Source organism: Neophocaena asiaeorientalis, unplaced genomic scaffold, assembly GCF_003031525.2.
Source record: "Neophocaena asiaeorientalis asiaeorientalis breed wild unplaced genomic scaffold, Neophocaena_asiaeorientalis_V1.1 scaffold506, whole genome shotgun sequence".
In the NCBI taxonomy this organism is placed as follows: Eukaryota; Metazoa; Chordata; class Mammalia; order Artiodactyla; family Phocoenidae; genus Neophocaena; species Neophocaena asiaeorientalis.
This window is the reverse complement of record NW_020174950.1, coordinates 359,967-432,055: the sequence shown is the minus strand read 5'-3', so window position 1 is coordinate 432,055 and position 72,089 is coordinate 359,967. Positions and strand designations below refer to the sequence as shown.

Genomic DNA, 72,089 nt, shown 5'->3' with positions numbered 1-72,089 from the left:
CATCAGGGAAGTCCCAAGTTTGAGAAATGTTGAGAAAATTCAGCAACCTTTTGTAGGGTAGTGATGAAATTCAAGACTGGAGGGTGATTTATAGGTCAGTAGAAATACGTTGCTGCTTATTTCTGAATGTCAAGTCCCAGTGACCTCCGTTTTTCTTTTTTCTTTTTTTGCGTATCTTTTTCATGATTTAAGATTTTCAGGCATAAAAGAGAGGCAGAAGTGTCAGAGCCCAGAAAGAAGCTAAAATAGAAGCAAGGGGCAGAGGGATCCAAGGAGTGTGGGCATCCTCTAGAATACAAAGAAGTCTGGGAACAGATTCTCCTCTAGAGCCCCTAGAGGCATAGTCTTTGATTTTAGCCTCACAAGAAGCATTTCAAAGCTTAGACCCTCAGAACTTAAAAAAATAAAGTATGAACAATGAAAGACAATGATGTGCCTCCACAGCCTAAAGATAAAGTTTCCTCTAAAAATGAAATTATAAAAATGTACCTGCAATGGCTGAGATCAACGATCTGTGGAGATCATTCACACTAAGCACTAAGGTCTAAATGGGTGACCAGTGGTCTCCAGCGAGCGCAGCTCTACTGGTATATCTAAAGCTTTAACCTAGTTAGGTGTCTATGGGGGAAGGGGTGTTTCCAGTGGAAGGAACAATGATCCCATACCCAGTAAACCACCTTCATAGATAATTTGACTTCCCAATTGTATTATATAGAAGGAAAGAATACTGAAGCAGCTGTTTTTGCGTGTGTATGATTATAAATGAATACATAAATAGGCAGTTTCTTGTGAATCTTGTGTTTGTGTGAGTTCTTCCTTCTGAACTCAATCACAAAGTTGACAGAAAGAAATCAAGCTTTTGGCCTGTGAAGCACTCTATAGTGGTTCACAAGATTTTTTTTGTTTTGGCTGCACCGCACTCCTTGTAGGATCTCAGTTCTCCGACCAGGGATCGAACCCACGCCCCCTGCATTGGAAATGCAGAGTCTTAACCACTGGACCGCCAGGGAAGTCCAGTTCACAGGATATTGATTGCCCTGGGAAACCAATTCATGAGGGGCTAGCTAGTATTTCCATTAACAATGATGACGACGATGATGATGATGATGGTAATGATGGTGATAGCTACTATGCCAGGTGTTATATTAAGCACTTTACAAGAATCTCTTCATGTAGATAACCAACAAGCACCTACCATATAGCACAGGGAACTCTACTCGATATTCTGTAATAACCTAAATGGGAAAAGAATTTGAAAAAGAATAGATATATGTGTATGTATGTCTGAATCACTTTGCTGTACACTTGAAACTAACACAACATTGTAAAATCAACTATGCTCCAATATAAAGTTAAAAAAAATTTCTTCATGTAATCACCATAGCAATTCCCTTTTACAGATTAGGAAATGGGGCTTAGAGAGGTTATGGCTGCCTAAGGTGACACATATATGAGCTATGAGTCAAACCAGATCTGTCTATGTTGGAAACAAATACCTGATCATTGTTCTTGATTGCATCCCTCAAAAAACAAACAGCAAACAAATATGTGTGTGTGTGTGTGTGTGTGTGTGTGTGTGTGTGTGTGTGTGTATATATATATATATATATAGTTATCTAGATAGATATAGGTATAGATATTGATATAGATATATAGATATCCTCTTTGGATCCTTAATAAACTTCTCTAGGACCTTTATAATTCCATAAAAAGGTAAATGCATTTTATGACTCAAACTTGCTTCTTAGTGAGAGATGCCAGAAGGTTTAATGCAGGCAAATGTTATCTTAACTATCTAAAGAGGATAGTGGGATACCAAAAACTACAAACTAGTAAACCTAGAAAAGTCTCTAATAGATAATGAAACATATCTGGTGGCAATTCTTTGAAGGAATATATTTATCAGGAATCAGCCGGGGCTCACTAAGAACAAATCATGTCAAATTTACTTAATGTCTGCTTTTCAGTAGCATAACTAATGCCATAAATAACTTATTTTGTTTCAGAGAGAAATTTGACAAAACCCTTACTGGCTTATCATGCCAAAATATACATGCTGATCAAGGTTCCACTTGGTCTCTGCAAAATGGCAGATCTCTTGGTAAATTCACCATTGTTGAGATTCTGACCTTCAGCCTGGCCTGCTCAGAAACTCCATCTCTTCATGCTTACAAAATCCATGAGAAACTGATGATTAAAACCAAACACTTTTTATTATTTTAACAGTGCTATACTGAAATGTATTACACATAGAAAAAAAGCCCAGACAGTGGGGTCAATCATAGCAACCTATTCTCTCCCTGTGGATTTATTACACAGGAAGCTGAATCGTCAGAAAGTGTCTGTATAAGACTGGAATCAGATAAAACAAAGGGAGTTTGTTAGGTGATCCAAATATCCAACTCTGAAAAGAGGTATTCTATCAGGAGGCTGGACAAAAGTCTGGATGAGTAAGGCTGATACTGGCCTCAGGGATTCTCCTCTATTTCTCCACAGCTGATGCCACACCCTTATGATTGACACATCCTCTCTTTAGACATACTGTTAATCTTAGGCATTTCCCTCTTCGAGAATATGCTTTGAGGGCTTCCCTGGTGGCGCAGTGGTTGAGAATCCGCCTGCCAATGCAGGGGACACGGGTTCGTGCCCCGGTGCGGGAAGATCCCACATGCCGCCGAGCGGCTGGGCCCGTGGGCCATGGCCGCTGAGCCTGCGTGTCTGGAGCCTGTGCTCCGCAACGGGAGAGGCCACAACAGTGAGAGGCCCGCGTACCGAAAAAAAAAAACAACAAAAGAATATGCTTTGGATATCTCAGCTGTTGATTTTCAGTTGAATTATCTGAAGTCCCTCCTTCCCTCCACTCCTAGTTCTTGTGTGGAGGACTTCCCTGTAACCCTGGCCAAAGGATAACCTACAAGATGTATCCTGCAAGTGTGGGTTGATGGCACTCCAGCCACCTGGAAGAGTCATGTGGAGTCAGTACCCCTCTCTTCCTTACTCTGAAAGGTTTGAAGGAAGATATTAAATGTTGTCAAATTTGTAGCTGGCCAGGATAGCTGGTGCAGGGGTTATCAAAGTACAAAATAATTTAAACAGACTAAAATACAAAACTAAACCAATAATATAAGTATAGAGAATTAGATAGAGGTTCAAAAAACATCAACTACAGGTATAGTTTTGGAGAACTCTGATTTGCCAAAAATTCCCATTTGAATATAGTTTTACAGAAAACCACTGTATTAATAGAAGCATCATGTTATTTTACTCTGCATTGATTCAGACTGTATCTAGGGAATAATTTCCAATTCTGGCTACCACAATTTAAAAGAAATTCTAATTCTAGTAAATAACATCATAGAGAGATGACCGGCTAAGAGGTTCTGCCCCCAAATCTGGGTGTGTGTGCGCGCGCGCGCGCGCGTGTGTGTGTGTGTGTGTGTGTGTGTGTGTGTAAGGGGTTTCCCACACCACCAAGCAATTCTCCAACACCAGCTGAGTGTCCTACAATTCAACTCAGTTTTGACACTTTCCACCTGAGGTGGCATCAAACCCCACAGATTAAGTGCTCAGTTCTACAAGAGTGCACTTCCTCGCTTCTTCAGAGGCCAATCAGAAGTCCAGGTTGTAATCAGAGGTTCCCACGACCACCTCCCTGTATTCTATTAATTTGCTGGAACAGCTCGCAGAATTTAGGAAACCAGTTTACTCACTAGATTATCCGTTTACCATATAAGATATAACTCAGGAACAGCCAGATAAAAGAAACATAGAGCAAGGTATGGGACAAGGATATCGAGTTTCCATGCTCCCTTTGAGAATCACCACTCTCTGCAATCTCCATGTGTGTGCCAAAGCAGAAGCTCTCAAAACCATCCTTTTGGGGGGCTTATGGAGGCTTCATTACATTAACACAATTGAGTAAATCATTGGCCATTGATATTTATTCAAACTCTAGCCCCTTTCCCACCCCCATACCCTCCTACCCCCAGGTCAGGGGTGTGGGACTGAAAGTTTCAACCTTCTATGACTTGGTTCTTTTGGCAACCAACTCCCATATTTAGTTGTGTCCTAAAGCCACTTCATTAACATAATTAAACATAGAGCAAGGTATGGGACAAGGATATCGAGTTTCCATGCTCCCTTTGAGAATCACCACTCTCTGCAATCTCCATGTGTGTGCCAAAGCAGAAGCTCTCAAAACCATCCTTTTGGGGGGCTTATGGAGGCTTCATTACATTAACACAATTGAGTAAATCATTGGCCATTGATATTTATTCAAACTCTAGCCCCTTTCCCACCCCCATACCCTCCTACCCCCAGGTCAGGGGTGTGGGACTGAAAGTTTCAACCTTCTATGACTTGGTTCTTTTGGCAACCAACTCCCATATTTAGTTGTGTCCTAAAGCCACTTCATTAACATAATAAAAGACAATTTTGGTAATTCCCTGGCGGTCCAGTGGTTAGGATTCCGTGCTTCCACTGCAGAGGGCACAGGTTCCATCACTGGTCAGAGAACTAAGATCCTGCATGCCGCATGGCATGGCCAAAAAAAAAAAAGAGAGAGAGACTTTTGTCACTCTCATTACTTAAGAAATTCCAAAGGTTTTAGGAGCTCTGTGCCAGAAACAGGAAATAAAGACTAAATATTTATTTCTTATTATAAATCACAATATCACACCAGCACTAAGTTATTCATTCAAGAAGTATTTGAGTATTTTATTTTGTGCCAGTTTCTGTCATACTGACAGGGGTACAGCACTGAAGAAAAAGGCCAAGGTCCTGCCTTATGGTCCTTATATTCTAGAAGGAAGATAGGAAATCAGCAAATAAAAATATACGTTGGTTCTGGAGAAGTTCAATGAATAAAAATAAAGCAAAGTAAAGGAATAGAGAGAGAAGGGGAAGGCTGTTGGGGATTAAGTGGCCAGAGAAAACCTCTCCAAAGAAGCGACATATGAACAGAGACCTGGCAGATATAAGTAAGGCAGCAGTCGGCAAACTGTGGACTGTGACCAAATTTGACTAGCTAACTGCCTGTTTTTGTACAGCTCAAGAGCTAAGAATGCTTTTTATATTTGTAAATGATTTTAAATTTCTCGAAAGAAAAACATTACATATCTGAAAATCATATGCAATTCAAATTTGTGTCCAAAAATAAAGATTTATTGGAACACATCCACACTCATGCATTTATGTATTATCTATGATTGCTTTTGTACTATCACAGCAGCGTTGAGTAGTTGCAACAGAGATGATATGGACCACAAAGCCTAAAAATATTGACTCTCTGGCCCTTTATGGAAAATGTCGACCCCTGATCTCAGGGAGCAGGTCCTGCCAATATGTAAAGGAAGAATGTTTTGCCAGAGAGAACAGCAAAGGCAAAGGCTAGGACTATGCTTGGCTTGTATTCAAAGAACTGCACAGATGACTGTGTGGCTGGAGGGCAGGGAAGGAGAAGGGGACTGGTAGGAAATGGCAGGAAATAATAGCAGAAAGGAAACTGTGGGCCACTTATTCTTAGGGTAAAGATTTTAAATGAGATGGGAAGCCACTTAGGGGGTTTGAAAACGAACTGACATGTTCTGACAGCTGGCTGGATAATAGACTGGAGGGCCCAGAGTTCTTAACCTACATCGCATGGATAGGAAAAAGAAACTGTCTTTATTGTCACTAGGTTTTAGTTGCAATTTAACATATCCTTCAGTTATGAATATAGCCAACAAAACACAATGACTTTGTCACCAACAGAAATCACAAATATTTTCATATCAAATCACAGTTGTTTTAATTATCTTGAAATATCACATTAATATTTCCACTTAGAAATTATTACTATACCTTCTACTACATCTTATTTAGTGTACTGATAAATATATATAATATAGATATATTATTTAATATAGTATATATATATTATATATACATGTCAGTATATCACAAATTTGTTCTTTAGATACTTTAATAATTGTATTTCAAAGTAACTTGTTTCCTGTTTAATGCAATGTGTCTTATTTTATGCATTTAAAAACATTCTTTTGGACTCCATATGCTTGATCAGGCTGCCGAAGAGGTCTAGGGCCCAAGAAAGGTTAGGAATGGAATCAGAGGGAAGCATTAGAAGGATTAAGTTAGAGAAGGAAAGACTAGGTGGGTCCAACGTAGCTATTTTAATCTACCTGTCACCTAGTAAGCACTGAATATATGTTAATTATTATTGTCATTATTAAAATGTTGATGCATTTGTGGTCTTTAGCTGTGTGTGATATATGCTGCTTTTGATCTGTATTTTTCACTAAAGAATAGATCTTAAACATCTTCCTGTCACTACACATTTTTAATATCACTTTAATGGTCAAAGCATAGTTAATTGCAGAGGTGTATTATTATTTATTCAATTAATCCTCAATTATGGGACATATACATTCTTGTCTTTCTTGTTATTAAAAAACCACGATAAACATCAACGTTAAATCTTTGCACATCGGGACTTCCCTGGTGGGACAGTGGTTTAGAATCCGCCTGCCAATGCAGGGGACACGGGTTCAAACCCTGGTCCTGGAAGATCCCACGTGCCGCGGAGCAACTAAGCCGGTGGGCCACGACTACTGAGCCTGTTCTCTAGAGCCCACGAGCCACAACTACTGAAGCCCGCCCGCCTAGAGCCCGTGCTCCGCAGCAAGAGAAGCCACAGCAATGAGAAGCCCGCGCACCGCAACGAAGAGTAGCCACCACTCTCTGCAACTAGAGAAAGCCGGCATGCAGCAGCAAAGACCCAACGCAGCCAAAAAAAAAGAAAACAAAAATGACACACACACACACACACACACACACACACACAATCTTTGCACATCCACGATTATTTCTTTAGGATAGATTCTAACATTGGAATCAGGATGCATTACTCAGCATAGTAGATGTACAATTCAGTCCCTTGAAGATTTCCACTTCAGCCTCCCTCCTAGTTGGGATTTCATCTGTCCTCCTTGGCTCACAAATACATGAGCAACTGTCTGAGTTAACCCTCCTGGTTCAACCCAAGCCCCCAAAGTTTCCCCAGAAACACACACCCATTGCCTGGTCTATTGACTTTTTATACAGAATTAAAGCAACAGGAACCAAAACTAAGTTCCTACCATCCACCAGGTGGCAGTATTTCCTAAATGTTGGGTAGAATATCTGGGAGGAAATAAATACCTTCTGTTATTTCAAGAGTACTTTCCATGTAAACCCAATCCTATAAAGTGATGTCCAGTGTCACGTGAATGGAAAGAGGTAGGATTGTTTCAGCAAATGCTTACTAGGTCAGCACATTGGTATGGTATTTCTAGAAGTTTATTTTGAGGATTGCTTCAACAAATAGCTTCTTTTTAGAAGCTTATAATGTTAATTTTTCTCATTAAAAATATCAGATTGCAAAATCTTTTAATAGAGAAAAAATCACATATATTTTTAGTAACATAACCTGTTAGCATACTATATTCCTTTCTGGTCCATTTTTCTCTAAGTATATTTTTACAGTTGGAATCAAACTGTACATAAAATTTACTCCTACTTTCCTCCTAGGATTAATCATACTGAAAATTAATATATTAAAATATTAATAATATTTATTTCTAGGAGAGGTGATTGTTATTTACTGCTTTAAAACTTTTGTATTTTCTACATTTAAAATCAGAACAAATTTAATCCTAAAGAATTCTCTTTGGTTCCATTTGCATCCTATATAATCCACCATTTCTACCCGTAGATGTATCCACAACAGACAGGCAAAGAAATGTGTTTCCAAAGGCACATACTAAATTGTTTATAACAACATTATTTCAACTCTCAGTTGATAACCTTGCTTCCTATCCACTGTGAAAACTTAAGCAATCACAAGATGACTTTCACAAGCCCCCTACTATCTCCCATCTCCTAGCACCTATACTCAAACACTGGGCGTTCCTCCTGTTACTATGGAGGATGAAGAGATCATGCTATGGCCAGCCTGTCTGCTTGTGCCCTAGCTAGATCTGAACCCTCTCACCTATTCAAGAGCACAGCTCCAGCAATTTTTACCTCTCTGTCCTATGTCAATTTTTTTTTTTTTTTTTTTTTGCTTTCTACCAGATTGTTCCCATCAACCTACAAATAAATATGCTGTATTTCCCTCATCTTTAAAAAAGCCACTCTGGACCCCAGTTCCCTCTTCAGCTCCTACTCCTTTCCCTCTTTCCTTTACAAGAAAACTCAGTGGAAGATATGTCTCTCGTCATTGTTTCCCATTTCTCTCCCCGCATTCCACTTTGAACCTGTCTAGTCAGGTTTGACTCCAGTGTTCAAACTGAGACTGTTCTCAAGGTCACCAGAGCCCTCCGTGTTACTAATTCCTAGGTTAACTTCTCATCTTATCTGACCTAGCAACATTTATTAAGTGGATCACTCTCTCTTCCTTGGAATACTTTCTGCACTTGGTGTCCACTTGCTTGGCTTTCTTCCTATCATTTTGGCTGCTCCTACTGAATCTCTTTTTCTGGTTCTCTTTTATCTCACTTTTAAGTGTTTAAGAGCCTCGGAGCTTAGTTAGGTCTTGTCACATTTCAATCTACACTCACTGAGATGACGATTTCATTCTGCTTCATGGCTTTAAATACCATCCATATGCAATCAGCTTCCAAATTTACATCCCCAGCCTAGATTTCTCCTCTGAACTCGACCCGTATGTCCAGAAGCTTGCTGGACACCTCCATTTGGATACCTAGCAAGGCATCTCAAGCTTTTTTTTTTTTTTTAATATTTATTTATTTGGCTGCAGCGGGTCTTAGTTGCAGCATGTGGGCTCTTCCTGGCGGTATGTGGGGTCTTTCGTTGTGGTGGGCTTCTCTCTAGTTGTGGTGTGTGGGCTCCAGAGTGCACGGGCTCAGTAGTTGTGGCACGCAGGCTCTCTAGTTGTGGCGTGCAGGCTCTAGAGCACGCAGGGTTAGTTGCCCCGCAGCATGTGGGATCTTAGTTCCCCTACCAGGACTCAAACCTGCGTCCCCTTCATTGGAAGGCGGATTCTTAACCACTGGACCACCGGGAAAGTCCCCATCTCAAGCTTATCGTGTCTAAAACTGAGTTTCTGAGAGTCACTCACCACCACCACCAAACACACACACACACACACACAGACACACACACACACACGTGTTTCTCTTGCAGTTTTCCCATCTCAACTGACAATTCCATCCTTCCAGTTGCTTAAGTAATCTTTGACTTCTCTCTCACACCTCACATTGTGTTAGTCACCAAATTCTGTTGGCTCTCCCTTCAAAATACATCCAGAATGTGATCATTTTTCATAACTTCCACTGCTACCACCCTGGCCCAGGCCATCACAGGCTCTCGACTAGGTTCTACAACAGCCTCACTTCTCTTCCTCTTTCTATGCTTTCCTCACTTCAGTCTGTTCTCAAAATTGCACCCGAAGTGATCCTTTTATTTTAAAATAGTGAGTCAGATTCTGTCATTTCTCTGCTCAAAACTTTGTGATGGTTCCCCTATCATTTGCAACAAAACCTCAACTCCTTACTATGACCTGCAGGATCTTGTCTTTACTAACTCTCTAACTTCATTCCATTCCCTTCTACTCCTCTCTCACTTCCTCACTCTACTGCGGCCACACTGGCCTCTTTGCCGTCCTGGAGCAGGCTGGGCACCATCCCATCCCAGACCCTTTTCATGTACTTTTTCCTCTGGAGGTGCCCCCTGTATCCCTAGGGCTAGCTTCCTCATTTCCTTCTCAAATGTTTACTCAAAAGTCACCTTATCAGGACTTCCCTGGTGGCGCAGTGGATAAGACTCCATGCTCCCAATGCAGGGGGCCCGGATTCGATCCCTGGTCAGGGAACTAGATCCCACATGCGTGCCGCAACTAAGAGTTTGCATGCCACAACTAAGGAGGCTGCATGCCACAACTAAGGAGCCTGTCCACCACAACTAAGGAGCCCACATGCTGCAACTAAGGAGACCACCTGCTGCATCTAAGACCTGGTGCAACCAAATAATAAATAAGTAAATAAATATATAAAAATTTTTTAAAGTCACCTTCTCATTGGGGCCTTTCAATCCCACCCCAAACATCATATCCCTCTACCTGCTTTATTTTTTCTCCTAAGCACCTGTTACTTTCTAACAATATATATTTTGCTTATCTGTTTTATTTATTTTCTCTTTCCACTTGAATGTAAGCTCCAGGAAGGCAGGATCTTTGTCAGTTTTGTTCACTGATGTTCACTGACTGTTTTGTTTACTAAGGCTTTGTTTCAAAGCCTAGAACATGAATGGCACATGAATGGTGTATGCTCAAAAAATACTGAATTAATCTATGTATGAATGATGGTGGCCTGAATTAGGGCAGTGCGGGAGATGGAGAGGAGGGAGATGGATTGGACAAACAGAATGAAAATGATTGGTGAGCTGTGGGGGGTTAACATGGTGTCAAATATGACCCTCAGTGTCTCAGCGGACAATTGGCTAACATCCTCTGAGATACAGGAGGAATGAGGGTGGGAGGGGAATGAGTAGTTCCACCTGGTACCCAAGATACTTATAGGTCATTCAGGTGCAAGTAGGCATCCAGAAATGAGGTCAGGGGATTGGTCAGGGATGGAGAGACAGAAGATGGCCTTAAAGTCTAGAAATATAAATAAGATTATACCATGTATTATAATATCAATAAAGAGTATGTTACATATTTACCCATGTTTCCATTGTGGAATCTTAATAAATATTTGGCAAAGGAAATGACTTTCTCCTGTGAGATTTCTCGGGCTGGCTAATCTTATCTTTGTATGTAGCTGTCATTAAAAACTTTCCAAGAATTCACCAAATGTAAGCCTATCTTTGTTACTTTGTCTTCTTTAATGATGATATAAAGTTTTGAAGTATAAAGAATAGCCTCAGAGACTGTAAAGCCAATTCCAGGCAGCCCCCACAAGAACACACAACATATAGAGTTCTGCATACCAACCACAGACTATAAAACTCCTTTAATTAAACTTTTCCCTATGGAATTAAAGATAATGTCCAGGAGTACTCTTCAAGGTTAGATCTTAATTTTGTAATCAGAGTTATATTGCTGCCTCAGGACTACCTTATGTACCTGACCTGGTGTTCTGAAGGTCCTAAAACCTCATGAACGCCCAAACCATCCCTTTTTCATGCCTAGGATATACCCACCCCCAAGTCCCTTATTTCTTGAATTTTTCCTGCCTCCTTACCTTAGCTACTCTTCTCTCCACTAAAACAGCTAGTCGCCCCATGACACTAAGCTCCATCAGGGCAGGAACCATATTTTCTTCACCACCATAAACTCAACACCAGCACATAGTAGGTATTCAATAAATATTCAGGTATCCAACGAGGAGAGAAGTTCTATCTGAAACACAACCCAAGCTATTACACTGTGGCAGACACTGTTGCTTGCCTTCTGGCAGCCATTCTTCAACCAACCTCTTTGCTGGCAAACCCAATTTTTTTCACCCCAGGAGCTCTAATTGTGAATATTATTGGTCTAAACTGTTAGCTCTCATCTTTAATCACACATTAGAATTACTTAAGGAGCTTTTAAATAAGACAGATGCCTGGGGTCCACCCCCAAAGATTATTTTCAGTTGGCTAAAATGGGGGCCCAGGCATCAGGTTTCTTTTTACTTTTAGAAAATCGATATATAATTCATATACCATAAGATTCATTCCTTTAAAATGTACAGCTCAGTGCTTTAGTATGTTCACAGAATTGTACCACCATCAGCACTATCTAACTCCAGAACATTTTCATCACCACAAAGGAAACCTGTAGCTATTAGCAATCACTCCAAATATCCCCCTCTTCCAAGTCCCTGGAAACCACGAATCTACCTTCTTTCTCTATGGATTTACCTACTCTGGACAATTCATATCAATGGAATTGTACAATATGTGGTCTTTGGGGTCTGACTTCTTTCACTTAGCATAACATTTTCAAGGTTCATCCATGTTTTATGTCAGTACTTCACTCCTTCTTATGACTGAATAATGTACTCTTTGTAAGTTACTGTGTGCAGCCCATATCTAAGGCGTAAGGAGTGATGCTCCCTCTCCTTGAGGGTGGAGTATCTGCATAAATTATATTGAATTCTTCTCCAAGGGAGAACTTGTCTCTTCTCTCACGTTTATTTAGTTATTCAATCAATCATTTATTTATATCAGTATGAACTCTTGGATAGTTATTTTATACTTTGGATTATAACCCAATACTACCTTTTTTTCTCAAATTGTTTCAGTTTTGGCCATTGGGAGCTCTTTCAGCTGACTCCCATGTCCTTTTGGTGTATCCCATCAATGTAGAGTTTTTATTTATTTGTTTTGAGCATTTTCTTACTTCCTAGTGCTATGAGATGGTCCAAGCTTGTCTTGTATATTTCCTGCCCCAGTTTTAGAATCCCTACTTCTCTAGGGTGCCCTGGATTCTTTTATTAAAGAGTGGTATTAGAAACCAAGATTTGAGCATTAGGTGTGCTCATTGCTACCAGGGTGTCTTTGCTTCTAGACTCCATATATGTAATTTTAAATGTCCTAAGAGTCTCCTTTTTTTTTTTAAGGTAAAACAAAAGAAGTGAAGTTGGTTTTAATAATATTTCTTACACAACCTATGTAATCAATACAAAATTTGATTGTGATTTTTACTTATTTTTCATATAGAGTCATTGAAATCTAGTATGTGTTTTACATTTACAGCACATCTCATTTTGGACTAACCACATTTTGAGTACTCAATAGTCACATGTAGCTAGTGGCTGCTGTACTGAACAGTGCAGCTATAAAAGCTTTATAGTTCCAGTTATTACCATGCGGTCTATTATTCATTTTGAATTAACTTTTTACGTATGAAGTGAGATAAGAGTTAAGATCTAATTTTTTTGATACTCATATCCAGTTGTTCCAGTGCCATTTTTTAAAAAAGACTTTCATTTTTCTATTGAATTGACTTGGCACCTTGGGTCTTTTGCTGGATTCTCTATTCTGTTCCATTGATATGTATCTATTTTTAAGTCACTATCACACTGTCTTGATTATATAACTTTATGGTAAGTCTCAAACTCAGGTAGTGTAAGAACTCCAACTTTGCTTTTTCTTCAAGATGGTTTTGATGATTCAATTCGTTTGCATTTCCAAATAAATTTTAAACTAAGCTTACTGATTTCTTCAAAAGAGCCTGCTGGGGTTCTGATTAGGACTGCATTGAATCTATCGGTCAATTTGGGGAGAATGGATACTTCAACCGTACTAATACTAATACATGAACAGTTTTAGAATCCCTACTTTCTTATTTATTTAGGTCATTTAAAATTTCTCATTTATTTAGAATCCCTACTTTCTCATTTATTTAGGTCATTTAAAATTTCTCTCTGCAATGTATTGAAGTTCCAGCAGAGGGATCTTGTACATTTCCCTAGCTATATTCCTAGACATTTGATATTTTTTTGGATGCTGTTATAAATTGTATTTAATTTTTTTTCAATTTTAAGAAGAATAAAGCTAGAGGCACGATATTCCCTGATTTCAAACTATAGCAACGAAAACAGTATGGGATTGGCATAAAAACAGACACATATCAATAGATCAGTGGAACAGAATAGAGAGCCTAGAAAAAAAAGGTACACATATATGGTCAATTAATCTTGACAACTGAGCCAATAATTAATATACAATGGAGAAAGGATATTCTTTTCAATAGATGGTGCTGGGAAAACTGGAGAGCAACATGCAAAAGAATGAAACAGAGCCACAATATTATGCCACATACAAAAATTAACTCAAAATGGATTAAAGACTTGAATGTACGACCTGAAACCATAAAACTCCTAGAAGAAAAGATAGGCAGTAAGCTCCTTGACAGCAGTCTTGGCGATGATCTTTTGGATTTGACACCAAAAGCAAAGGCAACAAAAGTAAAAATTTTTAAATTTTAAATTTAAAAATTTAAAAACTAAAAAGCTCTGCACAGCAAAAGGAACCATCAATAAAATTAAAAAACAACCTACTGAATAGAAGAAAATATTTGCATATCATATGTCTGATAAGCAGTTAATATTCAAAATATGTGAAGAATTCATACAACTCAATAGCAAAGAAACAAATAGTCTGATTAAAAAGTGGGCAGAGGATCTGAAGACATTTTTCCAAAGAAGACAAACAGATGGCCAACATGCACATGAAAAATGCTCAACATTACCAATCATGAGGGAAATTCAAGCAAGTCAAAACAGAAATGAGATATCACCTTACACTTGTTAGAATGGCTATTATTTTCTTTTATTTTTTATTTTTTTTTTTTGCGGTACGTGGGCCTCTCGCTGTTGTGGCCTCTCCCATTGCGGAGCGCAGGCTCCGGACGCGCAGGCCCAGCGGCCATGGCTCACGGGCCCAGCCGCTCCGCGGCATGTGGATTCTTCCCGGACGGGGGCACGAACCCGTGTCCCCTGCATTGGCAGGCGGACTCTCAACCACTGGGCCACCAGGGAAGCCCTAGAATGGCTATTATTAAAAAGCAAGTATTGGTGAGGATGTGGAGCCAAGGGAACCCTTGTGCACTGTTGGTGGGAATGCAAACTGGTGCAGCCACTATGGAAAACAGTATGGAGGTTCCTTAAAAAATTAAAAATAGAACTACCATATGATCCAGCATTCTACTTCTGAGTATTTCTCTGAAGAAAACAGAAACACTAACTTGAAAAGATGTATTCCTTGCAGCACTGCTTACAACAGCCAAGACAATGGAAACCACCTAAGTGTCCATCCACAGATGAATGGATAAAGAAGATGTAGTATATATATACATTGGAATATTATTCAGCCATAAAAGAAGAATTAAATCTTGCCATTTGTGATAACATGGATGGACCTTGAGGGCATTATGCTAAGGGAAGTAAGTTAGACAGAGAAAGACAAATATGGTGTGATCTCACTTATATGTGGAATCTAAAAACAACAACAGCCACCTCAACCAAGCTCATAGATACAGAGAACAGAACGGTAGTTGCCAGAGGCAGGGGGTGGGGTGGGTAAAATGGGTGAAGGGAGTCAAAAGGTACAAACTTGCAGTTACAAAATAAATAACTCATGAGGATGTAATGTACAACATGGTGACTATAATTAATAATACTGTATTGCATATTTGAAAGTTGTTAAGATAGTGAATCTTAAAAGTTCTCATTACAAGAAAAAAAAAGTTCTGTAATTATGTATGGTGATGAATATTAACTAGTCTTATTGTGGTAATCATTTCGCCATGTATACAAATATTGAATCATTATATTGTACACCTGAAACTAATATAATGTTAATGTCAATTATATCATAAATAAATAAATAAAACCAAACAAATCCTGCTGGGAGGTTACAGCTCTACTTTGAGCCAACAACCAGATATGGATTTTACTGTTTAGAATGGTCTAGGCCATTTACTACAACAACAAAATTTAATGTTAATGTCAATTATATCATAAATAAATAAATAAAACCAAACAAATCCTGCTGGGAGGTTACAGCTCTACTTTGTGCCAACAACCAGATATGGATTTTACTGTTTAGAAGGGTCTAGGCCATTTACTACAACAACAAAAGACCTTTAATTGCTCATTTCTAGTTCCTCTGAAGAAAGTCTTTTGCAGAATAACCGCCTTTGGCGGAATTATTGTAACCAAAATTGCGGCAGTATCTGGCGAGGAACACACACACATTCAGTGCTGACTTGAGTAAATGTACCCTGTCACTTCATGCTGTGAGAAAGGATGAAAGACACAGGCTTTGGTGCTTGAAAGGTCCACCTCTATATTACAGAAGTCCATGTGCAGCTGAACCCACTGTACCAGCTTCAAGCACAACAGGCTCCCCTTTCTCTAAAATGATCTTTTGGTGTAAAAGATGTCTCAGTGTTTAAAAGACCATCTCCAAAGCTAAGAATAATATTTGGATGACTTAAGTGACTTGAATAAAGGGTAGGTACAAGTATGAGAATGGCCAAAAAAAAAAAAAAAATCATTTTCTAGTTGTTGCAAGTATGTAGAAATACAATAGAGTTTTAACTATCTTAACTATTGACCTTGTATTCTACAACCTTGCTAAGTTCACTTATTCCACTTTTAAAAAGTAGAATCCGGGGCTTCCCTGGTGGCGCAGTGGTTGAGAGTCTGCCTGCCGATGCAGGGGACACGGGTTCGTGCCCCAGTCCGGGAAGATCCCACATGCCGCGGAGCGGCTAGGAGCGGCTAGGCCAGTGATCCCAAAAAAAAAAAAAAAAAAAAAAAGTAGAATCCTTTGGTTTTTCTATACAAACAATCATGTTATTTATGAAAAATATGGTATTATTTGCTTTCCTTTTAAATCAGAAATGTTAGCCTAAATTAATTTGCATTTTTTGTCAAGACAGTGTACAGGTTGTCTGATGCAAACTCTTTGGAAAGAAATTTGGCAATATAAACAGGAGCCATAAAAATATTCATATTCTTTGATTCAGTAAATTCCCTCCTAGAAATCTACCAAGGAAACTAATCCTTTAAAAAATGATATACCCACCGTATGTCTATTCAATTAGTAGACATTAAAAATGAGGTCCTAGAAATCTACCAAGGAAACTAATCCTTTAAAAAATGATATACCCACCGTATGTCTACTCAACTAGTAGACATTAAAAATGAGGTTATAGGAGTTTCCGGTTTGGTGAACACATGGAGATGCAGAGCAACTAAGCCTGTGCGCCACAACTTCTGAGCCTGTGAGCCACAACTACTGAAACCCGTGTGCCACAACTACTGAAGCCCGCGTGCCTAGAGCCTGTGCTCCACAACAAGAGAAGCCACCACAATGAGAAGCCTGCGCCCCACAACAAAGAGTAGCCCCCGCTCACTGCAACTAGAGAAAGCCCGCGTGCAGCAGCGAAGACCCAATGCAGCCAAAAATTAAATAAATGAATAAATAAATAAATTTAAAAAAAAAAAAATGAGGTTATAGGAGTTTCTGGTTTGGTGAACACATGGAGTTTGGGGACAGTGGTGCACTCACAGAGCACGAAAGCTTCACACTCTTCCCCCATATCTTGCCCTATGCATCTCTTCCATCTGGCTGTTCCTGAGTTATATCCTTTCATGACAAACCGGTAATCTACTCTTGCTCTCTGAGTAATATTCACTGTTTAGCAGTAATATTCACTGTTTAGCAGTGAAGATTAATGTTACCAATGGAAGCTACAGCTGAAAGTAAACTTGGAGGACACCTGCTCCGACTCCTTCATTTTACAGAATTCATCACCCTGATGATTAAAAGCAGCTGAGAGATGTTGTAGCCAGGTCATCTCTGCACCTAGAATAATACAGTCACACGAAGCCTGAAATAGCCCTGTGCCTCTCACAGCATGGAGCTGGAGCTGCAAAATTACTCTGAAGCTGAGCATCTCAAAGTTGAAGCCATCCTAGTGGTCATCTCCTGTAATTTTCCATTTTGTTACAATATTCCTCATAGCAAGACAACCATCCGCTGTTTGAACACCTCCAAGGACAGGGAGTTCTCTCTCTCACAAGAGCTCTTATCATTCAACAGCTCTAATCATTAAAATGCCTGCAGTTACATGGTCTCAAATTATGCCTCTGTATGACTTGGGTCATTTTGTCTTCTAGAAACTAGACAAAGTAAGTCTATGTGGCAACGCTTCCAATATTTAAATTTAGTTATTAAAGAGTAAGTCTTAAGTTAAAAAAAAAAATTCTCCAATCTAAAATTTCCATTTAAGTTCTTCACTATCCTTACATGAGTTCTTGTTTATCCATGTCCACTTTAAGAAGTAAGGCCAGGGCTTCCCTGGTGGCGCAGTGGTTGAGGGTCCGCCTCCCACTGCAGGGGACACGGGTTCGTTCCCCGGTCCGGGAAGATCCCACATGCCACGGAGCGGCTGGGCCCGTGAGCCACGGCCGCTGAGCCTGCGCGTCCGGAGCCTGTGCTCCGCAAAGGGAGAGGCCGCAACAGTGAGAGGCCCGCGTACCGCAAAAAAAAAACAAAAAACAAAAAAAAACACAACATACTGGGAAAAACTGGGAAATTTTAAATATAGGCTGGGTATTAATCAGTGTTTCTTAAAGTGAAAAAGGTTTTTTTGCCCAATTTATTGCAAACCATTACATTTGTAAAATAAAATAATTTAATTATTTGAAAAATGAAGTGAAAGAAAGATGTACAACAAAAAAGGTCTTTACGTATTTCTTCACAGACAGGCAGCAGTTTATGGGCCAGCATAACGATCCATGCATCACGTTTTGTGCAGTAGTATATTGGATGATATTAAGGAATTATTGATATTATTTCTTACTGAACATTGATCCGACTTCCAGAAATACCCATGACCATTGACCCAACATCCAACCTGAGGGGAAGTTTGGTGGGAAGTTGGAGTACAAAGGTCTGAACCAATTGTGTTTTAAAACTTATTTAAATTTTACAAAAATATATAGCTATATGAACAAAAGCTAGGGCTTTTCCCTGGGACTTGGAAGGGGCTTGTACAAGCTTAAGCTTGCTTCGTTAGCTTCACAGTGAATCTGTCCTTGAGTGTAGCTAACAATGGCTTGACTAGAAGTAGGATAAAATAGCTATTCGTTATTGATTTGCCATTGACCCTACTGAGAGAATCTATGTACCTCTTCTTCCCCAGATCACCTGAACGATAAGAAATAGCAAAAATGGGGAATTCCTAAGCGGTGCAGTAGTTAGGACTCGGTGCTTTCACTGTCAGTATTCGGGTTCAATCCCTGGTGAGGGAACTAAGATCCCACAAGCCACTGTGCAACATGGCCAAAACTAAAAAGTAAATTAAAAAAAAAGAAATACCAGAAATGAGACAGAAATCTTTGGGTGGACAGCACAGGGGAGGCAACTGGACTATGGAATGCTAAATCAGCATATCAGGAAATTAACAAGTTTCTTTTTTCTTACTGTTGTCTGTTTACTTCTGTTGGAATTTTAAGAATACAATGCTTCTAACTTTTAACATATGGTTAAAATTGCTGTTTCTTTGATCCCAGTGTAGGGATCAAAATATGATAAAGGACTTTTCCTGGTTTGTGAATTTATGTGCATGAAAGTTTTACGTAGGTATAAAAATTAAATAATTATATATATTTTAAATTCCCTTTACTTAAAAAAGAACAGCATTTTCTGAAATACAATACAAAATTCAATAATATTTGTGTTGTTATTTTGTCATGCACATGTCTACTGCAGAAGTTGGTACAGCACCTGTACTTTAACATAGAACTCAGAAATGCTAAAATTTATTTATACTTCTTAATATATTCAAACATCTCTTGGAAAAACCCTTTTTTTCCCTTTTACCATTTAATAGCTGTCCCCAAAACTACATAAACATCATTTACTTACTGCACTACACAACCTATCAAATAGTAATAAGCATTATTTTCTTTGCCTGTCTCTCTTGTCTGTCGATTTTGAGCATAATATATGAAACGGTGTGATGAGGTCCTCTTTTCCATTCAGATTAGACAAGTTTCTGAACTACAACCAACTGCACACTGTTTTATAACCCATAAAGTCATAAATCCAGAATGCCTTTCAAAATTCTTACATTTGTTCATTTATGTAATTTTAAGTCTTTGCAGTTTTGAAAGATGGTGGTATAGTGCCACCATGTGGCCTTATTATTTTGAGCATAATATATGAAACGGTGTGATGAGGTCCTCTTTTCCATTCAGATTAGACAAGTTTCTGAACTACAACCAACTGCACACTGTTTTATAACCCATAAAGTCATAAATCCAGAATGCCTTTCAAAATTCTTACATTTGTTCATTTATGTAATTTTAAGTCTTTGCTGTTTTGAAAGATGGTGGTATAGTGCCACCATGTGGCCTTACTTTTATTAGATACATAGTTGAAAAGCTACTTTGGAGCTCTCCTTCTGTTCTACTAATAATTCATTTTTCAACATTATTATTCAAAAGGCATTTTTAAACAGAGAAGGTCTTCACTGTTTCCACCATTGATGTGACTTCACTTAGCTGTTTAAAGATGTTTAGATTGAAGACATATTTCCTAATTTTATCCTCTTAGATTAACTTTGTTAGAAGTATCACAAGTTGCATTAATGATACACACTTGCATATTTCTTTCTTTTTTTAAATAAATTTATTTATTTTTGGCTGCGTTGGGTCTTCATTGCTGCGCGTGGGCTTTCTCTAGTTGCGGTGAGCGGGGGCTACTCTTCGTTGCAGTGTGCAGGCTTCTCATTGCAGTGGCTTCTCCTGTTGCGGAGCACGGGCTCTAGGCGCGCGGGCTTCAGTAGCTGTGGCACGTGGCCTCAGTAGTTGTGGCTCGCGGGCTCTAGAGCGCAGGCTCAGTAGCTGTGGCGCACGGGCTTATTTGATCCGCGGCATGTGGGATCTTCCCAGACCAGGGCTTGAACACGTGTCGCCTGCATTGGCAGGTGGATTCTTAACCACTGCGCCAACAGGGAAGTCCCTTTTCTGATTTTTAAAAAAAGTAAATTACAGACATCATGACATTTCACTCCCTAAATATTACAATGGACATCTGTAAAAATTAAGTATATATAACCACAATCCCTAACAAATTTAACAATATTCTTTTTTATCTGAAAAGAATTTTTTTTTTTTTTTTTTTTTTGCGGTACGCGGGCCTCTCGCTGCTGTGGCCCCTCCCGTTGCGGAGCACAGGCTCCGGACGCGCAGGCCCAGCGGCCATGGCTCACGGGCCCAGCCGCTCCGCGGCATGTGGGATCCTCCCAGACCAGGGAACGAACCCGTGTCCCCTGCATCGGCAGGCGGACCCCCAACCACTGCGCCAGCAGGGAAGCCCTAACAATATTCTTTTATATCATGAAATACCCATTCTATTTCTAAATTTTCCAATTGTATCAAAAATGTCCTTTCTAGTTGGTTTGCTCAAAATAGCATCCAGCGAAGGCCCACACGTTTCATTTGTTACATCTCTTAGGTGTTGTGAAATCTGGAACTGTTTCCATCCACACTTTTCCTTCCATTACAATGACTTGTTGAGGAGGCTAGAAGAGTCTGGTAGAACTTTTCACCTTCTGGATTTGTCTCATTGCTTCTTCATGGAAACACAGAAGTTATTCCTAGAGTTAAAGGTCTCCTAGAATTTAGGTCTAAAACCTTAATTAGATTCAAATAAACATTTTTTAATCGAGACTACTTCAGAGGTGCTTCAAATTGCATCGTAAGAGGATATTCATATGCCTGGTTGCTCCACTGTTTGTGATGCTAAGATTGATTCCTAGATTTGGATAATGACAGCCTGATTCTTTTTTTTTAATATAATAGCTTTATTGAAATATAATTCACATACCATACGGTTTATCTACTTAAAGTGTATAATTCAGTGGTTTTTAATATATTCAGAGTTGTGGAACCATTACCATAATCACTTTTAGAAACATTATATTACCCCCAAAAGATAATCCATACTTAATGGTAGTCACCCCCCCCAAATTCCCAACCACCACCAGCCCCCAGCCCTAGGCAAACACTAATCTACTTTGTCTCTATAAATTTGTCTATTCTAGACATTTCATGTAAATAGAGTCACACAGTATGTGGTGACATCCTGATTCTTGCATTGTACAATTGCATCCTTCCTTTCCTCGTGACTAGCAAGTAATCTGTCAGGTCAAAAGTTACTTAAATAGTGAAATCTCCTTTTCTAACAGTGTTCATATTAGGCAGTGAGAGGACAGATACACACATTTTTAAAATTAAAATATTATGTCAAAAATCCTTAAGTAACATTTATCTTTGATCTGTAGAATTTCTTGTGCCATCAAACTGGCAACTTCTTATTATGACATGATTTAAAGATACATATTCATTTAAAAATGTATGATAGTGTGAAACAGGAGAGAGACGACCTTTGGAAAAGATAAATTGGCTGAGAGACTGACAAAATCAGGAAGATGATTTTTCATTGCACTTGCGTTCTTCTTCAGATCATTTCATTAGGACTCTCACATGTAATTCCAAAATAATTCATAGAGGTATCGATAGTTACCTGTCAAATATTTAAATTAGTGATTCGCTCCCCAACTTAACTGCACACTAGAATTACCTAGGGAACTTTTAAACACTTACAATGCCAATGTTCAGGTTCTACTCCAGGCCAAATAAATCAGCATCTTTGGAAACAGTATGAACACTTGATAGTGATGCTTGTGTACTTAATTTTACATCCCTTCAAGAGGCACATAATGTCAAGTCCCATAATGAGTGATGCTAAGTTTCATCACCAGATTAAACTGGTGACTACCAAATAACTCCATCTTAAAGGTACATGTCTTCTTTGCATTAGCAAGTAATTTGTGGGGTAATATTTTAGAAACTTTTTTTTCACCTAATGGTTTTAGGTGAATTCATTGATAATTCTTGCAATATGAGGTTGCAAAGTGGTGGTTTTCTAGTTCTAGTATTCTTTTCTAAGGTGCTAGTTTCCATTCTTCTGTAAAGAAGAAGGATTTCAACTACCCCCACCCCTTTCTAAGTATCCATTATGGACCCATGGATTATTTTTCCTGTGTGTTACTTTCAGTTATCCTATGTCATTATTTTGATGATAAAATTGTTCTGAGTTTGTAATTGGGGATTTCTTCAAGCTGGCTCCTGTTTATGTCCTTTGCCATTTTTCTTTTGGACTACTCTATTTTATTATTGACTATTAAGAACTTTTTATATATTATGTAAATTTATTTTTGCAAGTATTTTCCAGTTTTTCAAACTTGTTATAACATATTTTATAAAAAATAAATTTTACATAGTTAAATGTATCATTCTTTTCCTTTATGTTTTCCGTTTTGTCTATAATATTTAGAATAGCATTTCTCTTCTCAAGATCATAAAAGTATTCACACAATTTTTCATGTTTTCATATTTAAATCTTTTATCTATACACAACTTATTTCAATGAAGGTGTAAGGAAAACATCTATCATTTAAAAAACTGCTAGTCAATTATCTCAAAATCATTTATGAATTATCTTTTCCCCACTGATTTTTAAGTGCCACTTTTATCATATAATGAATCACCATATTGCAGGGAAAACAGTCAGGAAGCTATTGCAGTGATTCTATCTCTGGACTATGGTATTCTATTGCTGTGTCAGGGTCAAAATGTTCTCATTACTGTAGCTTTATAATTTAATATCTGTAAGAAATTTCCTTTCTTTTAGAATTTTCTTGGTTATTTATCTGTTCATTCATTTAAAAAATATTTATTGAGCACCTACTAGATGCCAGACTCTGTTCCAGGTGTTGGAATTTAAAGAAGACAAAGTTCCTGCCTTTAGAGAGCATGCATAGTCTGGAGGAGGAGATGGACAATGAAACAAATTTATTAAAGGTTGTAATAAATGCGAAGAAAGAAAGAAATAGAATGATGCAGCAGAAGATAACTGAGTGAGGAAGGGACATCTACCAGAATGAGAAGGAGCTGGGTCTGTGAAGGAGCACTCCAGGCAGAAGCAAGTGCAAAAGTCCTGGGTTGAGGGAAATCTTGTCATATTCTGGGAATGATATAAAGGGCCATGTGAGTGGAGCAGCATGAAAGAAGAGAAAAAGTGGATATTTTCGATCTTCTCCCCTCCCCTGCCCCTACCCCAGATTCACTGTTCACTCTGCCCTGTGTCCAAGAAGGCTAACTTCTAAGGACTGTCTCAGTGACTCCCTTGCCCTCTGGTTTCTAGTTGAGTTCAGCCACTGGGGTCCACTTGTAGGAGATGACTGGAAGAGAGGAGAGTGGTAGCAGGAGATTTATTTCCTTGGCTCCCTCCTTGTTAGATTGTCTCCTGTTGGCTGCATCCTCTACTGAAGGCCACAGTCCTGAAAGCTGGCCCTCTTACACAGCTCATACCAGGCTCAGGCCTTGGGTGGTAATGTCTCCCACCTGTGACCAGGCACAGGGTACTGCACCTCTCTATGTTGCATTGCCCAAGCTCCATCCTTACCCTTGATCAGACTTCCACTTTTTAAAGATCACTCTGGTTGCTTTAAAGTATGAACTGGAGGGATGGAGATAATAGGGCAAGAGGAAGGGAAGCAGACAGATATTGACAGGAACAGAGTTAAAAACAGGACTGACTTGAAAATCTTGAATGTATGGTCACTGGCTGAGAAACACAGGACTCTGAGCTCCATTCATTCATTCAGTGTCTTCAATGACTATGTTCTGGGCACTATTATCGGCACTTGGGATAGACAGATTAAAATTTACATAGTATGTTGAAAGAGAAAATTGGCAAAGAATAATGAAGAAGTAGAGCAAGGTAGAAGGGTAGGGAGTACAGGGGTGGCAGAAGTGATACAATTTTAAATAATCCATCATGGAGAAGGTGACACGAGCCAATATATGGATGAGGTGAAGAAATGAGCCATGTGGAGACTGTTCCAGGCAGAGGAGGAAGTCACTGTAAAAGAACCAATGCGAGGGCTAGTCTGACCATGCCTGGAAAAGCAGAGGCTAGGGTAGCTGGAGCTCAGAGGCCTGGGGGTGAGTGGAAGGGAATGAGGTCAGAGAGGCTACAGGAGTCATACCATGCAGGGCCTTTCTTAGGGATTTGTTTGGGGTAGAGGGGGCAGAGAAGAGGGTACTCTTTTTCTTTGTGGGTCAACCTACCCTCCACTTTGTGGAGAGGTGAGCACTCTCACACAGCCTCCTCCTGTCCATTGTTCTGTGACAGATGGGAGGGGAAATCCAGCAATCATTCTTAGTTTCTCAGAATGCATCTAATTGTATCTACGCAGTGTCTAGCAAGAAATGCTGGCTTCATTCTCTGATGTCTGTAAAATGTTGACATCCTAGGAGGAGAAAACTGAAATTGTACCACTAATCCTGCAGGGGCATTGGCAGCTAAGTCATCTGGGGTCCCCATGGCAGCAGTATGCCTACAGGGATGACTGGACGATGGGCTTTGGAGCACCAGAGCAAAACTATTGATTTTCTGTTCCACTGAGAAAGTTGTTTAATTGTATTTTCGGATACACCTTAGGGAGAAAGAAGAAGAAAGAAAAACAGTCTCTCTTACTGCTGTCTCTACTGGTGAGTAGTAAATTTAAAATAAAACTTTTCTTTTAAAGCTTTTTATTATGAAGATTTTCAAGCTTATACAAAATTACAGAGGATAGTATACTGAATCTGTATACATGCACTCATTACCCAGATTTTCAATGATGATCAACTAATGGCCAACCTTATTTTTTCTATTTATCTAGCTAGCTATATATTTTTTCCTGTTTTTTTTTTTTTTTTTTTTCAGTTTTTGGTTTTTTTGGTTGGGGGTGGTGCCCCAAGTGGCTTGCCGGATCTTAGGTCCCCAAGCAGGGATTGAACCCAGGCCCTCGGCAGTGAAAGCACAGAGTCCTAACCACTGGACCACCAGGGAATTCCCATTCCTCAAAATTTAAAGCATAGTCTTGGGGTTTTAAAGCATATTCCAGGCATCAATATGTATTGTGCACTTACTATATGTCAGACACTATTCTAGATGCTTGAAATTCAGCAGTGAAAGAAAAAGTATATACATAAAATACCTGTCCACAAGAATCTCACAGTCTAGTTGCAGGAGAAAGATAAATAAAATCTACAAGTGGATTATATGGTAGTTAGATGGTTAGTGCAACGGGGAAATATAAGGCAGAGAAGGGGGAGGGAGCATGTAAGGACAGGGGGTACAACTTTAAATAAGGGGGTCAGGGTATGTGTGGTAAAGGTTTGGATGCACTGCTCATATGCCAGCCACTTCAGGTCTGAAAATCTTATTGCCCTAGCTACAAAATAACCACCTCATCCAAGGTTCTGACTTCTTCCTGGGAAGGCTTACACCCAATGACTGATCTATGCAAAAGTATAAAGGCCTACTTTTTTTGCTCCAATTCAAGACAGCTCTGAAGGATCATCTCTTTTTTTTTTTTTTTTTTTTTTTTTTTTTTTTTTGCCGTTCGCGGGCCTCTCATTTTCGTGGCTTCTCCCATTGCGGAGGCTCCGGACGCGCAGGCTCAGCGGCCATGGCTCACGGGCCCAGCCACTCCGCGGCATGTGGGATCTTCGCGGACCGGGGCACGAACCCGGTGTCCCCTGCATCGGTAGGCGGACACTCAACCACTGCGCCACCGGGGAAGCCCAGGATCATCTCATCTTTAGACCTCCTTGTAGGGTTGGCTAAAGCCTCCACTGATATTGTATTGTGGCTCAATTTCTCCTGCTGGTAAATCCTTCCTATTTTTTCCCTTCCATAGGTATTGATTCAAGAGAATATCCTAAAAACTTCCTGCCTGCTCATCTCCATTTCAGAGTCTGTTTCCCAGGGAACTCGACCTGAGACAGTAGGCCTTCCTAAGACTGTGACTTCTTAGCAAAAATATGATCTGTGTAAGGGATTAAGCCCTGGGACTATCTGGAAGAACATTCCAAGAAGAGAAAATAGCAAGTGCAAAGGCCCTGAGGCAGAAGTAGGCCTGCTGTGTTTGAGGAAGTCAAGAATGGCCTGGACTTCATGCAAGCTGAGCACATCTTGGCAACTAGTACCTTGTGAAGATCCACAAGGAAACACATGCCCTCAGTAATTTAGCAAATCCTCCTAGAACACACCCTACTGAAAGGAATCCCAGGTTGTATGCTTTATCTTCCTTCCCCATAACCCCGAAATCTGTACTACAGAACAGGGAAAAAAACCTGGAATAATCCCCTATTCCTAATTCCCAGTGCCACAGAGGCCAGCTGTAGAGCCTGGGAGGGTGTAAGGTGGGTCCTTGGGAAGGCTTAGCCCACCTCAAACATGCCCCAGACCATCTAGCAGCTTTGCCCCTGGAAAGGGAGGGTATGGGTAGGGATGATAGAGAGGGATGGTGTCCAGCATAGTTTGGCTACTTGAGGTACACCTGTGGCTTGGGAAAAGGTGTCAAGCCTCATGTAAGAGAACTGCTATGGATAGATTCATAAGGTGATAAAATTCCATTCGACAAAAATTTACTGACTTCCTTATAATATACTAGGCACCAAGATAAAAACATGAGTCCTGACCAGCCCCTCCCCTCAAGGAGGTCACAATAAAAAGGAAATAAAAACAATGACCAGGCACTGTAAAAATCGTTTAGAATGGCATTCAAATAGTAGCAGAATGTCATAAAAAACAAAACAACCCGTGTACTAGATTTTAATTTCCCCTCTGCTGACCTTATCACAATCTATTCTCATATCCCAGAAGGAGATAATTCATTACAATTGTCTGAAACATAATAGAATATGTTTTTAGTATACAAAATTGAATTATTGAATTGAATATAGATTATATTGCTTTACTGAGGTTTTTTTCTGATTATAAAACAAGTACATATGCATATTAAAAATGCAAGGAATTCTGAACTGCCTAATTAACAAAGAAAAAAAAATCCTAACCTGGTAACCACTGTAAACATTATGGGAAATAAAATTTTCAAATCACTATTTACGAGCACACACAGGCACACACACACAATTTTTATAATAGAAATCATACCGCTAATAGGCAACTTGATTTTTTTACTCAATAATGTTTAACCTATCTTAAATATCAATACTACATTCTACAGTGTAGTGAGCATCTGTTGTTTTTGTTTGCCTTACACCCTCACCCTGATTCCTTCTGGGAAACTGCTCTACACTTGTATCTCTGGAGAGAGCCCTTGTATGACTCGTACATTCCTCCCATGACCTCTGGAGCAAGAGATTGACACAATCTGGTTCAATCATGGTACAAATGAGGTAAGTGAACAACAAAAATCTTTGCCATCCAGCTGCCTTCTCCTCCTTCCCACCCTCAGATTCAGTGTTGGCACTTTGCACTCTGTAGGTGGCCTATCACATCTTGTCATTTGGGCCCATTTTCTTTATTCATATACTCTTTGCATTTCCATGTTTTTACTTTCCTTGTTTTCGTCTTTTTATTTGCTCATTTCCATCATCCTTTGTTACTTCAACTTTCCTCTGATGGTGAATTTCCAGATTCCACATTTCTCTTTTGAGCTACACCAGTAGCCATCTCCAGTGTTGGCATTCTGTGTCAGTCTTTTCAACAGCAATGGATCCATTCCTATAGCTCTGTATCTGTGTGAGCCTTTGCCAGCTCTGGATCTCTAGTTTTAGGCCTTTCATGAAAACTCTTCTGCAAGCCTTCTCTTTCGTAAAGAAAATGCTGAGTGGATGATCATGCTGGCAGAGTGACTAACAGCTCTTGAAGGAACTGGCAGCTCCTGGCCCCGCAAGACTGTCATGATCCTCCAATGTGGGACAGCCACCATGGTCTCAGCATTTGAAGACCAAAGGTAAACAGGCAACCCTTCATCACATCATTCATTTACTTAAGCAAATGGATTTCCAGATGCTGTAAGAAGGGCTGAGAAGTGAAGGGTAAGCAAGATAAGATCCTTTCCCTTAAAGAGTTCACAATTTAGTGGGATAGACAGCTAAATATGTAAGGAGATAATTACAGTGAGAGATACGATTTTATAAATATGTGTATATTTTCTTAGAAAAACATGCACCAAAAGGAAATATGCCCAAAGTTAGCAGTGGTTGTCTCTATCAGATAATTTTTCTCCTTTTTACTTACTGTCTTTTCAGAATTTTTCCTTCAGTGTATATTTATTATTTTTGAAATGAAGAGAAAAGAATCATGTACAAAAAGCAGCACAATGGGATACATGCTACACTGGAAGTATGCACGGTATTCTAAGGAAGCCACTAACTTGTCTGGGGAAGGGAAAGAAAACCTTGCAATATCTCATACTAATATGGGTCTCTCACATGCCAACCAAATGCAACATATGGCCTTATTTGGATTCTGGTGTAAGCAAACCATCTGTAAAAATATTTATAAGGCAAGTGGGGAAACTTGAACTCTGACTGGATATGTGATGATACTAAAGGAATATTATTATTATGAGATAAGATAAAGGTATTACAGTAATGCTAGGACAAAAAAGAACCTTATCCTTTAGGTAAACATACTGACATACTTGTGGATGAAATGATATGAAGTTTGGGATTTTTACACATAAATCATCCATTGGTTGGGAATATAAAATAAAAACAGTGGTCATGGGCTTCCCTGGTGGCGCAGTGGTTGAGAGTCCGCCTGCGGATGCAGGGGACACGGGTTCGTGCCCCGGTCCGGGAGGATCCCACATGCCACACAGCGGCTGGGCCCGTGAGCCATGACTGCTGGGCCTGTGCGTCCGGAGCCTGTGCTCCGCAACGGGAGAGGCCACAACAGTGAGAGGCCCGCGTACCGCAAAAAAAAAAAAGACAAAAAAAACAGTGGTCATGAGTTAATGATTATTGAAATTAGGTAATGAATTCAAGGAGTTTGTTTCAGTATTTTTACTCCTTTTGTGTTTGTCTGAAATTTTCTGTAATATAATATGCAATAATAATTAATATAAAATTTTTCCTCTAATAAATATAAACAAGTTCAAATATCTCTATCTTCAAGACTCAGCACAAAAGGCATCTTCTATACCAGTGAATGAGCATACAACAATCAAACCATGTGTGTGTTCACACATATACAAACAGCATTGACAAAGTCACTGTGCATTGTATGTTGTCTATTTCACGATCACCTGATCTGTGTCAATGACACTTGTCTTGCAACTTCAACATATATTTTTATATTATTCAATGTTTATAGTGTGCTTACACACAATAATCAAATATTTTAATTTTTTATTATTAAGGAAAGAGATCTTCTCTTTGAAACCTTTCCTGATCATTCACTCCATTATTTGCACCCCACCCGAACTCTGCACGTACAACAGGGAACCTATAACACACTCTCATGTTTATTTGCTAACTTACATTTAAGTGAGATCAATGTGTAGCACATGAAACCTATTCAGTAAATAGTTGTGGTGGTGCTTGTTATAATCACAGTCCTTTCTTTCAGGCTATAAGACCAGCAGTGACCATACCTTACTTATCTTTGTATACCCAGCAATTATCTCAATACCTGGTACATTTTGAGTACTCAATAAATATCTCTTAAATGAATGAATAAATAAATGAAACTTCATCTCTTAACTGAATGAATGAATAAATGAAACTTAGGATTACTCCACTCATAGACCGATACTACGTCTGGCAGAAACATCCGTAAGACTGAGGAATGTAAATGACTCCATGCCTTACAGTTTACTCAGTGCTCCACAGCTCATTTGGTCAGCAACAGAACATGTTCTTAGATTTAACACAGTCACTTTGAGTACAAATGGCAGAGAAAAGTCAAATACCTTTTTCATTTTTGGCAAGCAATGCATCGTGCTCAATAGCCATCCCTTCCCTTAATTCCATCCTGAGTCCCTCCCAACTGCAAACATACATTGTGGGGAGAGGTAAGTTAAGGACAGGACAAAGGATGCAGTGAGGCTGAGGCGACAGAGTAAATCTCAGTGACTATTTCACCTAATATTTGGTAATGTTTATGAAAAGCTGAAAACACTTCATAACTTATTTTTTAGGCTGTGTCAAAATATTCCTGGCGTCAAAATGATTTGATCCAGACATGTACTCAATTGTTCTCCACAATTACACTGTAAGGTAAACAGATCCTGCCACCTCTGTTTTAAAGAAGAGGAAATTTGCCCTTCACTTGGCTGGGATTTTAAATTGGGAGACAATATTTTTCATGCAGCCTCCTGGGATATTAATGCTATGTCATCACTGCCAAGAAACAACTATTTGTTTCGAAGTAGGTGTTAGATCAAAAGTACTCTTTAGATTCTTAAAGAAAGTATTTGAGTGATATCCAAATTCAAAGACCTCCAGAATGAGGGAGATTCATCTGTTTATTTTTAGGTACTTGAACAACTAACTTGCTCCTTGAAAAGCAGGGGTGCAGAAATCAAAGGCCCGCTTGTGCTGAATTCTTCTCTTTGGTCATTATGCAGACTAGTTCCCAGCATGCCACAGTCCAAAGGAAAGGGTCCAAGCTCTGTTTAAAAATCAGAGACTAGGGCTTCCCTGGTGGTGCAGTGGTTGAGAGTCCACCTGCCGATGCAAGGGACACGGGTTCGTGCCCTGGTCTGGGAAGATCCCACATGCCGCGGAGCAGCTAGGCCCGTGAGCCATGGCCGCTGAGCCTGCGTGTCCGGAACCAGTGCTCCGCAATGGGAGAGGCCACAACAGTGAGAGGCCCGCGTACCGCAAAAAAAAAAAAAAAAAAAAAAAAAAATCAGAGACTAAACAGCTTACTCAGCACCCTGTTCACATTAGTGTTGCTTGTATTCATCATTTTAAAGTCTTTCGATAGCTCCTTTTATGCAATAATCTTAGCCTTCTGGGAATATTCTCAAGATATAGGAAGAACCTCCCTGACCTAGTTATGATGAAAAATGCTTTTCATGACTACCCACTGTCTTCAAGGAATGCTGGAACAACCAAGTCCTTAGGCATAATTGAATCCTAGGGAAGAATTTTACAAGTGCTGCTTTTTTTTTTTCTTTTTCTTTTTTTCCTTTCTTTCTTTGAAGAGGGGTTTCCCACGGTGAGGAAGGGGAAATTTTTTTATTGAAACTGGCCCCTATTGCTCACCTACCCTGGACTGATGAGGATATTCACCCTTAGGGGAACAGACGATGATTTTTGCTGTTGTTCTGTTTCCTCATCTAGGAGAGTAAGAGTGTGCTGCAGCAATCTATTTGAAAGAATGTTCCTTAAATATCCCCATTCAAAGGACTCCATAGAGCTGAGACACAAATAAGAGCACCAAGGGAGCCCTGGTACGTCAACCCAAATCACAAAAGGCACGGCTTTTCTAAGAATATAAGAATTATCTCTACCTTTCAGGTACAGAAGGTGGAATGGAAAGAAGGGCTTTTTGGAGAAGGTATCCCAGAATAATCTCTAAGCAGAACCCCTTGCACAAGGTTATCTAGCTTTCCTTGACAGGTGCCCGGGCAGAGAAGGCATCTGGTCCCTGAGGTAACGTTTACTTGGGAGGTTACGACAAAGATGTGCACGTTTACAGCAATCCAGGTGACCGTGAGCGCAGGAGCACCCCTAGGACTGCGGCACCGAAAATACGCTAGCTAGTCTGTCGTCCTCCCTGCTTCCACTCGCTGTGGGGATTGGAGCAGCTTCCGAGTCGCTGACACCACCCCTTCCCGCCTCTGGCTCGCAGGGAGCATGCGCTTCCATCCTCACTTCCTCTCAAGAAGGGAGCGAGAATAAGGTGACGCCCTAGCCGACCCGCTGACCGCTCCGCGTCACAGGAACTTCAGCACCCACGGGGCGGACAGCGCTCTCCTCCACCTGAAGACCTGAGTCCCGAGCGCCTGGAGTCTTTCTCATCCCTTTACTCCGGAGCCCCAGAGAGCTCCACCAGCTCCGAGCCCCCGCCACTCGCCCTCCCCGCGCCCGCCCTCCTAGCTCTTCCTGTTTTTACTCCTCCTTTTCATTCATAACAAAAGCTATAGCTCCGGGAGCCCGGCGCCAGGCTGTTTCTGAAGCCAAGCGTGGAAGAATGGGGTTCCTTTGGACCGGCACTTGGATTGTGGTGTTGGTGCTCCACAGCAGCCCAATTCAAGCTTTCCCCAAACCGGCAGGCAGCCAAGGTACGTGGACACTTTTCTTCCCACCTCCCTTTTATTTCGCCATGAAAAGGTAAAGCTTGGTATAATCCGCGAGCTGTAAATCACCTTGCCTCATTTTCTGATCACGTCATATCCGTGCATATTGACAGAGAAATCAGTTCGAATTTAGAGCCAGAAGACAGATTGTCCTCCCTCACTTTTTACATGATAGAACAATAACATAAGTTGTTTTGAAAGATCTTATTTTGAAATTGGGAGGGGGTGGCTTTCCCGCCTAATATATGGCTTGGTTTTTGGGTTTTTTGTTTGTTTGTTTTTTTCCTAGTCATCTTACAACCTTTCTCAGATATTCTATTCATAAAACGTGCAGTGTATGAAGAAAGCTTTTAATGTGCCAATAATACCAATCCAGACTATGCTCCGTCTAGTTGAAAACCGCTGGTACACCAAGTGTTAGAACAATATGTTAGATTTCTGGTCAAAAAAAAAAAAAAAGAAAAAGTGTAATTCTGTTAACTCAGGAAAAACACCAAGGTAATAAGCAAGGCAACACTGATAATCATCGTTATTGTATAATCTTGATAATCTCTGTTAATATATATATTTGTTTCACAGTCATCCAAAAATATTTCTCCTTTTTTTTTGAAGATTTTATTTAATGAGACATATTGTCTTTCCAATGAACAATTAAATTTGTATTTGTGTGTGTTTATTCTAGACAAACCCCTACATAATAGAGAATTAAGTGCAGAAAGACCTTTGAATGAGCAGGTAGGTCAGAAGTAAAATTATAAATGCTATTCCATTTTATTTTAGTTATTATTATTTAATGTAACTATGCCGCGAATTTTTAGCCATTTTGAATTCACAGACCTCAGGAGCTTAATAATAAACATTGAAATTATGATGGGAAATATAATTTTGGTAATTTTTATGTCCCAACAGTTAAATATAGAGAGTTCAGTATAATGCAAAGAGCTGCCTGCATAATAAGCCAGTCAGCTCAACATCACATCCATTCTATTGTAAGATTTCTTTATCAGAGATTTATCTTTTATCAATATTATCAGAGAGGGAATTAATATTTATAGACCATCTGCCCTTTATTTTATCTCATTTAATCCTTATGACATACTTTGAGATAGAAACTATTAACTACATCTTACAAACAAGAACGCTAAATCCCATGGAGATTAAATTATTGAGCTGTCGTATTTGGTAAGTGGTGGAGTAATGGTTTAAAACCAGGTCTATCTCCTGTTTCTTTCACAGATTGCTGAAGCAGAAGCAGACAAGGTTAAAAAAACATACCCTTCAGGTAATAAGAAATTACATTGATGTTAATTTAAATAATGTAGGCTATGAGAAGCTTAACTAAAACGGATGTGCCTGGTTTGGGGGCTTTTCTTTCAGAAAACAAGCCAGGTGAGAGCAATTATTCCTTTGTTGATAACTTGAACCTGCTAAAGGCTATAACAGAAAAGGAAAAGAATGACAAGGAAAGACAGTCCGTAAAAAGTTCTCCAAATGATAATAAATTGAACCTGGAAGATGTTGATTCAACCAAGAATCGAAGACTGATTGATGATTATGATTCTACTAAGAGTGGACTGGATCATAAATTTCAAGGTAAATGAAGAAAAAGAAGTTTTGCTACCTATTTTCTCTAATTTGGAGTTTCCCATTATGGGTTAAGAGAAAGTCCTATATTTTAAAAATATCTCTTACACACTTACAATCCTTTATTAGTCATGTCCAAAATTGAGATAAAGCCCAAACTTACTGATAATGTGCAAAGCTCCAGCTCCACAGAAGCCCAGATTTTATTTTCTCTTTAAAGGTTACTTTACTGATGCTTTGAAAAAAATTTAAATCTACTCTCTATATTTTATGTTATTGAATTCATTTTAACATTCCAATTTAACTATTAGTACAAGCAAAATATCATAATTCTCAAACAATTAAATCAACAAAATACCCCCTCTCCCCAAGTGGAATATTCGTCACTCCCTTTTCAGTGTTCTCTTCCTAGCTATATCCTTTCTCCCTAGGTCATTCTAACCTTTCCACGGCTTCAGTTACCATCTATATCCTGATGTTTCATATCACTAGCCCAGAATGCTCTGAACTATAGACCTATATCTAGCTAACTACCGACTTATCTTCCCTTGAAAGTCTCAGATGCACCTCAAACTCAGCATGTCTAAGATTAAATTCATAATTTCTGTACACCTTACAACTTAGCCCTCTTTCCTCTAGGAAAGGCACTACTATACATCCAGCTTTTCAAGACAAATCTATGAGTCAAACTATTTCTTTTTTCTTTACCTCTCAAATTCTAACCCATCAGTCTTAGCAATTTTATCTCCTATGTATCTCTCAAAATCTTTTTCTCTATCCCCAATCACCTCCATCTTTTTCCAAGCTCTAATCATGTCTCATTTGAACGAGAGCAAAATCTTCCAATGGATCTTCTAGCATTCGCTCTGACCCTCTCCATCTTATCCTTCATGTAGCAGCCAGAGTGATCTTTTCAACACACAAACATGAGCATGTCTCTGTTTTGCATAAAACCTGTTAATAGATTCCCATTTCTCTTAGGATAAAACCCCAAATCCTTAACGTGGCTTCTGCAGTCCTACATGGGCTGTCTACTTCTCTAGGTTCATCCAGCGCACATGATCTCATAGAAACCTTATTTCCTTCCTTCATGGCACTTACTGCAGTTTGTAATTTTACATCCTTGAGTGTGACTACTTCTGATTTATCTTCCTCTCCTAAACTCAACTGAAAACTCCATGAGAACAGAGACGGTGTCGTCCAAGTGTCTGGAGCTCGTGAATGTGTTGCATGAATTGATAAATGAACAAATGCACAAATAAAAGAATACATGAGGGAATAAATTAACTATTGTACCTAGGCATTGAGGTCTTCCTCAGTGTGTCTTCCATTCTGAGTACCGGTGCTTAGGAGTGACTACAGCTTTTCTTATGTGTCTTAATTCTTTTCCACGGACCACAAGAGAATTATACTGATTATCTCGGTCAGAAAACAACTGCCAATTAAATTTGACTTTTATAGGCTATTGTAGCCTGAGGAGAATTCAGAAGTGTGTTTTATACGGATGGCGTGGGGAAGATGGTCTATATTTTGACACATTTCATATTGTATACTATTCAGGGAAATGTTTTGGGGGTTCTTTTGTGTGAGGGTTTTGTTTTTGTTGTTTTGTTTTGGCTGTGCTGTGCATGGCTTGCGGGATATTAGTTCCCCGACCAGGGATTGAACGCGGACCCATGGGAGTGGAAGCGATGAGTCCTAACCACTGGACCACAAGGGAATTCCCAGGGACATTTTTTTTTTTTTGAATTCTACTTTTTAAACTAAAACATTTGGGCTAGAAATAAATAGGCACTGGGCATAGCCCCGTGAAAAATAGATTTAACCACTTTGATTGAATCAACCGTTTGATTTAATAAAATAAAAAAATAGTCTAAAGTTTGTTTGACTGCATTTTTTGGTCAGATGGGCTGTACATGCAAACAGAGGCAGATGTGTTTGTGATCTGATCACTAACTTGAGCAACTTATGTTTAAATTGTTCAACATTTTATTAACATGTAAATAGGTTCAGAACTACCAAGTGCTAGTTTTGATGGTTCCAGGTCTACCCCAGGGGTCATTTTAAGTCCACTTGAGTATACAGAAAAGATTCTTGGAGAGAATGATATGAGTGAATTGCTGATTTTCTCTCATACCCTGGTAATCCTGGAACCAGAAGGTTTGGGGCCACTCAGGTGACTAGAACCTCAGAGGTATGCAGACTTACATCCCAGAAGGGAGGGCAAGGGACCTAACTTCTGCAAGGTGCTTTTATACCTTTAGGAAACCTCTAAATGGGCTTGTGCTATAGGACCCACCAATTCTCCTTCTCAGTGTTTTCTACCGTGTGTATGATTCAGGATTTTTGTAAGCTTCTTATAGGAAATAGTGCTTTGTGGCTCCTTTGTGCACTCACCAAACAAATATTCATTGAGCAATTACTATGTATCAGTCTATGAGCTAGACAGTAAGCTCTGTGCAGTTAGGGACCACATCTAAACTCCTTATCACTCTATTTCCAGTCCTGGCCCATATTAAGACTTTAATACAAATATATTGAATAAATGAAGGCCAAGTGCCATATTAGATGCCTGGAGATTCAAATGTAACTGAGCAGATGACAACTTTGAACAAGGCCCTTTCGCATCCACTTAGAGTTGTAAATGCTTTAAAAACTTATCAATATTGAACTCATGTTTGGTTTCCCTCTGAGGTCTGTATAGGAGGGTGAAATACCCCTTCACGAGCAGTAGAGAAGCCATTCTGAGTAATTCTGTCCCTTGTAGAGGAGCAGGGGAAATCACTGGAAGGCAAGGAGCATTGCCCACCTGCTCAACTATCAACCCCATCTAGCAAAGCTCTGCTAGGGGAGCCTGAAGTTCCTGGCTCAAGAGAATACAGCATTGCAGAGGAGGAAGCTATTTCTTCAGAGTGTTGCTAATGTTCTTCCTGTTGTGAAGTAAATGAACTGAAAAACAGTCCTCATTTATTTTCCAGCTTCAGCAGGCAACCACTATTCTTCCTCTTTCAGATCCCGAGGGATAAGTGGGAAGGGAAATAAATGCTTCCACCTCTGCCTAGACCCAGGGAAGTGTCTGCTCCACATATTCCCGAGAGTCTGACTTGCAACCCACAAATGGAAAAATCAGACCTAAGTGATAGTGAGTCTCTGCTCCTGAAAAACATGGGTGATGAGCCCAATTTTCAGTCAGCCAGGAGGGGAACTGATTTTACAGGGTTTTCTAAGGGACTTTTCTGCTCATTCGTCACGCTGGTACACAGGACTCAAAGGGCTCACAGCTCGTGGGCTGGCCAACAATTCAGCAATCATATACTGTCAGAGAACTTCCAGCCCTCTGTGTATACTCACCCTGCTCATTTTCCTAAGCTTCTTTCCAAACAGCAAGAAGAGGATATTCTGCCTGAGGCTGCACATACTTCCAGCTTCATAGAGTCTAGAAGAAGTCTATGAATCCCCAGGAGCTATGGAAGAAAAGGAGAGAATCAGAATAGAAATATGTACTAGGTTCTTCTTTCTTTGAGTGAATATGATCAGAATTATTAGGGTAGGATTTGGCTAGGGATGCAATGTCTATTTTCTCTAGAAGATAATTGTAGTTCCCTTATTTCAGGTACAAATCTACGGTTCATAAAACTACATTAACTCTCATTTAAAAGGTGCTTTAAAAGGTGCTTTTACATCTTATTCCATTTGATCCTCACAATCCCATGAAACAGATACTCTTATTAACTTCCTTTACAGTGGTCCAAGGATATATAGATAACAAGAGGGATCACTGGAGCTAAATTTCTGATCTTTCCAAGCTGCCTAGAAGTGACAGGTTAAGTGCCTTGTAAACTTGCATGTATGAATATACTGTTCCATGTGGTATAGATTGGAAAAGACCAAGTAATTCCTGGGAGTGCTCTGTGGACATAGTGCAAAGCTTCCTTGCCACCAACCCTACTGTATCCTTCCTTTCCCTCAGGAAGGGCCCTCGCTTTAGTCTGGAGTAGTGCTGCCAAATGTATTCCCAGGAAAGCCAAGGATACATATCTGCGAGCTTCTCTGCTGAGATTTACATAGATTTACATATTGTTTTGTGCAAACCTGTGATCACATTTCAAAAGCTTAAATTCCAGGCACATAAAATAAGTTCCCCATTCTCTGGAGAAAGAGGCTTGTCTTAAGCTGCCTTACATAAAGGTGCCCTGACACATCCTCACAAGTAAACAGTTATTCCAGGTAAGTCATAAAATCTTCAGTACATACTCTCTGATTCTGGGTGTAAGGCAGGTTTCCCCACCCTCAGCCCAGGAATTTGCCTGCAAAGGGAGTACATGTGCAGGTAATACCAATCTACTCTTGTGGGGAAATGGAATATCAAATTATGTAATATATAGAAGGGTGCTTTGAACAATACTGCATACTATCTAACAGTATTTTACTTTTTGTACTATTAGTGCTAAAAACGGAGAGGCCTTTTGTGTTATTTTCAGATCTTCCTCTTATAATCACATAAGAAGCTTTCAGAATTTCCATTATCATCCTAGGTTCTTAACTTGAAGTCAAATTTTATTTTAAACCAAGAGTTTACATGGACTAAGCACCCCCTTAAACATATTCCAAAAATAGTTGAGTGTACAAGATATAGATTATAAATCTAATGTAATCCAAGAAATAGGTCTGTGACCACCACAACGTGAAGTTGTGATTGCTCTGTCTAGATGATCCAGATGGCCTTCATCAACTAGATGGAACTTCCTTAACTGCTGAAGACATTGTCCAGAAAATTGCTACCAGGATTTATGAGGAAAATGACAGAGGAGTATTTGACAAGATTGTTTCTAAACTGCTGAATCTTGGCCTAGTAAGTCATATGCATGAGAATAAACCAAATCTTAGGTTGGAATATGCTAAGAAGCCAAGCCACTTCATTCAAAGAGCCAAATGTTTATAATGCATCTACTTTATACCAGTCACCATGGGTCTCGAGGACAAGTAGGACACCATTCTTTCCCTCTAGGAATTTATGGTGTATCAGAGGCGCTAGACAAGTATGCAAGTGCTCATGATGCAAGGTGCTTAAGAACCATCTGAGTGGCTCAGTGTGCCAGAGGGTGGATTATATCCAGTTATGCAATAAGGAAAAGCTTCAGAGGAGGAGGTGTTTGAAGTGAGCTTAGAAGGATGGTTAGGATTTAACCAGCAGAAGTTTAAAAAAAAAAATGTGTTAGATGAGAAGGAAATAAGATGTGCAAAGCCACGCAATGATTGGGAAGCCCTAAGCAATTCAAACTGACCCTGCCCCAGCTTGGCTCCCAGATACTAACACAGGCCTGGCAGGCTTTAGGAGAGCACTAAATTTGCAGGTTTCAAAGGTTACCTACTATGACCTGCAGCTGAGGACTGAGAAACAACCCTCCAGTTGTTTCTCAAATTAAGTATTCTGTGGGTTCCAACAGATAGGACTGATGCTTGCACAATGGGCCCAAAGACACTTCTTCCCAGGAGTGCTGAGCAGTTACTGTGAAGGCCAGCATGTAGTAGAGGCATAATCAAGGGATGTTCAGAAGAGGGACCAGAACATTCTCTAGTCTTCTAAAAATATGTGTTCAACTAAAGAGTTTAGTCTAGAATTTTTTTTAATCACAAAAATGGGAATAACAGTTATATGTTTTGACTCTTTATAACAGATCACAGAAAGCCAGGCGCACACACTGGAAGATGAAGTTGCAGAGGTTCTACAAAAACTGATCTCTAAGGAAGCCAACAGTTATGAAGAGGAACTCAATAAGCCAACGAACAGGACTGAGAGTCAGGCTGGAAAAATACCAGAGAAAGTGGTATGTATATGCAAATGTATATGCATCTATTATGTATGTGTATATGCATGCGCATGGATGTGTGTGTATACTTGTATTTGTATATAATTAATACAATCTGTGTATAATTAGTACTTCAGTTTGTGCCAAATAAGAATTGGGGTATGTGACATTTTTAGCCCACTTAAAATATATACATTGATGAAATACCAATGAGTTAAAAGATATAAATGAACTCCACTTTGAAAATAGTATAAAGATGCATGTTATATTACATAGTAAAGATTATGCCTTATACCCCAGAGTAAAATAACGCATAATATTATGTGAAACGGTTATTTCACATAACAATTCGTATAATCACAGTGCACTGGATCCAAGTATTTCACAACAGAAGTTGGTATCCAACTTCTGTTCACAGTGGATGTCATCATCTGCTCCCAAAACCCCAAAAAAGAAACTTGGGCTGATGTGATCCTTTTCCACACAAGCTTCTATATTCCTCAGAGCTAGTTGCCTCATGCCGCCTCTCTGTCTACCCTGTGTCCTTCCACCTGCTCCTTCCTCTTTCCATTGGCTCAGAGGCCTGTCTGTCGTCCTTTACTTAGACTTGCCATTCACTTGTCCTTGTCCTTGCCGGACTCCTTGCCTCTTCATCTTTTCTTTGGCCTCAGCCAAACTACTAAAATCATTCTCTCCTCCTTGAATTCCTTTTTAAACTTCTAGATGGAGCTAACTATAGGAGGATATAAGAGGATATCAAACTCCTCACCTCTCCTTTCATTTTCTCCACCAGAGCACCCATACCCCATGCATGGCTCTCCAACATCCTATCCCAAATACAAGGAAAAAGGGTATATAGACTTATGGTCCTATTTTAGGGAAGGCTAGAAAACAGAAATTAGTATGGATTGTTTTTGTTTTGTTTTTTACTGCTAGCCAAAAATTCTCCTCTGTTCTCCCTACTTCCAATCCCCACCATCTGCCATTTTTAAAAACAGCTTTTGAAGATCCACCCACCCTAAAAAAAAACTATCTAGATTTATCACAGAACTCATGGCTTTTACTCGAACTTACCAATCTGAACTAAAACTGACATAGCAATATTCATGATCCTTCACTCCCATTATATACTCCTTACTTCCCATCTCTAAAATGTCCATATGCTTGACCTGCTCACTCATATTATCTAAATGCATAAATGCAAACAAAATATTCTTTCAGTAAATGTTTATTGAGGTACCACCTATGTACCAAACACTGGGGATAAAATGCTCATTTAAAAAGATACAATCCCTGCTCTCATTAAGCTTAAGGTCTAAGGGAAGAGGTAGATGGTCTTCAAATAGTCATGTATTTTATTTTATTTTACTTTTTTAATAAATTTATTTATTTATTTTTGGCTGTGTTGGGTCTTTGTTGCTGCGCGCAGGCTTTCTCTAGTTGCAGCGAGTGGAGGCTCCTCTTCATTGCGGTGCGTGGGCTTCTCATTGTGGTGGCTTCTCTTGTTGCAGAGCATGAGCTCTAGGTGCACGGGCTTCAGTAGTTGTGGCACATGGGCTCAGTAGTTGTGGCTTGCAGGCTCTAGAGCTCAGGCTCAGTAGTTGTAGCACACAGGCTTAGTTGCTCTGCAGCATGTGGGATCTTCCCGGACCAGGGCTCAAACTCGTATCCCCTGCATTGGCAGGCAGATTCTTAACTACTGCGCCACCAGGGAAGCCCAGTCATGTATTTTAATTGTGACTGCATTAAGTACTCTGAGAAAAGAAACATGGTTCTACTAGACCTCATAAAAAAGGAACCTGTCTTGGACTTAGGCTTGGGGAAGGCTTCCCGGAGGAGGTGACTTGAGCCAAAAACTGAAGGCTGAATAGGAGTTAACTTGTGAATATGATAGGCAATATGTAGAGAAGGTTGTGTGGAGTACCCAAGTAACTGAAACAAGGACAGTGTGGCTGCCCCACAGAGAGAGCAATGAGAGATGAGACTGGGGAGGTGGACCCAGGCCAGATCAGCAGGGTCTTATCAGCCATGTACAGATTCTGATCTTTATCATAAGAGCAATGGGAAAACACTGAAGGATTTTAAGCAAAGGAGTTACATGATCATATTTTTAAAAAGATAACTGGCTACAATGTGGAAAATGCAGGGTTGGGAATAGATTGGAAGGTGGGTGGTGTACCAGTTAAAAAGTAAGAAGTGAAGGTAGCTTGGACTAGAGTGGGGTAGTGGAGAAAGTGAGAAATGTACAAATTTGGGATAAATTTAGACAGTATGGCCAATAAGGCTACTGATGGATCGAATGCAGGGAAATGAAGAGGCAAGAAAGGCTCTTACATTTCTGTCTAGTTCACTCAGTGGAGAATGGATCATTAAGATAGGGAACACTGGACACACATCAGGTTTGGGAAAAAGAGTCTTGTGTACCCTCCCAGCCAGCGTTTAAAATGTCACCCAGGAATCACTAAGGTATGATTGATCTGCTAGTATTAGACATTGTGACAGGCTTTCCTGTATCTTGGCACCATCCCTCTTAGTAGATTCTATAAACTCAAAGTTCCCCTCCTTGGTGAAAGGCAGTTTTATGAAGAAACACTCATGAGAACTGGTGGAGGGAAACTTGGCCAGAGCAGGAACCTGTCCATTCTCCCCTGAGCAGGAGCCAGGGTCTTCAGGTAAAGCACCTGTCTCTAAATCCCAGTGATCTTCCCATGTAACTAGATGCCCACACGCCTGCAAAAGAGTTTGATCCTGCAGGAGCTTACAAAGGAAGAGATATTCTTGCACTTCAATTCAAGTGCGTCACAGAGGAAAGAATCATCCTGGATTGTCATCAGTTCTAACAAAAATGTTTATTTTGTATTGATTTTTCCCCCACTGTAGACTCCAATGGCAGCAATTCAGGATGGTTTTACTAATGGAGAAAATGACGAAACAGTATCTAACACCTTAACCTTGACAAATGGCTTGGAAAGGAGAACTAAAACCTACAGTGAAGACAACTTTGAGGAACTCCAGTATTTCCCAAACTTCTATGCACTACTGAAAAGTATTGATTCAGGTAAACATTGTTTTCTGACCATGTGGAACAGAAACAGTAATTCCAGGAAATGTGTGGGTGGGGTTTTTTTCTTCCTGTTTTCAATTTCTAAATTCAACCATCAATGACGTATATTATGGCCTCAGGGAAAATAGTTCACATTGATTTTTTTCAAAAGAAGTGTACTAGCCATGGAAATATTTAGGAAAGGGTAATCAGGAAAGGTGGAATTTCTGGATAATTTAATCTTCATGTTAACAGAGGGTTCATTTATTTGTTCAATAAACAGGTATTGAACACATGCTGTGTTCCTGGGATTGTAGTGAACCTTGTACCCATATAGAGATGACTCAGAGTGTTCCTGGCCTGACCCAGTTCAGCCTCAACCTTTATTGCAAGTCTCTTTTCGAAAAGGCTTTATTTTCCTCTCTTAGTAAGAACAGTGTATGGAACATAATTTATTATTTTTAAATGATTCAGAATTTTGCTTTTTAGATATTTTCAACTTGTCTTCAAATGAATTGAACTAAACATTGGACTAATGAAGGTCAGGAGCCCAAAACACGCTTGGGAAATGTTCTGCTTTTTTTTTAAAAAAAGTCCTTAATGTGTTGCTCTCTTTTCTTTTATATGTGCACCAAAATAAGTTGACTGAAGATTTCAGCTCATGTTTATTTTTGGTTAATCTGCAAGGAGGGTAATAATATGCCAATTTTCTGTTGTTATTGTCCGTACAGCTGCCCTGCACTGCCTTATAGCTTTTCTTCTTCCTGTTTAAAGATTCATCGCCGGTTTGAACATTTGTAATAAAGACTTCTGTAATTGTAACATCTTTCCCCAAGAAGTGACCTTAGAGTAGACTTCATTTCTGGGGAACATCCTTTTGTCCTTCAATCCCAGACATTGGCCAGATGGCACCAGCCCCCCTGCTGGTGTCTGCAGGGCTTGTACATCTTGAGGGTCTATTCTTGCCCCACTGGTTGGCATATACCCAACTCAGAACCTCTGTCATCCTGGTGAGTCACTTCTTGTCAGTGAAATGTATCAGCATAACACCAAATATTTATATGGATGTGACCTTGAGCAAATAATGTGATTGCTGAAGTTATTATTTACCTGCCCTTTTCCAGGATTTCTCTCCCGCACCTCTTCTCCCGCCTTCCTCTCTCCCAACTTTGTGGTATTTTTAAGATTCCACTGTATGGAATATTCTTTATTTTGTGTGTTTTTATCTTTCAGTTTCCTTGACCCCATTCCTTATTGCCTTTGTTTTTATAGACTTTTAATTTAAATACTTACACTGAGGTCTTTGATAGTACCCATCTTTTTTACCCAGGGTCTGAACCAATTGAGAAAACCAAAGTATCTTTGCTACTGATACAGACCGGGTTGTAGAATGTAGCTTGGTGTGAGAGCCAGCAGTGGGCTTGTCTACCCCCTACCCTCAGTCTAGCTCTTGGAACAGCCAATCCTGAAAGAGTTTGAGTCTGCACAGCAGGCACATTTTTCAGTTCCCTGCCTTCCACTGTTCCAGGGGAACGGAAAGAAGAAAGATTCCAAATCCCCATCCGTCAAGAAAAGTAGACTAATGGCTGTTGGCTACCAACCTCATCTGTGAGAGGGATGAAAAAATGGAGGGAAAGGCTAGAAGTATGTAGAGAAAATCCTTCCTGGCAGCTAAAAGAATAGGGAAACAGTTCTCTAGCAACTTAGTTTTCTTTCCTTCAAAAATGGAAATAGATTTTTTTTCTGATTTTAGAATTAATATAGCCACTGAACTATTATGGAATCATTGGCCATCTTGTTCTATCAGGATACAGAACAGTATGTCAAATATGAAGTTTCCAAGAAACTGTTAGTAGTGGTTGCTTATAGGAAGTAGGAGTTGTGGGGAGGGAGAGGAAGAGAATATTCCTTTCACTGTTTACTTCTGTACCATTGGAATATTTTCACTATATGCGTTTATTCTTTCAAACGAAATCAATGTTAGAAAGCAATATATACTACTGTTAAAAAATCAACATTGCATTTAAAAAATAAAGAAACATGTGTGTCCCTATTTCAAATATTAAGCTTGATTAATGAAAACAGGTCATTCCTTCCCTCAAAAACATACGACCAGAGTAGAGAAAAGTTGTTGGGTTACCAGTCTTCTAACTTTCCTTTTGAGTTTATATTATCTCAGGTTGCAAACTGTCTCTATCATCTACTCTATCAATAAAATATTTTAGATTAAGGTAAACCATTTTGGAGAAGTTATAATTACCCATTTCTGAAAAAGTCCAGTATACCTGTACATTGTTCTGTATTACCAATCAAGTCTTGGGCTTTTCAGAAATTAAATATATTTTAGCTATAAATGGTTTAGCTATATATGTAGGGAGAACTATTTCAATAAGATGCTGTATTTCATAAATTAACATTGAAAGATGAAGCTATACTCCACTAGTCTTTAAAAAATTATTTTGTCCTTTTATATAGAAAAAGAGGCAAAAGAGAAAGAAACCTTGATTACTATCATGAAAACGTTGATTGACTTTGTGAAGATGATGGTAAAATATGGCACCATATCTCCAGAAGAAGGTGTTTCCTACCTTGGTGAGAGTCCTACCTCTTTTGTTTTCACAGTGGTTAGTTTTCATTGTCCAAAATGAATGAGAGATTTGGCAACAATTATTTTACTAATTTGATAATTTATGCCAAAGTAGCCTGAATCATCTGGGTAATCAGAATTGCCCAGCTTGACAACATATACAAATAAAATTAACTAGACGTTTTCAGCTCTTTATATTTACAGATCCAGTTCAAATACAGACATTTCACCTTTGTTATATTTTGTCTTATTAACATTTTCTAATAATCTCGCCAGACATAATATTATTAAAATTTGACTTTTTTTTTTTCCCAATTGTGTTTGCATGGTTGGGACAAAAAGAGTCTTGATTTTAACCAGTGCGGCCTGTGTGTGGTGAGGAGGAAGGAGCACTGGACTAGGCATCAGAAGTTCTGCTTCCTGGTCCCAGCTCTGCCTCAGACCAGGTCTGTCATGCTGGGGAAGGCACTCACCTTTCTGGACCTCAGTTTCTGCATCTATGAAATAAAGGACTCTGTTACCTCTAACCGGGGCTGGTAAACTACTGGCCATGGGCCAGTCTGTCCCATCACCTATCTTTGTATAGCACACAAGCTAAAAACAGCTTTTACATTTTTTAATGGTTGAATAAAAATAATAGTGTTTTGTGACATGAGAAAACTACATAAAATTCAAATTTCTGCATCCATAATCAAGTTTTATTGGAACACAGCTGTGCTTCTTTGTTTTAGTGTTGTCCGTGGCTACTTACATGCTACCATGACAACGCTGAGTAGCTGCATATGGCCCTCAAAGCCAAAAATACTTACTAACTGGCCCTTTATAGAAAAAGTTTGTCAACCTTTGATTCCTTGAACTTTATAGATAAGCTTAAACAATCTTTGATTCTGCATGCAGGTTGTTAAAAGAAGAAAAGCCTTTTGTTTTCCTGCTTGGTTTAGTTAATCACCAAATACCATTCATCTCAGAGGTCCTTTGGGCAAAATGAACTCATGGCCCCTTACTCTGATCACTGATGGGGGAGGGAGAATTAAATGGAAGAGAAAATCTCATAGGATAGAGTAATCCAGAGTTGTTCTGTATAAATGCCATTTTTTTCTACATGAAAACTAGTTTTACTGCTTTTTTTCTGATTATAAAAGAACATATTTATTTTAAAAAATCAGTCAATGCAAAAAGATATTAAAAAGACAGTGAAAAAATGACTCATAATATATATATTATGTATATAATACATAATAATGTATGCGCACATACACATACATACCTATGTCATTTTTTTTCTTTTATCTTATTTAACAAAAAATGGGCTTAAGTTACACACCGTGCTTTGTGGCCTACTTTACCCACTTAATAGTAGATCTAAAACATTGTTTCAAATCGATCATTGTTTCATATCAATACCCTGTGACTCATATTTCGCACTTAAGTCATTTATTCTATGGAAATAAATTAGAGATGCCGCAAAGACTTGTGTGCCAACCAGGTATTTCCACTATTATTTATAGCTGTGCTGTCCAGTGTGATAGTCACATGTTGCTATTTACATTAACAGTAATTAAAATTAAGCAAAATAAAAAATCTGGTTTCTCAGTTGCTCTAGGCATATTTCAAGTGCTTACTTGCCACAGGTAGCTTGTGGCTACCATATTGAACAGCACAGAAATGAGTATTTCCATCATTGCAGAAAGTTCTGTTGGACAGCACTGGCTTATAGAAACAAAACAATAGAAATAAACTTGCTACCCCACAAGAGGAGACTATATAAATTATTAATTCTTATTTAGACTAAATTTTATTTTTTAATGTTTGCATTTTTAATAATTGTATGTTTATAAATTGTGTTTTAAATATTGCTTATAAACAATATTTTATAAACTACTTTTAATAATTATAGTGTTTATATACAGTAAATAAATAAATATTGTTTATAAAGACTAATGATGGGGGAATGTCCATGATATATTATTGAATGCTTAAAGCCATTTAGAATATGACCTTAATTTTGGTGTTAAAAAATGGATATGCATAAAGAAAGAAAGTTGGAAAAAAAAAAGTTAGAAATATACCAAAACATTATCTGGGCATAGTAAGTGTCATTTTTTCCTTATAATTTTCTGTTCATTTTCGTATATAACTTTTACAATCAGAAAATGAGTTGTATGTAGAGAATTTTTCTGTACAAGCCTGTTGGCTTTTGACTGTCGCTGCCATGAAGGTACACCCTCAGACCCTCGAGGGCTCAGGGGCAGCATGGGTAGAAGAGAGAGGATTAACTAATCTCCTCTCCTCCATCTCAGCATGTGACAAACAATGATCAGTGATCTACCCTCTGTTCTGGTCCCAACAATGTATGGTGACTACAAAGGTTGCCAGCTGTGGTCGCTATTTCAAAGAAGAAAGCAGAATGTGTCACACAATAGGATATACTGATTTTCTTCTCAGAAAGGGGTGGGGTAGGGTAGAAGGAAGAATTTTCTTGGGGAGAAGTAATACAAAGTAATAATGGACTCTTTATAGACTAATTGCAAAGAACTGCTTGTTTGCAAATAGCCCTGTCCTATTAGTAAGATGGATATGTGACTGGTTAAATAACTGAATACCAGGGTTGTGGATTCTAATTCATTGACTGCCTTGAGGTGGTCACAGTCTAGATTCCTATCTGGTAACACCTACGAGATGTTACTCCAAAGAGCAGAGTTAGGACAAAGACAAGAATACAGATTTCAGCTTAATATGAATAGAGAAATTCTCGCTCTTAAGACATCTAACATGATGGAGGTGTTAGCTAACCGTGGTAATCATTTTGCAGAATATAAGTGTATCAGATCAGTATGTTGTACTATACCTTAAACTTACACAATGTTCTATCTTAGTGAAAAAAATATTTTTTAAGACTAACAATAGAACTGGCTGCTTCGTGAATTAGTGAGAGCCCTGAATGACAGAAATCCAACTGTTTGGCTTAAGCGACAAGGGAATTTATTTCCTCATGTAACTGAAAAGTCCAGGGGTAGGGGTAGTCTGGCTTCAGGTTTGTGAAGCCCACCACAGTGTGAGGAATCTATCCCTCCCCATCTCACTGACTTTTTGTATGTTGATTGATTCCAGATAAACTGCTCCATTCTGAAAAAAAGATGGCTGGTACAGCTCCAATCTCACATCCGTACTGTATAGCAATCCTAGTGGAAAGAGAGCCTCTTTCTCTTAGCATTGAATCTCACTGGCCTGGCTTTGGTCATGTGCTCCTCCTTGAACCAATCACCATAGCCTGAGGGCTGGAGCAGCCAGGCCTGGGTTATTCAGCCACCAGTGGAGCAAATATGCTGAGAGTGGGAGAGGTCTGGGTTCTCCAAAGGAAAATCAAGGTGTAGTTACCAGAAGGCATTGAGTAGGCCAAAACCACAGTTGTCCATTATAGGCCTCAATCACAGTGGTCACAGAAATGTGGAAGGGACTTCTGCAGTTAACTAAGTAGGAAGCTGAACTTGAGGATCTCAAATTGTATGCCTTTCCATCTTGAGAGTCAATGAAATATAATCCATATCAAAGCTCCTTACTAGCAGTGCTGATATTGTGGAATTGCTGTTGTGCTATTTCTGGTGAGATTTAAACATTTTTAGGAAAACTTTGAAATGGTCTTTTAGGACATAAAATTTTATTTCTTCTCCTCCCCCCTCCAGAAAACTTGGATGAAACAATTGCTCTTCAGACCAAGAACAAGCTAGAAAAAAATGTTACTGACAATAAGAGCAAGCTTTTCCCAGGTATGATTTATTTTAGTATTTTTCCCCCAGCTTTTAGCAAAATAACCCTTTTGAGTGGTAAACCATGAACTTCAATAAATGTTGATAAAGAATTACAGATTTCAAAAAGTTTGAAAACCTGAAATCCAACCATGGGATTAAGTAGCGATAACCTTGGCCAGTCAGCACAGAAATTTAATCCCAAGAAGCATTGAAAAGAAATGAGGACTTTACTGAAGCGGTGGCTGGTGGGCAAAGGTGAGAGCTATATCCCAAGTTGAGCAATCCTTCCTAAAATTCTCCTTTAGTTATCTTTTTCTCTCCCCAGATCACCACTGTCCCTTACCCTCCGTCCCCTCCTGCTGCTCCCTCCCATACGCTCCCCTCCCAGCCCTTCTTTCTCCTCTGGGACAGTCTGTGCCTCCGTGTGGTATGATTTATGCCCTTCTCTTGGTTTCCTCACTTCTGCATCTCTACTCATCACCCTGCTTAGCATGGCGAACACCACGGAGCAGAGCCGTGCAAAGGAGAATTTCAGGGATGAGGAAGGCGCAAAAAGAGAAAAGATCACCAACTCTTTTTTTTTTTTTTTTGCGGTACGCGGGCCTCTCACTGCCGTGGCCTCTCCCGTTGCGGAGCACAGGCTCCGGACGCGCAGGCTCAGCGGCCATGGCTCACGGGCCCAGCCGCTCCGCGGCATGTGGGATCTTCCCGGACCGGGGCGCGAACCCGTGTCCCCTGCATTGGCAGGCGGACTCTCAACCACTGCGTCACCAGGGAAGCCCAAGATCACAAACTCTTATACTTTAATTTTGTGTCCCTATCACAGAAATTATGTACCTATATTTGATAGAATATACAGCCCTTTAAAATGATGTTTTCAAGCAGTTTTTAATACCATGGAAACATTCTTCCATAATGATGCTAATGACAAAAGCAAGGAACAAAATTGTGCCACAAGTATGAAAAAAAATGCATCAAAAAAGTATATATATATACTACAACACTAGTAGTGGATGTTTAAGGAGACAATAACTGATTTTTCTTTTTTCCTATTTTTCTGTAGTAATAAACCTTTTACTGAAAAAAGAAAAAAGCTTATCATTAGACTGCTTGACATTCCCTATTTTACTGACTACAGGGATGCATTACCATTGTTTTCAAGGAGTTACCTACTTCAAGTTTTATGATTCTTTAATTCAATATAGGATTTCTGGAAGGAAGTATAGTTATCTTTAAGTAAGAAGTGAGCGAGCGTTATTATTGACAGCAAGGGTCCAATACTCTTCTTTGCATTAGGGTGACCAGGGATAAGGGAGTATGAAGAAAGAGGCAGGAGAGAAGTCCAGCCATAGCCCCAAACCCTTAGGTGCTACTCTGAGTAACAGACTGTTCTTCAAAAACAACATCAAGGAGAGATGGGGCAACTACAGAGTTATTTTCATTTGGAATCAAGACTCAAATTTACTTTGGAAACTGACCTATCCCACTTGAATGCCAACACTGATTAAAATAAGGAGAATAATCTACACTCTAATAACACCGTGTGGCAGAACAGAAAAAACGCAACCAGAATCCAGAAAGCTGGGGGTGGGGGGTGTTGGCCCAGCTCTTCTGCTAACTCAACGGGTGGCCTTGGGCACATCTCTCCCCGCTTTGGGCCTCAGTTTCCTCTTCTGTGAAATGGTGGGGAGGGAGGAGTCACACTAGATAATCACTAAGATCTCTTTCAGCTCAAAAAATGATCTGACCTCAAACTACACCTTTTTAATAAAATGTATTTCTACACTAGGAATTAATTAATAGACAGGAAACAGGGTTTTAATACTGCACAATCTGATTACAGTGCCATCAGAGAAGAGTCATGAAGAAACAGACAGTACCAAGGAAGAAGCTGCTAAGATGGAAAAGGAATATGGAACCTTGAAGGATTCCACAAAAGATGAGGACTCCAACCCAAGAGGAAAGACAGATGAGCCAAAAGGTATGGAATTGACAGCTCTACGTTGACAATGAAATTGGGGAAGCAAAAACTTTCACTTGAAGGGTCATCCACAAGTCAAGCCCCACCAAATCGGAGAAATTAACATCATCTGTATACAGAAGATTCAGCACGCGGTACCTTTATCTGAATAGCAATATTTTTAATGGTCTTGAGTCTCCTGGAATGGCAAACTGGTTTCATCTTTTGATGGACTTTAACGTCCAGTGGGCTTCTGCACTTTGGGAGGAACACTCATGACCATTTTTGCATTGTTCAATGTCCAATTTATGATCTTATGAATTTATTAAGCAATATTCATTTAAACGTAATTGACACTCCTCTTAATAGTCACATACTACTTATTTAACAAAGTCATCAAAATTTATGGATTTAACAAAGCAAATTTTCTTAATCATTTATACTGATTGCAATCTGACACTTTCAAAGACTTGATTAAAAATCATAAATCAAATATATTACATTTCCTTAAATAACCTAAATACCTTAAAAAGGCAAAAAAGCACACACTAAACTAACCCACTAACTAAACTAACACACTAAACTAACAAGTAATTATAAAAGTTGTTTTTATCCTTATTCTTACACATTCCTGGGGTCAAATTTTTACTCAGCTCTAGTAAGTCTATATGATATAAATTCACATCTTGCAAGGTTTGAGAAACTTTACTATACCAAAGAAAAAGACCCTATGAAGTTGCAAGTTCAAAGTCATTACCACTCTGATTTCAGGTCAGGATGCGGGATCTGGTTGCACAGTCCAATGTTTCAAGCCCCTTTAATTACAAAGTGTGCTGGTTACATCATAGAAAATTTATGACTGTATCTCAGATAGATATTCTTTTTCTGAAACTCAGTGTCTTTACCAGAAGCTGTGAACAGATGGCTTAAACCTACTTTATTTTTTGTCATGATATATTGAACTCTTTGGTATAACTGGAACCCTATTTATATCTTTTTCTGTATCTCATTAGTAGGGTCATCTTGAGGTTTCCTTCCCTGGAAGCTGAGGGAATGGGTCATTTCTGTCTTGGGAGAGGGGGTAGCAAGTGTGACATTCAGCTAATTTATCATCTGGAAATACACCATTGGGCTCCCTTTTCATTGTTTATTATATATACTCATTAGTGGCAATGAACTGAGGGACTTCCCTTATTCCTTGCTGTAATATGATAGGAGACCACAAAAGCTGATCATGTTCATGGTATAGCTCTTAATGTTGAAGAGACTGCTTGGCCCTCATACAAGTTCCCAATCTCTCTTGCTCATACAGATAGAAACAGGTTCACATTCATACTTGATAATAGACCCAGGCTTAACAGTGTCTATGTATTAAGTAGAAAAGAAAGAAGCTAGCTATATATTTAATACCTTGTAACTTAATAACAGCAATAATAGTACAAACTATTTTTCTCTTATATTACTACTCTCTTTGTTAACACTTTATATTAAACTTCTCCATTTATGTAAGTTGTTCCAGTTAACGATGATAATGACGACGATGATGATTCTTCTGTTTAAATTGGTGTAGCTTGGGCAGTAACCCTGCCTCCAAGTTTCTCCTTTGTCTTTTTTGCCCTGTACCCAGTGGTTTTTAAAGCATCTATGCTCTCTGCCAACAACAGACTATGTTTTTTTAATTGAACTATAGAAAAATGTTGTAATAGTTTTAGGTATACAGCAAAATATATATATATATATATATATATATATATATGTCTTTTCAGATCCTTTTCCATTATAGGTTATTACAAGATATTGAATATAGTTCCCTGTGCTATACAGTAGGTCCATGTTGTTTATTTATATATAGCAGTGTGTATCTGTTAATCCCAAACTCCTAAACAGGCTATTCTAGACCTACTCTGAATTTTCCTGTCCCCCCACCCCCGAAAAAAAAAAAACTTGAAATCAATTCTCCTTCAAAGAGTTCTGGTTCCTTTATGTAGAAAATATAGAAAATCCAACCTGAGTTACATGAGTTCAAATGAGTGGTGATGTTGGCCAAAGGTACTGCTTGTATTCCAGTTATTGGGACTTTTGACACAGGGCCGAAAAAGAAATTTTTTCTTAATATGTCAAGTTCATGTCGATTTTTCCTATCTCGCGATGTTTTAGATTATTACACCCCTCTTCTCTCTAGGATGGATTTCACAGACCACCACAATTTTCTCCTATATTGACATCACTGACATATGCACTCTAATTGTTTGGTGGTAGCCTATGTTGGGAAAGGTTATGAGGTTGCATCTGGACTCAGGAGGAAAGAATGTTGCGATGATTAATTAATAATGTTTGTCATGGGCATGGAAACGGGGAATTGGTGACATATGTGTCGCTTTTGCTGGCCAGTCACGCTGCCTTGATGTTTCCAATCAACCCTAGGCCCACTTTGGATGAGTGGTAAACTTTTTTTAAAATATCTTTTAAAAATTATAGTAAAATATACATAACATAAAATTTACCATTGTAGCACTTGTAAGTGTACAGTTCAGTGGCATTAAGTACATTCATATCATTGTGCTAGCATCACCACCATCCATTTCCAGAACTCTTTTCATCTTGCAAAATTGAAACTCTAAACTCATTAAATAGTAACTCCCATTCCCCCTCCATCTTCAGCCCCTGGCAACCACCATTCTACCTTCTGTCTCTATGAGTTTGACTACTCTAGGTACTTCAGATAAGTGGAATCATACAGCATTTGTTCTTTTGCTACCAGCTTATTTCACTTAACATAATGTCCTCAAGCTTCATCTATGCTGTAACGAGTGTCAGAATTTCCTTCCTTTTTCAGGCTAACAGCCCACTGAATGTATATACCACATTTCATTTATCCATCTGTTTGCCTATGGACATGTGTGTTGCTTCCACATTTTGGCTATTGTAAATAATGCTGCTCTGAACAAATATCTCAAGACTAAAAAGTATTCAATTTGGGCAGGGGCAATATTCCTAGGAGTGGAATTTCTAGATCATATGATAATTCTATTTTTAATTTTTTGAGAAACCAGTGTTTTCCATAGTGGTTTCACCCTCTTACATTCCCACCAACAGCGTGCAGAAGTTCCAGTTTCTCCATATCCTCACCAACACTTTTATTCTCTGGTGTTTTTTTGTTTTGTTTTGTTTTTATGGTGGCCATCCTAATGGATGTGAGGTGGAGGATGAGTGGTAAACTTTTGAAAGACAGCTAAGCAGGAAAAGAGTGGTCCTGTGGCCTGAGATAGAGAGCTAGGAATTGGGCAGCACAAAGGACTAGAGCTCAGTGTGCCTGGATCATCTCCTCTGGGAGCAACCCACATGTGATGACCATCCTTCCCTAGAACAGAGCAAGCAATATCTATCTAGGTCAGCTGACTCACTGAGGCAGTATGCTCATTGCTTAGGACAACACCTTATATCGCCGTGCAAATATCCCTAGGAATGGGTGCTACCCGGTCTCTTACTTGTTTTAGGAAAGCATTATGTAAAAAAGGAATATGAAGGAGTTGATTCTTGGTAGCCCACTACTTCCTGTTTAGGGTGTGAGTGTGTGGAGACTAATGATGAGGTTAGATTTCTCATTAGGATTTCCATCAGGTAATAATGGGGAGAGAGAAGAGTAAAATGCCATGGCTCACGGGCCCAACCGCTCCGCGGCATGTGGGATCTTCCCGGACTGGGCCACGAACCCGTGTCCCCTGCATCGGCAGGCAGACTCTCAACCACTGCGCCACCAGGGAAGCCCAGTGTTAATCTTTGTAATGGCTCTCCTGAAACATTAGGAAAAGGGTAGGGATTTGGGGCTAAAATTAGTCCCCCCCCCCATTATTTAGAAACTTAATTTACTCATGCTACCCCTGATCCTATTTACTCTGGGATAAGAAAAACTGATTCCAGTATGGTTTAGAAAACACCAAACTGAGCTTAAGCCAAGGGCCAACATTTCTTGGAAAAGATGTAATTAATGCCCAAAAGGACATATTATGACATATATCTTTGTATTCACAGTTGCTTTATTTGCACTTTTCTCAAAGGCTATTTTGCTTCTTTGTTATAAAACCCAGGGAGAAAACACCTGTTGTCTCTAGGCAGAAAAATAAAAGAATCTACGTGGGTGAAGGCAGGGTTGGCTGGGTTTCTTGAGACATTTATTCAGCAATAAATAAACATTTATTCCAATGGCATGTCTGGCACTGTGCTCAGAAAGCTACAGAAGGAATTTAAGGACCAATGCCTGCCTTTGAGGACTCAGGCAAGCTCTGAAATGACCTAAGAATAGGCCTTAAGTCATATGTAGGCAAATACAACACAAGCCACATATGTCTCTCCCTTACTGACGAGTCAGCAGCATGTAGAACAGGCTCCCTTCAGAGAGGAAGCTGGAGGACGTTACAGAGCAGAGCAAGAGATGAGGTAATAGCTAAAACCACTTAAGGAAATAATTATAAGCAGGACACATTGGCAGGAATATCTGTAGGGAGTCTGTTTTGGTCTTGTGATGTGAAGTGATGGCCCCATCCAACAAAAGCAAATATTGATTAACCATGCCAAGCATATGCTGAGGTCTGTGAGGAATAACAACAACAGGAATAACAACAACAGACTACATTTATGTCACTCTTCAACTTACAAAGCAAGTTTACATGCATCTCACTTCAGGCTAAATGTAAAAATTCCAATTTAATTACCAGTGATGAAAAATGACACGTTCACCTTTGAAAATATTTTAGACTATTTAAACCCTTGCTTTCTACAGGGACTCACACTAAGAATAATATTTTAAGATATCGATTTCTAGCTGGTGCAGTTATTTGAATGATTTGATAATTATTCCTAAATATAGGGATATGCCAATGAAGTCAAATTTACTCCAATTTCAACCATATTTATAATGGTGCTTAATTTTTCAAATAAATTGCTCTCTGGAGACCGAAGAACTTTAAAGTTTTATTCCATGAGCTAAGTGGGGCTCTTTTTGCCAGTTTGATGTTTACACATTCACTTCTGCTCTATGAGTCACTGAAAATCTTTTAAAAAAATAATCCAAGGGGTGAAATAAGCATTACAATACCCATAAACTCATTCCAATGCTATCATTTGTCAAGTTTATGGCTAGATAATGGAATTAAGATGAAACGGTCATCTCTAAGATAACTTTCCCCTAAATATCCTATCATCCCCCTATCTTTTTTTTTTTTTAATCTTTTAAAATATTTATTTATTTATTTTTGACTGTGTTGGTTCTTTGTTGCTGCATGCGGGCTTTCTCTAGTTGCAGCAAGCAGGGGCTACTCTTCATTGCAATGTGTGGCTTCTCATAGCAGTGGCTTCTCTTGTGGAGCACGGGCTCCAGGCACGCAGACTCACTAGTTGTGCCTCGTGGACTCTAGAGCACAGGCTCAGTAGTTGTGGCGCACAGACTTAGTTGCTCTTCGGCATGTGGGATCTTCCGAGACCAGGGCTTAAACCCATGTCCCCTGCACTGACAGGTGGATTCTTAACCACTGCGCCACCAGGGAAGTCCCCCCGTATCTTCTTTACAGGAGCCAGAAAAGAGAAAGCAGCTTATTTAGTTAATAAATTGATAATAAGTTGACTAACTCACGGGGATGCTTTTATTTTTAAAGCAACAGCAGGGGAAAATTCGTGTCTTTATTCAAGCCCCAAGGCATTCTGTTGGAAATGTCCAAAAATAGTGAGGCTGTCTTCTTCCCTATGAGTCAGCAAGTGTGCCAGGCACACTTGGCAGGCCAGAGACCTACCACCAACACAAGATTTTCCAGGACAGCAAAGGAGAATTTCTCCCCATATACAGAAACCACGGATCTTCTTTTCAGAATTCACTCCTTAATTTACAAATAAGTAAACCAAGCCTTAGAAGATGAACAGTCTCGCCCAAGAGCTCATAGGCAAAGAGTGGCAGAGCTGGGGCTTGAACTTCTGTCCCTTGACTCCCACCAGTGGTCATCCCAGCATCCCATGCTGCATCTTGCAGGCATGTCAAATGGCATCATTTTGCACAAGTTCTTTTTCTTTTTGGCAGTGCCATTCAGCTTGTGGGATCGTTATTATTATTTTGGGGGGGGCTGCGTTGGGTTTTTGTTGCTGCGCGTGGGCTTTCTCTAGTTGTGCGAGTGGGAGCTACTCATTGTTGCAGTGCACAAGCTTCTCATTGCTGTGGCTTCTCTTGTTGCAGAGCACGGGCTCTAGGCTCGCGGGCTCACTAGTTGTGGCTCGCGGGCTCTAGAGCGCAGGCTCAGTAGTTGTGGCGCACGGGTTTAGTTGCTCAGCGGCATGTGGGATCTTCCCGGACCAGGGCTCGAACCCGTGTCCCCTGCATTAGCAGGTGTATTCTTAACCATTGTGCCACCAGGGAAGCCCAGCTTGTGAGATCTTATTTCCCTGACCAGGGATTGAACCCGGGCCCTCAGCAATGAAAGCGCCAAGTCCTAACCACTGGGCCACCAGGGAATTCCCACAAAAATTCTTTAATTGAATGGCTCTGGGGCCCACCTTGACACCCATGATACCAGTATCAGTTGCTTTGTTCAAACCTATAATCATATAATCTTTACTATATGGAATTTTAAGCATTATATCAAACAATTTTCATAAGCACTCTTTTCAAACATTTAATATCTTCAGTATATCCAATATTCAGTAGGTTAAACTATTGATTTCTACAGAGTTGTTTGTTTTGTCTTGGTTTGCTTTGGTTTTTTTGAGGGGATGTTTGCAGATCAGGGGAGCATATCAGGATCAGGACAAATTCATGTATAATAAAGGATATTTCTCTTGCAGGGCTGAGAACCAGAAAAATTCTTAATTGAATGGCTCTGGGGCCCACCTTGACACCCATGATACCAGTATCAGTTGCTTTGTTCAAACCTATAATCATATAATCTTTACTATATGGAATTTTAAGCATTATATCAAACAATTTTCATAAGCACTCTTTTCAAACATTTAATATCTTCAGTATATCCAATATTCAGTAGGTTAAACTATTGATTTCTACAGAGTTGTTTGTTTTGTCTTGGTTTGCTTTGGTTTTTTTGAGGGGATGTTTGCAGATCAGGGGAGCATATCAGGATCAGGACAAATTCATGTATAATAAAGGATATTTCTCTTGCAGGGCTGAGAACCAGAACAGACAGAAAAACAGGGCTGCATCTTGACTCTGGCCCTCTTCCCATCTGCTTCAGCATATGTTTTAAGGCTTGTGCCATATTACCTCAGCCATGAGCTATTTTTTTCCAAAGGAAGCTGAAATTAATTAGAAAAAAATAGGCCAGTTTTCCAAAGTGGACTCTCATGGGCTTTTAATGCACACTGTGTAAATAAAAGATTTGCTTTACAGCTCCCAAGAAGAGAAAATGTAAACAGGGACCAGCTGCTTGTCTCCAAGAGCAGGTGAACACCTGCTTTTATTCCCGTTGTTTCCAGTGCCCCAGCAAATGTGCGGACGTCTGAATACCGTGTCTGTGGTTCCCAAATTTTGCCCCACATTCAAATCATCTCAGGATTGCTTTAAAAAAATCCTGATACTTAGTCCCTCCTCCAGATATTCTGATCTATTTGGTATGAGGAGTTACCCGGGCATCAGGATTTTTAAAAGCTCCCCCCAAGTGATTCCAGTGTGCAGCCAAGTTTGAGAACCACTCACTGCCTGTTGGCCAGTTTGGTAATGACAACAACAGTCACTAAATCTCTAGTCAAAAAGGTGAATTTTACCCAGTTCCACTCATGAGAGGTTCCAGATTCATTCTGGTTCAAGATCAGGCTCTGACCTTTACTCAGCTGTCTGCTTTGGGCCCATCACTTAGCCTCTCTGAGCCTGAGTTTCCTCATGAGTAAAATGGGAACAATAATGCTTATTTCATAGAGCTCTGTGAAGATTAAGTGACACATGGATATAGTATGTTTAGCACTTTGGTAGGTGTTTTATTTATTTATTTATTTATTTTTGCCTTCATTGGGTCTTCGTTGCTGCACGCGGGCTTTCTCTAGTAGCGGCTAGCAGTGGCTACTCTTCGTTGCGGTGCACAGGCTTCCCATTGTGGTGGCTTCTTGCTGTGGAGCATGGGCTCTGGGTGCTTGGGCTTCAGTAGTTGTGGCATGTGGGCTCAGTAGCTGTGGCTCACGGCCTTACCTGCTCTGCGGCACGTGGGATCTTCCTGGACCAGGGCTCGAACCCGTGTCCCCTGCAATGGCAGGCGGATTCTGCTAATGCAGAATCCGCCTGCCAATGCGCCACCAGGGAAGCCCTCGTAGGTGTTTTAAATTGTTTCTGATGTAATTATAACCCAAATTCAGAATCCATTGAATTTCAAGTCTTGTAAATAAACAATTCATTTTTTGAGGAAGGAGGGAAGGAAGGGAGTGAGGGAAGGAAGGGAGGGAGGGAAGGAGGGAGGGTGGAAGGAAGGAAGGAAGGAAGGAAGGAAGGAAGGAAGACTTATACCATTTCTTTTTAAAAATTGTAGTTTCCCTAGTTTGGATGCCATGCTCACCAAACAATCTTCTGATTATGATTAGCTTCTATATAAGAAGCCTTCATCCATTTACTCACTCAACAAATATTTACTGAGTGCCTATTTTGTATTAGGCTTTTTCTAGGCATGGGAGTACATCAGCAAACAAGAAATATTTCTAAGGGAGGAAGACAAATAATAAGCTTAATAAATAAATTATGTGATACAGTAGAAAGTGATACATACTATGGATAAAAATAAAGCAGAAAATGGGAATGAGGGTGATGGGGGCAGGGGGATTCTATGTTTTAAGTTAGAGAAACAGCCCTAATCATGTATGTTATGATCCACAAGATAGTAGTCTTTTAATGGATTACAGTCTAGCTTTCTTTAAGCTGCAGTAAACTAAGTCTTTATTGTGGGATGATAATGTTAATATGGTGAATGAAATTATTTTTCATGCATTTCATACTTTTAAAAATTCAACACCATTTTTATAGGTAATTGGCCACTGAGCAAAAAGCAACCTGAAAAGATGACGCTGAGTCCCCTACTTCCAATTGTCTTAGGTTGGGTTCCCTCCAAAGCAGACTGAGAGGATTTGAGGTGGCGTTTTTAATTGGCAGGTGACCCCAGGAAGCTCTACTGGGGGATAGGTCCATGAGACGGGGAAGGGAAAGAAGCCACCGTGGTGTGTTAATGAGCAGACTTCAGCTGTGGGTGTGGGGCTCAGTCCCATGAGGACCTCTGGGGACCATGTGGACCGAGCCCAAGGAGTGAGGAAGCTGGGGTGTATATCTGCCAATCCTGTCCATCGCTGGCTGAGGGCTCCTCTATTAGCATATTTAGAATACGGGAAGCATGAGGGTGGGGAATCAACAGTATCTGCTACACTATGGCCAAAACCTCATATTTATATTTTACTCTCCTAATTCAGAATTTTTAATATAGTGTCTAAACAGAGTCTAAGCTGGGCCATTCCTTTTCCCAAATAAGCTCTCCACAGGGTGTGGAGAAAAGGGAACCCTCCTACGTTGTTGGTGGGAGTGTAAATTGGTGCAGCCACTACGGAGAACAGTATGGAGGTTCCTTAAAAACTAAAAATAGGGCTTCCCTGGTGGCACAGTGGTTGAGAGCCCGCCTGCCGATGCAGGGGACACGGGTTCGTGCCCCGGTCCGGGAGGATCCCACATGCCGTGGAGCGGCTCGGCCTGTGAGCCATGACCGCTGAGCCTGTGCGTCCGGAGCCTGTGCTTCGCAACGGGAGAGGCCACAACAGTGAGAGGCCCGCGTACCGCAAAAAATAAAAATAAAATAAAAATAAAAATAGAACTACCATACGACCACCAATCCCACTCCTGGGCATATATCTGGAAAAAACCGTAATTCGAAAAGATACATGCACCCCAATGTTCATTGCAGCACTATTTTCAATAGCCAAGACATGGAAACAACCTAAATGTCCATCAACAGATAAATGGATAAAGAAGATGTGGTACATCACTCAGCCATAAAAAGGAACGAAACTGAGTTATTTGTAATGAGGTGGATGGAACTAGAGTCTGTCATTCAGAGTGAAGTAACTCAGAAAAAGAAAAACAAATACCGTATGCTAACACATATAATATGGAATCTAAAAAACGGTACTGATGAACCTAGTGGCAGGGCAGGAATAAAGATGCAGATGTAGAAAATGGACTTGAGGACACAGTGGGGGAAGGGGAAGCTGGGACGAAGTGAGAGAGTAGCATGGACATATATACACTACCAAGTGTAAAATAGCTAGCTAATGGGAAGCAGCCGCATAGCACAGGGGGATCAGCTTGATGCTTAGTGACGACTTAGAGGGGTGGGATAGGGAGGGTGGGAGGGAGGCTCAAGAGGGAGGGGATATGGGGATATATGTATGCATAAAGCTGATTCACTTTGTTGTAAAGCAGAAACTAACACAACATTGTAAAGCAATTATACTCCAATAAAGGTGTTTTTAAAAAAAAGATATGGGGGCTTCCCTGGTGGCGCAGTGGTTCAGAATCCGCCTGCCAAGGCAGGCGACACAGGTTCGAGCCCTGGTCTGGGAAGATCCCACATGCCGCAGAGCAACTAGCCCCGTAAGCCACAATTACTGAGCCTGCGCGTCTGGAGCCTGTGCTCCGCAACAAGAGAGGCCGCGACAGTGAGAGGCCCGCGCACCGCGATGAGGAGCGGCCTCCACTTGCTGCAACTAGAGAAAGCCCTCGCACAGAAACAAAGACCCAACACAGCCATAAATAAATAAATAAAATAAAATAAAAAAGATATGGTATGTAAACGGAATACTACTCAGCCATTAAAAAAATGAAAGAATGCCATTTGCAGCAACATGGATGGACCTAGAGATTATCATACTAAGTGGAGTAAGTCAGACCGAGAAAGACAAATATCACTTATATGTGAAATCTAAAATATGATACAAATGAACTTATCTATGAAACAGAAACAGACTTATAGACACAGAAAACAGACTTGTGGTTGCCGGTGGCAGGGGAGGGGATGGATCGGGAGTTTGGGATTAGCAGATGCAAACTATTATATATAGGATGGATAAACAAGGTCCTACTTTATAGCTCAGGGAACTATATTGAATATCCTGTGATAAACCATAATGGAAGAGAATATGAAAAAGAATGTATATATATATGTGTGTGTGTGTATATAACTGAATCACTTTGCTGTACAGCACAAATTAACACAACATTGTAAATCAACTATACTTCAATAAAATAATTTAAAACTTAAAAAAAATAAGGGGACTGCCCTGGTGGCGCAGGGGTTAAGAATCTGCCTGCCAATGCAGGGGACAGGGGTTCGAGCCCTGGTCCAGGAAAATCCCACATGCCGTGGAGCAGCTAAGCCTGTGCTCCACAGCTACTGAGCCTGCACTCTACAGCCCGCGAGCCACAACTACTGAGATCACGTGCCACAACTACTGAAGTCCGTGCACCTAGAGCCCGTGCTCCGCAACAAGAGAAGCCACAGCAATGAGAAGCCCGCGCACCACAACGAAGTGTAGCCCCTGCTCGCAGCAACTAGAGAAAGCCCGCGCGCAGCAGCGGAAGACCCAATGCAGCCAAAATTAAAAATAAATAAATAAATTTATTTTAAAAATAAGCTCTCCATATTAGGATATAATATCATAGGTAAGATTGTGGGAAGAATGCTTAAAGTTATTCAAAGAGCAAGACTGACTTTCTTTTTTAACATCTTTATTGGAGTATAATTGCTTTACAATGGTGTGTTAGTTTCTGCTGTATAACAAAGTGAATCAGCTATACATATACATATATCCCCATATCTCCTTCCTCTTTCGTCTCCTTCCCACCCTCCCTGTCCCACCCTTCTAGATGGTCACAAAGCGCCGAGCTGATCTCCCTGTGCTATGCTGCTGCTTCCCACTAGCTATCTATTTTACATTTGGTAGTGTATATATGTCCGTGCCACTCTTTCACTTCGTCCCAGCTTACCCTTCCCCCTCCTCGTGTCCTCAAGTCCATTCTCTACGTCTGCGTCTGCCATCTGCGTCTTTAGAGCAAGACTATTTTCACACATCCTCAAAAGTTTCAGAAGCCCTAATTACCTGATGTGCTAATGACAAATCATTATTATCTATTCATTAAAGCAAGCCCTATGAGAACCACTAATGTGATTTAAATTCTTTAAAAATAACGAAGTTGCATTCTTTAGAAATAGTCTAAGATTTCTTTCCTTCTTCAAACCGAATTAATTTGAAATAATGCTGTGTTTTTTGGTTTTGCTTTTTGTTTGTTTTGTTGTTGTTACCAAATCTGATGACCTTCTTAGCAAATGGGCAACAGACAATGAAAATCTTTACATTCGTTGTGCTGCAATGTTGTAACATCAGTCAGGAGGACATTGGTCTTTCACGTGCTCTAACATTCTTAAAAGCAAAGAATTAAAATCATTTACACAGGCAATTGAACTGAATAGGGGCTGAAAATTGTGGCTCTCTTCTTTTGTCCACTTACCCCTTTTTGCAAAGGAGTTTCTTTGTGCTTCTTTGGGGACCAGGTAACATGGAACCCCAGTGGTGACGTAAGAGTGAGCTCACAAGATCAGGAAGAAAGATGCTCAGGAAGTCACTTAAGTAAATGTTGTGGAAATTGGAACATCAGCAAATCTTAAGGCAATGTTACTGTTCATGGAGTATAGTCAGATGTACCCAGGTTCAAGCGTGGCTCTACTACTTACTAGCCTTGTGATCTTACTTCACAAGGCTAGTAAGTAGTAGCCTTACTTCCTCTCTCTAAGCCTCAGTTTCTTCACCTCTAAAATGGGGAATAGGACTGCATCAAAAGGTTGTTGTGAAGAATAAAAGAGAGAATGTATTTTGGAGCACAAAACACAGCCTCTGGCACATAGTAAGCACACAGTACAGGTAGCTCAACCAAGAGGTCTGGGCAGTAGACTGGGGGTTCAGAACAGGTGGTCACCGCACTGAGCTCTGACAGCCATTGCTTCTGCAAAGGCCCTGGACTTTAAAAGCCTCTTTTCTTAGGCCATCCAGTACTCTCCAGATCAACTGATCTCTTGGTGCAGACACTCTGAGCATTAGGGACCCACCTGATTAAGGGGATGGTTGATGTCTTTGAGACACAACAAAGCTACATCAGTGCTCATGTCTGAATACAAGTCTTATCTTTCAGACAGTGCAGGTAACAGAAACTTGGCCAGACTAGAGTCCAAATTTCACCTCTGTTATTTCCTGTATGGCCTCAGCCAAATCACTTATCTTCTCTGAGCCTTAGTTTCCAAATCTCTAAGTTAATGACCATACCCACTTGCAGACAACAAGGCATCTAAAGGGTGTCACAGGGCAGGTGCTTCAGTGATGCCTGGTATTCTCCTGCCACACTTAAAGCCCATCAGAGAATGTTTACATCCAGGGGAATTTTACTAGAACGAGTTCTAAGTTTCTCTATCCAGCCTTGAAATGAGGTCCAGGTCTCTTCTTCATCTGAGTTTTTACATACTCCCTAACAGATTGGGCAGAAGACCTGTATAGCAGCTTACACAAAGCCACAAACTTGGACTGACTTCTCATTTATTTGGTGATGGAGTCTTAAGTATCTGCCACTCTGATTCAGTTCTTGACTTGATAATACTCTTCAGTTTTTTTTTGTTTTTTTTTTTTTTATAAATTTATTTATTCATTTATTTATTTTTGGCTGTGTTGGGTCTTCGTTTCTGTGCGAGGGCTTTCTCTAGTCGTGGCAAGCGGGGGCCACTCTTCATCGCGGTGCGCGGGCCTCTCACTGTCGCGGCCTCTCTTGCTGCAGAGCACAGGCTCCATACGCGCAGAGCTCAGTATTTGTAGCTCACGGGCCCAGCTGCTCCGTGGCACGTGGGATCTTCCCAGACCAGGGCTTGAACCCATGTCCCCTGCATTGGCAGGCAGACTCTCAACCACTGCGCCACCAGGGAAGCCCAATACTCTTCAGTTTGAAAGAACCATCCCTAACTGGAAATGACCCAATCTGAGACTGGTAGGGACCCACCCATCCAGTGAACTGAATCAAAACTCTTCTCTGCCAGGACATCAAACTGTATTTATTTGTGTTGGGGGATAATGGCCTCTTGACATTGCCAGCCTGGACCTGCCTCCTGGACTCTTATCCCACCCACCCACAGAAATATGCACACCACCTACTTAGGGATGGTCCCCACCAAGTGCTTGATAAGTCCAATATTTGTTCATGGTCTCAAACATAAGTGTGGTCTTTAATAAGGGATGCAGTGATATTTTTATAAGTGTTTAATATGGTTTCTCTTGCCTTTTCCAGGGAAAACAGAAGCCTATTTGGAAGCCATTAGAAAAAATATTGAATGGTTGAAGAAACACAACAAAAAAGAAAATAAAGAAGGTAAGGAATTAGTGTTGTTATAAATTGCAAAGTTCTCCAATTTGTCAGGAGCTTTTATTTTTATTATTTTATTTTATTTTATTTTATTTTGGCCGAGCAGCTTGTGGGATCTTAGTTCCCCGACCAGGGATTGAACCCCGGCCCACAGCAGTGAAAGCATGGACTCCTAACCACTAGACTGCCAGGGAATTCCCAAGAGCTCTTATTAAAGATTCCCACAATTGGGCTTCCCTGGTAGCACAGTGGTTGAGAGTCCGCCTGCCGATGCGGGGGACATGGGTTCGTGCCTAAAAAAAAAAAAAAAAAAAAAAAAGATTCCCACAATCCAAGTAGGCTAAAGTCCCCTCTCGGGGCCCAAAAGACTCTAGGTGCTTCTCAGATGCAGAAGGGAATAGACCTCCATTTCTCTTATTTTTCAAATCAGCCTTTCAAGCAAAGGCATTTTCTTTTCTTTTCCATTTTATTATAAAAAATGTCAAACAGGAGCAGAGAGAACAGTATAATGAATTACCATGCATCCATCACCCACCTTCAATAATTATCAACATTTTGCCAATCTTGTTTTGTGTACCCACCCGCCCCCCTTCTCTTGGAGTATCTTAAACAAAGACGTTTCCTGAGCACGTATTAGGTGCACCCTGCAGTCACGAAGGTAGTCGCTCAGTTAGTTAAAACAAAACACAGAACCAGACTCCGTTCTGAGTGTAAGAGATGTGAAGGACCGTAAGATGCAGCCCCTCACCCCCTGCCAGGTTGCTCACACCATCAATAAACCTCCGGTGGGCACTGCTCAGGGCCAACACAGATAACATGGTGGTGCAAAGGAGGTGAGAGGAGGGGGCACATCTCCTTACATCGGGAGAAAGAGCTGCAGGAAAGCCTTTGCTGGAAAGGCAAGGAAGAATTTACGAGTGAGGAGAGATAGAGGCAGAGGGAACACTGGTGCAAAGACATGAAGGGACAAAACAGAGTGATGCATTACAGGAACTGGAGCCAGTTTTTCAGGAGCACTGAGGTCTGCAGACAGGGCTGGGGAGGTGGGCAGCGGCCAAGTCAGGAGGAGGCTTGTACACCCTGCAAAGGAGATTAATTTTAGCCCAAGGGCTTAAAATTAGGGCTTAATTAGGTTAAGGACTGAGAAATCTCTCTGGCAGCAGTATGGTTACAGATTGAAAAAATAAAGCCCCAGGGCTTCTCTGGTGCCGCAGTGGTTGAGAGTCCGCCTGCCGATGCAGGGGACACGGGTTTGTGCCCGGGTCCGGGAAGATCCCACATGCCGCGGAGCGGCTGGGCCTGTAAGCCACGGCCGCTGAGCCTGCGCGTCCAGAGCCTGTGCTCCGCAAAGGGAGAGGCCACAGCAGCGAGAGGCCCGCGTACAGCAAAAAAATAAAAATAAGAATAAAAAAAATAAAACCCCAGAAGCCAGGTGAGAAATAGGAAGTAAGAATCTGGAGCAGATGTAATGCGGCTTAAACCAAGGCAAAGCAGAGGAAATAAAGAAGAAGGGAGAGGCTCAAGAGCTATGCGGAGAGAGGATTCTAGTATGATTCCCAGGTGTCTGGCCAGAGCAGTTGCGAAGTGATGCTTTTAAAATGAGATTAGCAGTGCTTTTCAAACTTGAAAATGCATTCAAATCACCTGTGGAGCTTCCAAATATCCTAATGCCCACAAGACCACTAAATCAAACTTGAGGGGCAGGACCCAGGCATCAGTATTTTTTAAACTTTCATGATTCCACTGTGCAACCAAGTTTGAAAACCAATGAGATAGAACACAGTGGGAGCAAGAGGTATGTATTTTCAGCACCCCTTTAGCCTGTGATCATACAAGTTGAGTGAGATGGAAACAATTATCAGGTCTTCACACATACTTTATTTGGTTCAAAATGATATGAATTTCTGCGCTACCAGCTCCATTAAAGTTCACATGAACCATATTTCATCAAATCTGTCATTGATTGAAAAATGCACCATTGTTTCATGTACCACTACAGAAGGAAAATTAGAACATGCCATCAATTATGGCAAAGACTTTAAAAATTTTTTAAAGTTTATCTTAGAATCAGTGTAATACAGTATGTACCAAAATGCATTCTGAAACCAATGTAAATTGTAGGGACCAACCATTTAGAGTATTTATGTTATTTCTTTCACTTACTAACACATGAATCTGACTCCTGGTCATAATCAGCAACATCCTGGCAATTCAGTCTTCCATTTCCAGAAACGACCAACCTAGTAAATCATGGAACCCTAGTGCATGCATATTGAAGGCTCTGTGAGCAAGCTTCCGAATGACAGTGGTGGGTATGAGGCTCTTTTCTGCCTCCAGGAAGTGAGGGTGACATGCAGTTCACCCTTCTGAAGGCAGAAACAGAGAGCTCTTCTTCCACTGCCTTCGTATGTGCTCTGCCTGACTTGGGCAATCTCTCAAAGCCTGTGGGGACCCAGTCCTAGAGCCATACAGCTTCTGCAGCTGTGGGAGCAGGAAGTCTTACTATTAGTTCTGACCTTCCTTAACCTCTGCAGATGCCCTTTGCTTGACAGGGGCCTGGGTGACCTGAATCTCCTTCCCAAATCCAGGAAAGGGAAGTCCATGTGATGTGACAGTGAGGAAGATGATGAAATCTTATGGAGCCTTAAAAAGAAAGTTTGTACTTTTAGAAAAGTGAATTACAGCCCTTATCTCTTTTGAGCCTTACAGCCTTAAAACCTCCTTTAAGTAGCAAGTTAGCTACTCCTAGTGTACTCTTAACAGCCAGCTAGGGCAGAGCTGGGATGGACTCCAATGGCCTTTCCTCTGCACCATGGCAGTTTTCCCATGGCACACAGTGACAGCCATGCCATCAAGAGACCATTTTTCCATTTCAAAAGAAAGCCAAATATTTTCCCGTTTGTCCATTCAAATCACCTGGACCACTTCACAGCTGTTTGGGGGAGTCTGCCTTTTGTCCCACTAAAGACATTGACCGAGAACCGATTCTGAAGAACCAATGATGATTAAAAGGTGCCTCTTGGGCTTCCCTGGTGGCACAGTGGTTGAGAGTCCGCCTGCCGATGCAGGGGACACGGGTTCGTGCCCCGGTCCGGGAAGATCCCACATGCCGCGGAGCGGCTGGGCCCATGAGCCATGGCCACTGGGCCTGCGCGTCCGGAGCCTGTGCTCCGCAACGGGAGAGGCCACAACAGTGAGAGGCCCGCGTACCGCGAAAAAAAAAAAAAAAGTGCCTCTTTGTGCCCTATGAGTCAGTCAGGAATCAGCTCGGGAGGTGCACACAGAATGTACACTCAGCTTGATTCTCTAACTCGCGCCTGAGACAAAGGGAAAGTCAACAACCAAAACAAAACTGAGCCTTCAAACACTTATTGAATGTTCTGCACGTGTTAGATGCTTCATATTCACTACCTCAAGGCCGTAGAGCGGTCAAAGCAGTGACTACAGACAGACCTGAATTCAGAACCTGACTCTATTATGACCGGAGCAAGTGACTTACCTCCTCTGTCCTGTTTCTTCATCTCTGAAACGGGGACAGTAATGCTTTCCTCATGGGGTTTTGTGAGGAGCAAATAAGATGATGTCTGTAAAGTGTCCAGGGCTGGGAGTTCTCACTTCAATCCTCATGGCCGAGCCCAAACTGAAAGGAGCAAATGCCCTCCTGGGTGGAGAGGAAACAACCTCTCTCTGAACCTCAGCTCACCACGGTATGTTAAACACCTGGTGCTTGTACAGAGGTCCTTCAAGTCTGGTTTTCCTTTCATGCAGGGGCTTAAAGATGCCTGAGTGACCCAGGTTCAGCTTCTATTCAGGGTAGCTAAAGGTGGCCATAGAATGCTCTGAGCTTTTGTGTCCCCCTCTCTCCTTTCTCCTCCATAGGATGTATTGTATATAGCCACTAAAAATGGTGTTTCTGAGGAATATCAATGCTCACTGTGTAAACTGAGTGCAAGGAATTAGGTATAAGGTTGAATGTACGCTGTGATCATAACTGTGTTGAGAAAGATACATCCAAAAGCTAAAAGGAAACAGAACAAAATATCCACTCTGGTTATCAATGATTAATAGAATTCAGGTGATTTAAATTTTATTTTCATGTTTCTGTATTTTCCATATTTTAAAACAATAAGCATATAACACTTAAAGAATCAAGGGAAGATGTGGGGTTTTTTTCAAGCCTTCAGAAAGATGCCACCAGCCCCCTCCTTACTTGGTTGAGGATCTCTTTGTTTTTTGTGGACGGTTCAATGGTTTACCTAACTTTTTTGTTTAAGTCGGACAGAGGAACCACAAAGAGGTTATGGTTTCGTTTTTCACTCCATGCATGTAATTCAAACAACATGAAAATCAAGGTAATTCTTAATGCGGGGTGGGGGGGGGGGAAGTGGGTTGTCACGGCAACGTGGGCGTAACCAGTGTAACAAGTTCAAGTCAGGACACCTGGTTCTGATTATAACTTTTACTAGCGGCATGACCTTGCATAAGGCACTTAAGCTTTAGGGTCTTGTTACCCCAAGTGTGTTTCCTGAGCCAGCAGCAGCAACATCTCCTGGACCTTGTTTAAAATGCAGAATCTGGGGCACCACCTCAGGCCTACTGAATACACATTTGCAACTTTCCAAAAGCCCCAGGTGATTGGTATAAATATTAAAGTCTGCCAAGGCCTGGTTTATGAGCCTGTTCCCTCTCTGGTCAAATGAGGGCTGTTCTCCCCACCTGAACACCTCGAAAAGTTGTGATGAAGAGCAGGTGGGATAACATAATGCGTGGAAACGTGATTTGAAGCTGCAAACTACAGCACAAATGCCAAGAACTAAAATGCCTTCCAGCGTGAAAGACAGGGCATGGTAATGATGTTCTACAAAATGCTTCTCCGTTAATGGTAATCACTGTAATGGGCTGTGCTTTCCTTATCTTTGCTCATGATACTCTAATGATATTTTCCAGATTATGACCTTTCAAAGATGAGGGACTTCATCAACCAACAAGCTGATGCTTATGTGGAGAAAGGCATCCTTGATAAAGAAGAAGCCGATGCCATTAAGCGTATTTACAGCACCCTGTAAAAATGGCAAATGACCCAAGAGTCTTTTAACTGTTTCAGAAAACATAGTGTAGCTTAAAACACTTCTAATTCTGTGATTAAAGTTATTTTGACCCAAGGATTATTAGAAAGTGCTGAATTTACAGTAGTTAATCTGTTAGAAGTGGTTAAAACATAGCTTTCTTGCCATAAAAACTATCCAAAAAGTAAAGTTGTATGTAAGCTGAGATTTTGTATATAGAATCCTTATTTCCTTATAGATTTACATTTTATAAGCAGATCTATGTTGCTTTGGAAAAGCCTGTAACGGACTGAACTTAAAACTGAACCCTCATCCCACTGTGTCACACATACAAGCACCCCCTGAAGAATTAGGGGGTTCTGTTTTCAAGGCATGCTGGGTACCAAAGCACCTCGTAGGATATCTCTGTTATGTCATTTCCATACCTCTTCCCTTTTGGGAGTTTAAATAAATTCACATTTCCTCATAGCCTCTATAGCTTAAAGTATAGCCATCTGCTTTTTTGCCTGCTCCTGCTGGCTCTTTATCAGGCCCAATGGCACAGAAAGGAACCTGAAAAATGGGCATAGGATTTGCTGGATTTATTAACAATTCCCCCCCACTCTCAACATTTTCTATTAGTGAGTTTTCAGACATTGAATTTTTCTCTTAAGAGGGATACTACCTATGTACTTTCCAAGACAAATGAGGTCATAAACGCTACATAAAGCAAGATAAAAATTGATGCCAGGTCTGAGTCATCTAAACGGAATTTGATCCAAGCCAAGGTTTCTCAACAGAGAGCAAGAGGGCCAGGAAGTAGGGGAGATATAGAGATAAAAATCATTCCCTCCCCTGTGAACCAAAGCTGGTAGATGAGTTCCCCTAGAGGACAAGGTTAATGAATGTCGGATCCCTGCAACCCCTCTTCCTCAGCCACCACCACCAACACAGTCCTGGAAACAACACACAGTGACCCAAGGTCCTCCGGAGATGTTAATGCTTTGAAAATGTATTATTCAATATAAATTAAGTACATAAATATTTTTCTATACATTTCAGTTGAAAATCATAAAAATAACTTAATACTATGTATATCAGCTGGCAGTACTTCAGATGGCTTCTGACACCTGTCTTGAACGTCCCTACCTCATATTCAGTTTTTGGTGAGGACTGGGGAACATACAGGAAAGCTACAAGAGGCTG

The 72,089-nt window shown here is 40.2% G+C and overlaps 1 protein-coding gene across 1 annotated transcript; it reads left to right on the top strand.

Annotated features, from left to right (window-relative positions):
* The first annotated feature begins 32,260 nt into the window (after positions 1-32,260).
* SCG3 (secretogranin III) lies at positions 32,261-71,379 on the top strand. Its single transcript, XM_024761861.1, has 12 exons — positions 32,261-32,677; positions 33,375-33,427; positions 33,929-33,974; positions 34,070-34,285; positions 38,986-39,128; positions 39,955-40,104; positions 42,967-43,144; positions 45,605-45,721; positions 49,400-49,483; positions 51,309-51,446; positions 65,764-65,844; positions 70,786-71,379. The coding sequence occupies exons 1-12, from the start codon at positions 32,587-32,589 to the stop codon at positions 70,902-70,904; spliced, it is 1,416 nt and encodes a 471-aa protein (XP_024617629.1). The 5' UTR covers positions 32,261-32,586; the 3' UTR covers positions 70,905-71,379.
* The last annotated feature ends 710 nt before the right edge of the window (positions 71,380-72,089 follow it).

Excerpts from the sequence above, each read along its gene's own strand:
- SCG3 (XM_024761861.1), top strand. The coding sequence starts at position 32,587 with ATGGGGTTCCTTTGGACCGGCACTTGGATTGTGGTGTTGGTGCTCCAC. Across the intron at positions 43,145-45,604 it reads ACTGAAAAGTATTGATTCAG|AAAAAGAGGCAAAAGAGAAA; the intron begins GTAAACATTGTT and ends CCTTTTATATAG. Across the intron at positions 65,845-70,785 it reads CAAAAAAGAAAATAAAGAAG|ATTATGACCTTTCAAAGATG; the intron begins GTAAGGAATTAG and ends GATATTTTCCAG.